The sequence below is a fragment of the Corvus cornix genome, chromosome 2 (genome assembly GCF_000738735.6).
Source record: "Corvus cornix cornix isolate S_Up_H32 chromosome 2, ASM73873v5, whole genome shotgun sequence".
NCBI classification, from domain to species: Eukaryota; Metazoa; Chordata; class Aves; order Passeriformes; family Corvidae; genus Corvus; species Corvus cornix.
The window spans coordinates 48,431,181-48,503,269 of record NC_046333.1 but is presented as its reverse complement, the minus strand read 5'-3'; the positions used below and the strand labels follow the sequence as shown (position 1 = coordinate 48,503,269).

The window sequence follows — 72,089 nt, the reverse complement described above, 5'->3', positions numbered from 1 at the left end:
TCCTCCCTGCCAAGAAAAAAACAGCAGCTTAATAACTAGAAAAGAGCTGTTCAATTTTCTGGTGTGGTTACAGTGTTTGTTCCTTAACAGTAAAGTAATGAGCCTACTCTTGGAACAGAGAAGTTATGGCCTCATATTAAAGAACTATGGTTTTCCCCTTGGTTTAGCAAAAAAAAAACCCAACTTTTTATTGATGTCAAAGTTTTGGGATGGCACTGAACCTGGTTGATAAAGAAACCATAACATCAAACTGTTAAAACCTAAAAGAGACAAGACGAGAAGGTTATAAATGAGGTAGATAAGAAACAGAAAAGCAGAGTGAAAAAATGGGAGAGACTTCTGGGGAGATATAAGAGTTCTGGGGAGACTGTCTGACTCATTATCAGTGGTCATCTGCTAATACTGTCCCTGCCCAGCTCCGTGGGGTCCCATGTGCCCCCACAGATGCACAGGTGCGTTCACTATTACAGTCGGTAGCAAGGAGTCGAGAAGGGCATTTGCGTGCATTCTGGCAGGAGCATTTATTGCTGCTACACTGTCAAAGGGTGCAGAGGCAAGTACAAACACGATCCCAAAGCACAGTTTTATCCAGGGGCAGGGAAAAGGCAGGACCAGGGAACTGGGACATTGGGGAAGCTCTGGCGGAGTGACGAGGGGTAGAGGCTGACAGCCAAACAGGGAATTCAAACTGGGATAGATTAACGTAACAGAACAAGGCACCCTGGGAGAAGCCCCCTTGGCCACCCCAACACAAATTGGCTCCTGTGGTACTAGGGACTTGTCCTACCAAAAGCTCTCTGTCCCTTGTGTGTTCACCAGCCACCACAGTCTGCTGTTAGAAACGTGCATAAAGTTTAAAAAGTCTACTTCATTTCTTCTGAGTTTCACATTCTTACACTCCAATCCGACATTTGCATCTAGGACATCTGACTATGATACATTTATTGTCTTACATTTGATTAGCAGAGTGTGTCTGGAACAATGTTTTCAGTGGCTTCAGGCTCATGCCCCTTTTATGACATAGGAAGTTATACTGCTTGACTTGAGTCAAATCTGTTCTAACATTGGGCCCCTGCCTTAAAATAATATTTCATTATATGGCTTCAGATATTTTAGTGTGGTTTTTTTTTTTTTAATTAATGTTCCCACACAAGTGAAAGTGCAGAAAATAATGTCTTATAATTTTTTTTTATTTGATTAAAGGATCCTGTGTTGTTTTTATCACTCCAACAAAAGCTCAGTCTTAAAGAAAAGTTGTATCACTTAACTTTTTCAGTGGTTTCATTATAAGCTCTACTCCTTGGGGCTCTGCAGACAGAGAACAAAAATACATTCATTTCATGATTCTTTTGCTAACATAAAAATGTGCCATAGTCATTTCAGAGTTTCAGTGCTTACATCTAGAAAATAGAGAGCACGTGTATTTGCCTTTATAGAATATTTGAACATCTAAACTAATCAAATTTCAGCAACTTGAAGAGCAGAAGATCCCCCATGGGATTTATTTTCATGGTAAAACCATGCTCCAGTTACATTTTTCTTTTTTTTTTGGCTTCCTACATTTTGCTTTGTTTATTTTTATTCAATTCCATCATTCCAAGCTAAACCAAAATTTGCTTGTAGTTCACTTTTAATTTCAAGTGACTTTTAAACTGTTGAGCCCCAAAACCATACGTATCATTTGGATTTTCCCAGCAAAAATCTGAACATCTGCACAAACCATATTTTCCTTTAGAGTGTAGCATGGATTCCCCCAAACCAATATTTGATGTCATATTTTGATGGAAATATCTAGACAAGCATTAATATCACTAGATGTCACTAAACCGTCATTTCCTTTTCAAAGATTCTACAGAATTGTTTTCCATTTGGTAAGACATTTATATTTCAGTAGTTTAGTTTTCATCTCCAGATATGACTTTGTCTCCTACGACTGCTTTGCCTATCACCTACGTCGTGTGCAAATCATTGTTGCTCTATGCTTCAGTTTTGGGGAGTTTTTCTGGTCATTGTGCATAACTGTGTGTGGGGGCAGGTAAAGCCTTCTTGGGGGTTTGTTTTTACAAAGTGCTCAGTTTCACATACTCCAAGTAACACAAGAACTTTCATTTGTAGTACCTTAATGTGCTTTTTTAAATTGAAATACTAAAAATTTTCTCCCTTTTGAGAATATGTAAAGAGACTATTCACATCTGGATTTCTGGGAAACTTGCTTTGGGTTTCATATGTACCAAACAACGTATTTTGCTGAAACTTTTTAGAGGAAGCAGAAAATGAATTTGCAAGAGCAGAAAGGCAGTCTTCCCTGTGGTTCTCATGTTCTACTTTTCAACAAAAGCCACATTGGCTCCTAACATCTGCTTTGAAGGGGATACACCAGCTTACAGTCGTCTCTAAATGGCTGCCAAAGAGGGAGAGAAGGCTGTATATTCCAAAAACCTCTGGGTGGATATGAATCAGGGAAGTTAAGGAACTATTCTGGTCCTGCTGAAACAGTCCAAGAATTCTGGCTCTGCCACTGTGCAAACACCTGGCAGGCTCTTCATCTCACTGTGCAATGCAAGAGGGGTTCCAGCATTGCCTCTTACCTGACCATTCCTGATTCCTGGACTTCCAGTAATCTTGTTCTATGTCGTCAATACCCAAATTATCTCACTTTCATGCCATGCTCAACCACCACCAAAAAAAAATTGGCATGTTCCAGAATACACAGTGGTGCCACAGCTTATTTAGAAACAATCATCTGGGTTTATGCCTCCCCTGCTAACACTGGAAGTGCATTTGTTCTTAACATAGTAGCTCAGCTTGCCCAAGTGTAATCATTTTAATGCACTGCCTCTGCCTGAAGAATGCATTGCTTCTGCCTTGCCACCAGCCTCTGATTTGTTGTCTGTGTAGTGTGGAGCATGCTTTCTTCTCTTGATGGGATTTTAATATAGCTGTGACTCTTACTAGTTCCCAGAGGTTACATTTTGCCACATATCTTTTTGATACGTGTTTTTTCTGTCTGTCAGTGGCATATATATGCCTTTTTCAATAAAAGCAAAACTTTCAAGCTAATTATTTTTTACAGAGCATTAGCATTTTGCCTTCCTGTTTAAGCTCTTAGTTACACCTTAGTTACAGATGCTTGGTTACCCTTGAAACTTCACCAAAACTTCAGTCAATTCCTCCTCTGTTTTCAAGACCCAAACCATTTCTGTCACACACATAAATTAGCCTGGTTGAGACAGCACTGGGAACATTTGTATACCTTGGAAATTAAGCTTTCCCTCTAACGAACCTCCATGGGCATACATAAATTTCTTTTAAACCCGACATTACTAGTGAGAGAATCATTCAGAGTAAGCCCCTAAGAGCCTAGCTAGTGTTTAGGTAAAGAATAGGTACAAACAATATTTCTGAACTTCTAAGGGCATTACTTTAACAATCTACCTCCAGAACTGAACGAGGAGGTGACAGTACTTCTTAATCAAACACTAGAGACCAGATTTAAGAGAAAAAAATCAGTGAGCTCCAAAAATATTTTTTTTAGAAATGAAAATGCAAGAGAAACAGAGAACTCACATTCAAGCATCAAGTTTTCAAGGAACTTAAACTCATTAAAGAGGCATTTGTGTATATATAGAAGCACTCTGGAGGAGGGAATCTGGTGCCTACTTCCCATTTGATCTAGCAGCTATTTGGAAGGGCTTCCAAGTGTTTTAGATCTCTAACAAGATTAATTCTGAGCACAATAAACATCTATATTAGGTAATACATACGATGTAGAGGACTTATAAAAAAACATTTTCACACAAAAACTTGGCTGGAGGTCACAGCTGTAGAGAAATATTTTAAAATCTGTGCAAATTATTGTCAATAAAACATGGTTTCTCTGAAGAGAAACCCATTTTCTTTAATAGCTTCCAGCTGTAATATTAAGAACAGGGTATCCATGAGGCTGGTCTATCTACTTTATAGTTTGAATATTTTCTTCTTCATGTTCACAGAATCACAGAATGGATGAGGTTGGAAGGGACCACAGTGGGTCATCAGGTCCAACCTCTCTCCCTGCTCAAGCAGGGCCTTCCTAGAGCACAGGGCACAGGATCATGTCCAGATAGTTCTTGAGTATCTCCAGTGAGGGAGACACCACAACTTCTCTGGGCAATCTGTTCAGTCACCTGCACAGTAAAGAAGTTCTTCCTCATATTCAGGTGGAAATTCCTGTGCAGCAGTTTCTGCCCTTGGCCTCCTGTCCTATTGCTTGGCACCACCGAGGACCTGGCTCCATCATCTTGACACCATCCCTTCGGATACCTGTAGAGATCCCTCTCAGTAGTCTCTTGTTGTGGTACTACATGGAGATGCAATGCTGTAAAAGGCCATGGATACTGAATCCCACAAGCTACTTGCTAAAAATAAGAGAACTATGAAAATAATGCTTATAAGAAAAAATGAGAGGAGCTATTGCACTTTTATAAACACAGTACTGACCTGGGCAGGAATTTTCCATTTGGTGAATTACTGTGAAGAGGTCCTTTTATCCAAAAACTTAACAAAGATTTTTGCTTATGCCAAGTGGCAGATGCATGGGTTTCAGAGCAGAAGCACTCATCTTTTCTCCCTCAGAAGTTCCACATGGGCTCAGCATATTTTACAGCAATGAAGAAAAAGGAATACATTTTTACACATTTGTTAGGAGTACTAAACTCACAGCAAGCAAGATCCCTTTACATCAGCAAAGTCTGCTTTTTCTGTGAAGTTTTATCCAATTTATTGCTGATTTACCCTTTTCTTTTAAGAGCACTTAGGCAATATCAAAAAAGTTTCTTTATTGTCTTTTATTAAAAAAAATAAGTGGACAAAATGTTAGAAGGATGGCTAACCTTTTAAAATATGTTCCTAAAACAACAACAGATCATTTAGGAATAGGAATATTTTATTGTACTTTTGATGGGGAAAACAAGGCATACCAGGACACTGTTTATACTGTTTAAGCAGTGTACTTATGCCTCAAATTACATTCCTCAGGGGAATCTATGTGTATCTATATTTTGTCTTTGCTCTGGTCCATCTCCATAGCAACATGTTTGTTCCTATGGAGAATCTGGGTGAATAATTTCAAATTGAGCCTGAAAGTTTTGAAACAAGGTTTCAGTTCTCCATAAAATAATTATGGACAAAAGCAATTTAAAAAACTAAAAAAATAAACATAATTTTGCCACTGTTTCTTTTACCCTACTCTGGGCATGATTAGCTCTGAACAATCCTTTGATCTCTTTCCCGTGATGTTCAGACTGGGAGCAGGCTTATCCACATGATTTCAGCAGCTGTTATAAGATCTGTTATAAGGTGGGGAATTTTTCGTTCCAATTTCAATGGCTCACTGTATTCACTAATTATGTTGTTATATACACACATTCCAAATTACTACTCAGAAGCTGGGATCTAAACTCAAAAAAACCCCTAATAAACAAGAATATCATGAGGAAAGGGGGGAAAAGAACAGGGCAAGATGAGTTTAAAATCACTTCCAAAATAATAAAGTTCATTTTAGAGGATCTCTTTAAACCCTAGCCAGTACCACTTCCTGTTCATATTTGTTGCTATTCACTCTTTCATCTCAGGGAAAGATTTTATAGCTGAAAACCATTTATTGCTACAGGATAATAGTGCTAAAATAAGTTCATTTAGAAAAAGATAACTGCTCTTTAACATTGATACTATGAAACAATTGTTTCTTCATTTCTTCAAATGCATGCACTCAGAGAAATAAATAAAATTGATTTTTTTTTAAAAAAAGGAGGATATTTCCATCAGAACTAGTTGGAAAATGAGATTAAATTTAAAAAAAAAAAAAAAAAAAAAAAAAAGAGGCAAGTAAACTAAGGAAAAAAATTTCCCCAATTACATATTGTGGGTTTTTATCATGACTTTTCATAGACCAGTAGGTCTCTTAAGTCTAGCTATAAAATGATCCAACTAGTTTTTCAGTCAAATAATTTCAGGAATTCTCTTGGAATTGACAAATTCTTTGGACCAAACTTACCTTTCCTGCAATACACAAAATAACAAGACTGAAAATCCTGTGTGTAAAATGGCAAAAAAGAAAGGACCCCTGTTTTACTTGATTAGTCAGGTGGTGTCAGCATATTGAATCCAGCTAAGATTATGCCATTCATCCAACTTAGAAGAATTACTGCTGCAAAGATTGAACAATTTTGCAATATTTTGAGGCAGACCCAACATCTGCATCATCTGGAGATAATGATGCTTTCGTTCTCTATGCCAGCTATTCAAGTCTTACATCTGATACTCAGAAAGTTTTCACAGATGGTCCATTCCAACCTGCTCTTTTTCTGTTTCCCCTGGGTTTGTACTTTTTTAGGCATTTCCCATCTGCCTGCTTTAAAATCTTTAAATAAGTGGAATTTCTGGTGAAAGGAATGAATACTTTTATTCTGCCTCCAAATTCTTTCCCAATGATGCCACATGCACATTAGAACTGGCACACCCATACTTTGAAAAGAAGCATAAAGTTAAGAAGAAAAATATGGACCTGTTTTATATAATAGTGAGTCACTGCTGCATTTCAGTCACAGGTTATGGACAATAAAAAAGAAATGAAGTGTCAATGATTTAATTAGGAGTAATAGACAAAAGCTGTGTAGAGACAGCATCATCTCTTTTCAACTGAAAAAAACCCATGTTCATTTACAGGATAGGTGCCCTGCCATCAGCCAATGAAGACAACTTTAAAAACCTACATGGCCTAAGTAAAAATGGCCTAAAATTGCCATACAATTATGGCAGTGGTTCCTGAATATCTCTCAGAACAATATGCTTGAATCATACAAAAATAACTGAGAAATAGCTACAGAGTAAAGAAGGATGGCATCATTAATTTTCAATAAAAATGCTGAAAGAAATAAATTCCTATTTCATGGGGGGCAGGGGGGAAAGAGATGTAGCAGTATCTGTAACAATTAATTGTTAATAATACAAGCCTACTTTTTCTAGTTCAGCTAAGTAAAGACAGGAACAAAGAAAAGGGTGGCAGCTTTGTTTGGAACTGAGACAGGCTTTCTGTAAGAAATTTGGTGTGTGCAACCATCTTTAGATTTCAGATTGCAATCCACTCGACTTCAGTGGGAACTAGAAGGAAAATCAGCTCCTGCATAAGCTAGATATCCAAAATTATGTTGGTCAGTTCCAAGGTACTTGGAATCCAGGCTGGTTTTGAAAATCTGGGTTCAGTATATCAGAGTCCACTCATATTTGTAATTCAGTACTTCTGTTGGAAAACTATATGAACACCTGCAGAAAGAAAGAGGAGTATATTCACCAGAATTAAAGGTACTGAAAACTAATTATTACTCAGGTTTGGGCAGTGTTAGTGTTTTCTGTCCTAAATCCAAGCTGATAAATATATCCTGTAGTGTAACATCTGTGTACCATGCCACAGTGAAAACCATGGGCATTCATCAACTCAGTGGAATATAAATTTAAAAAACAAGACAGTGAAGTACTGAAAGATGTTTTTATGTCACATGAACATAGGAGAATTAACAAGCAAGCCAGGAATAAAACAGTGAAATGTGAGAAAAACTGTAAGATTCATTTCAATAAATAACAGTGATTAGCAAATCTTGCAGGAAGTTTTTTAAAAGCTGGTGCATAGATACTTCAATGAGATGTTATTAAAAGGCTAAAAGCCTTTTCCCAACAAAGTAATATTTGGAGATTCCCCATTAAGTATCAAACAGTCATGGATAAATAGGTTCTTCTCTCCAAACCATGAACTGTCTCTAAATGTGTGGAGACATCATAGAAAGCCCCTGGGAATACTGTATGTGCTTTTGATCACATCCTAACAACGTGACTTTTAAGTGTGGTTATACTGGACTCTGTGTCATACTGGAGGTTGTATGAGGCTACATAGGATAAGAGTTAAACAGCTGATGAACTGAGCAAAATGAACCGGATTACTATTTATCAGTCTTTGGGACTGCATATATTTTGTATAGTCTCATCCCACTCTAAATAAACACTACACTACAGTGTCCTCATGAAAGACACAGCGGCATGTCATGTTTGAACAGGTTCTTTCCAGAAACATCTTCCTATCTATCTGTTAAAGAAAGACAAGATAGAGAAATGTGCATTGCACTTGGAAGATTATGTGAAAAAGACTAGAGTGCTTTAAAACCTGTAGAAGCCAGTTCCACTTATCATTTGCATACATAAGTTTTACCTTAAAAGAGTAAAAAGAATTTTTTGGAGCCAGAATAAGGGCACAACATGCTATATCATTTGTGTAAGAGGCAGGTTGACATTCCCACTTACCAAAATTGTAAGCTAGAAGTTAGGGCACTTTTCTAGAATTTGAAACTTGTTAATCCAGGATATGCCTTAATTACTACACTAGCTTTCCCACCTTGGGTAGGAGAATTTTTACCCAGAATGAACTATCCAAGCCTATGTATTACCAGAAAATACTCTGGCTTCGAAAGAGAGAAAAAAATTATGGTTAACTTCTTGATGGCTGTATGGAATTAAGAGCACGTTATTGACTGCTAGGATAGGACTGACCTAACTGGGGATAATATTAACAATCAGAAAAACTGCTTCCTGTGGAGTATCCATAAGGAATTGGAAACAACTGAGATGCTAGAATATGAATCAGTCAAATGTTAATTTGCATCAATTAGCCAAAAGGATGAACCCTTTAGACTCCTTAACACTCCTCCAACTCTTCTTGGTTGGCTTTATCATAGACTTCTTCCAGGAAATATTCAACATTAAAAATCATCGAGTTGACAGCATGGTCTAAAAGTGATGAACATCAATTATAACATTTACATTTCACACTAAACACAGATACACTCATTCACATAAAATAAAATCCTTTATGTGCACCCTTCTATACACACAGGTAGATTTTACATGACAAATATATAAGAAGACAGACCAAAACGTGCCAACATAATAACAAAATTACCAAATTACAAATGATGTCCCTGTCAACATTCCCTAAGGCCTACCCATTGGATTTAGTACATCATGGATCATGCCTTTCTCCATAAAAGTTCTTCCTTAGCAGTTGTTCCTGAAAAGGCTTACCTAGAAATGTAGATGTAATTTCTGCTTTTTCTATTTCATCACCTCCTCTGTGGCTCTGGCCCTCTGTTGTGTTTTGTTTACAGAGTAGGAACACTTGTGCTTTAGTGTTTCCCTCCATTTCATACTGCTGTATAGCAGGCTGAGGGTGTTGTCTAATTTGAAAGCCTTGGCCACTTAAAACGTGGCTGTCAGCAGCAGTTGCTAAGAGACTACAACTTAACTGCTTTCAAACACAGTATTGCTAAAGTGCAATTACCCACACCTGCTATTATTATTTATATGAGCTAATGTGTAATTCCTTCTTCACCATACTGGACACGTCCTCTCTTACATCCCATTTCAATAAGCCCCTTCTTTCTGGTAACTTCTGAGATCATTCCTCATCTCATCCAAACATACATTTCAAACCACCCCCATATCCCAAATATTCCCTGAGCAGGGAAATGTGCCACAAAATATCTTAGTGTAGCCCACAACGAGAGCACATAAATGCCCAGCTGGTCACTGTCACTTAAAAAACCATGATTATGAGACAGTCTCCAAATAAATTTTCCCCCAAGTGAAACTGCATGTTTGAATAAGAGTGGATGGGCATTTTTTACTTGAAGAAAATGTTTATGAAGTAATAAAATATTTAACTAAAAAGTAAGTGGATCGTTTAGTAACTCTGCTTCTACTAAGTCAATCTGCAATGTTTTGATACATGAACAAAAAAAGTGCCTGTAATAAGGAATATACATGCAAGACGAGTAGGTGTCTTATGGGTGGAAAGCTTTTGTCCTTACCTTTTTTGTCTTGTAAACATCTATTGGTGCCTCTTGAATAAAAATGGCATCTTTTACAGTATTTTGGCTGTATTCCACATCAGCTCAGCCCATTCTGTTTACTAAGTAATTTCAACCGTGTGGATTAGATGCTGTCTTCTTTGCTTTCTGGAGGTGAATGCAAACCTCTTGGAACCAGTCAAGCAGGGACGTGAATGAGAGGAAGTCTGGGCTAGATAATGGGAGTGAACAATTAAAATGCAAAGAATTTGTAAAGCTTGATGCTTGCCCTTTTCTGCAGCCTGAGGTATGCAGCAACACATGGGAGTAAGGGGGAGAACAGCCTTAAGAAGAGCATGGCACCTCTCCACAGGTGGGAACAGACAGCCTTGCTCTCCTTTTTCCTTCCACTCTGATTCCACTCAGAGCTAACTAGACACAAAACAGAGAACAGGCTCTGCAGGGAGGCAACTGTGATAGCCCTGGTCCAGCTATGTTTTATTACAGCTGTACATCTTCTGAAGAGAACCTTGCTGGCACCTGAAGATTCAGAAATACTGGAAATGGGGCTTACATAGGTCTCCAGTCACTCACATGGGCTCACACAAAATAGAGAATATGAAAGGAAAAAAAAATAAAAAGGAGAGAAGGAAAAAGGAAGAAAAAAATAATCTTCTTAGCTAATAAATACACTCAGGCAGACTTACACCTTCATAAACTCTTTAAAAGAAAGTAATATATTCTAATGTAAATCTTGTTAGTCACTGAACCACTAGTCATTTAAGTTAAACTCCTTGATTTTTAACATCTGGTTCATAGAGTACAATTCCTTGTCTCAGTGCTGTATTTGGGTATTTGTTCTGCTTATATGTAGGGGTTTGGCACTGCAATTATGAACATTTGAGCCTCTCTGTGGGGTGGTGAGGTGACGTATCCTGCATTAGACTGCAGAGGTAAACAACATGATTTGTAGCTGCATGTGATTGTTAATTATGCAAAGAAAAACTTTGGGAACAGTACAGTAAACAAATGAGGTTATTTATAAATCTCTCATTCCCTAGTTTTAACTTCCAAACTGCAGAATACAAGTGCAGTCATATTGTCTTGTATGAAAATGGCAGTAATTAAAAAAAAAAAAGCCAGTTCTGCATCACAAGATATCATTGTGCAGTTATTTAGAAAAACAAAGATGCTATTTTTTCCTAAGGGAGACCCTTGAGCCCACAGTTTCTTTCAGAGAGTTTTATTTTCACTAACAAACATTTTGATATCTCTAGATAACTTAAGAGCACATTGTTGGAATATATTTCAACACATCTACTGCATAACTGCAGCAATGTAAGCTCAGGATAGTTCATTTATGAAAAAACCAACAACCCACTATTTTCACAAAACTCCAATTTAGAGTGGAACGGGAATAAAAGTGGGAACAATAATTCCTGAAGATATCATTTGAATGACCACCTTTGGAGATGCTCAGGAGGCATTACTGTGTGGAAGAGGAAGGGGACCAGCAGCCCGCACCACCCTGCTCTGACAGCCATGGGGCAGAGGAGCTACATGCTAAGGGACCACCAAGGTTTTCCAACCTCCACCCAGATCTGCACATAAGTTATCATTCGTGTTCTGAGCACAACACGAAGGCACTACATTGAATGCCATTTTAATAATAACTTTATTGATAGGAGTAAGACATTGGGTTTCAGGGTATGCTTTTAAGACTTCTTTGAAGGGAACAGAGTTTGGTGGAAGAGCAACAGACTGCAGAGAGTCCCAGGTGTATAGCCAGACATATCCAGCTTTTTTAAAGATTGCTTCACCTGCATGACTTTTTTTTTTTTTTTTAACTTTTGGATGGGTTAGAAATTCCTTCTTCATCATATTCTCCTTGTTAACTGAGGCAGAGACAATAAAACACACTACTAATAAATCTAGGGATTCAAACTGCAGCCCTTGGCTGCCACCTAAAGGTTTGCTATACTCCTTTAGAGGGATACCACCAGAATTCATTCCCGTGTTTGGAATGGAAAAATGCTTGTCTACTATTGTTACAGGCAACCTCTGTGGTCACTGTTACTAAAAGAGATTTAGGGGGAAATACATTTGTTCTAAAAAAAAACAAAAAACCCCACCAAAACAAAACAAACGAAGGAAAAAACCCCACAGTAGCTCAACACAGATTTCTTTTTTCTGCATACACTTTCAATTGGAAAGACAACATAAAATCTTAAAAAAGAATAAAAGCATACTAGTTGGTTTTGACAAAAGAAGACAGCCAGAAGAAAGAAACAATACAAACTGCTGAGTAATGAATGGCTCAAGAACAAAAAAGGGGGCAGTGTGCCCAGCCACCTTTTGGGCAACACAATGGGGGCAGCAGGCAGTTTATGTAGGTCTTATGCTCTCCACAGAGGACAGTTTGCTCTCTCTAGACACTCTGGAAATTCAAGCCACTTGAAAATAATAGGAGCTGAGACGGAAAAGAAAATGCTGGCCAGGGCTCCTTTTAGCACCAACAGGCAGAAATCTGCCTCAGTTCCCCAGCTAGCTACAACGATCTGATTGTCATCAATTAACTCAAAATCACTGTTCCTTACTCACAGTGTCTGTACTAACTGGGCAATACTGACTTCTTTCCAAGGTTTTTTAAATCTATTATAAAGTTTTCATTTTCAATGAACTATCAGTTTTACACAATGGAATCATTTTTTGGGAAACCTTTCTTTAATGTATCTAGAATTTGTAACATGATATGGTAAATGTTAAACTTTGCTCCTTTTATGAGTGGACTTCTTTTTTTTTTTTTTTTTTTTTTTTTTTTGGTTAGACGTTGGAATTTGAATAAAAACGAGTGCTCTGAAGTGATGTGGCCACATAGCAAAAATGTAAAACTAACAGAGAATCAGCCCACTGTTTGAAATGAACCTTTTGTATTGCTAATGAACATTCTTTTTATGATTTTTGCTGTATGTTCATCGTATATGTCCTACATCCTAGAGTACAAACAACAAACAAAAGAATATATTAAGTAGGAGATATTTCAAGAGAGAAAAACACCCTATACTATCATAGGCTCAAAGAAATTCTGGACAACAAAAACCTGTTATTTCCTATGGTTTGGGTTTTGAAGTTTAGTCCTTGTTTACACATCCAACTCCATTTTGACTTTCCGCAGGATCTGATCTGTTTTATTACGGGTTCATCCTCTCCTCTTACAGGAATGACACCTCTCATGTTCTTACAGGGATGTGGACTGACCAACTGACAATGATGCTCTGAAAAATAAACCAAGAATCCACAGAGAACTAGTGGTTTCCACCCACACATGGGAAGAAGTTTAGTGACAACATCATCTCATCCTCCATTGTAAAAATGAAAACCCACAAGTCATCAGTAAACTCATAACTGTGCATTTTCAAGCTGTGATCATTATGTATTTGCAGTATTCCCTGGAGGACAGTTAATGGCTAAGGGAAAAAGATCTAGTCATTCTCTTCTGTCCTTTTGAGCAGTCCACGTGTCTGTGTCATCTGTGGCACACAGTGATATTTGAGGTTACTCCCTGATCACAAACCTTGTGATCAAGACCTCCCATGGCAGCTATTAGGACAGTTTGTGTGTACGTAAGGTGTATGCCACTGGTATCCTGTCATACTGCCTACACTGCTGGCTCTTCTCTCCTTTCCCTCAGTTTTGCACCTGTATTTTTCTGTTCAGCAAGGTGAAGTTTTCGTTTAATTTGATGTAATGTAATCCTTACCGGTTTCAGAGTCAGCCAGGATGCATCTGCAAATTAACTTCATGTGTTCTGTTTTCTCTTCCAAGGCCAAGTCACAGAGTTTTGTTAATTATCTGTAGAAGTGTGGACACTTAGAAGAATGATAGAATTTAAATCAAGAAAGAAATGCAATGGTAATCTTTTCTGACCTCCTGTGTTATACAGGCTATACAACTTCACCCAGAAATTTAACATGAACACTTCTATTTCATCTATAGTCTGTTTCTCATACAACCATTCAGTCTTGAATTCAAGACCACCTGTGATGGAATATGGTGCCAAAGAAGTTTTATCAGAGACATTTTTCTTCAAACACAGTTAGGAACACAAAATTACTTTGCAATCTCTATTTCCCTTCATCTTCCAGTGTTCATTATTGTGTCATGTCACATGAGGATAATTTGCTGGTACAATATCACATTAACTAAATTTTAATGAAACAAGTTACTAGCCTGGCTGTAACTTAATTTTGTAAAATATTTTCCATTTGAGATAAAAAGATAAGGTCTGGCAAATCCTAAGGTAGCTGTGTACTCTATTCAAGTACATGCTAACAATGTGGCCCTAATTTTGGCCCTCAGTTCATGTTGACTTTATATACTGTTGAACAATTCAATTATTCCTAGACTGCCTCAACTCAGGCTAGAAGTGTCTGTCCCCAAAAACGTCTCTTTTTCTTAGCAATACCCGAATCCCATAGTCCGTCTCATGCCCTGTACTGACTTTAGTCGCAGTTGGTACCAGATGCTTCAGCAAAGGTGGAAATCATCTTTAAAGGAACACGTCACTGTGTGGCTGAAGGAGAAATTTCTCTGCAGCTTTAGAAAGTGGCCAGTTCTTGTTCTAAAGTACAAAAGCTTACCTTTGTTATCAACTTTTATCCTGGCTAATGTCAAGGCACATACAATTCATACAAATATCTCATCTATTTTTAAATCCAACAAACTTCTTATCTACAGCCAATGAATTCCATGACTTAATTATATGTTATTTTTAAAAAGAATCTTAGCTTTATTATAGCTTAAAGGATGAACACCAAAACCAATAACTACAGCTCTACTGGATCCTGGAATTAGACAAGAGAAGACTTACTGATATGAATAAAAAAAAATTCAGAATTCAGAAGTAGAGATGTCTTTCAGAAGAAGGGATGAATTTGTGTGAGGTGCTGCCCAAACATACAGGCTCTTATGCCAAAATGAAAACAGTCTAAGGATAAGCAGGATGTAAGAGGTGAGAAGATATATATGCAGACACATATTTGAAACAATTACAAAAATCAATAAGCAATGTTTTTTTCCTATTTCTAAATGTCCCTATCTGCCTCCATTCTTTTCTGATTTCGCACTTAAATATTTCTTGATTTATGTTATTGTCATTTTAGCAGTGAGCCTTGAGCAGCAATCTGATGAGAGAGGGGTTGGGGTTCCTCCCCCCTGCCATGTAGTACTGGGGGAGGGGACCCTGCAGTAGAGGCATGACCTACTGGGTTTCCCCACTCCCTGGTCAATCCCATTCCCCACTGGTTGTTTTGTGTTCCCCTGCCCGGGGGAAGACCCTGCTGGTCCCATGATTGCGGCAGTTCTTCATCAGGACGCCAGCCATGCAGCTGGAGAATAAAGATCTCTAAAACATCTATCAAGAATCAGTCCCTAATTTTTTCCACAGGCCTCGCTGTCCTATATATGTTGCAGAAATCCCCACTGCAACAGAGAGGGGAGGGGATATGCAGGTAAATACCACACAGAGAGCAACCAGGCTGTAACATGTACACCATATTTCAAGACTGAGGACAAGATCAGATGAAATCCTATCAGAGATGCTCAGAACCTTTGATAATTCTGGAAAAACACCCACTTCCCATCCTTGCTCCCCACCCCTCCCACTTCCCCCTCTGCCACACACACACACAGAGTTTGCCTGTGGGATTTTTCCACTCATGGGCCACTGCTCAACGCACCAGCTTAGCTATGGGCAGGAGAAACGATTTGCACTCATCAATCACCCAGTTACAAGCTTCTGCTTTTGAACTGTAGGACACTTTTGAGTTTGATCTATACAGGTTATACTCAGCTAAAAATGAACTTCAGTTTCTGTTAAACAACACCAGTGCTTTTTATAAACCACAGCTTAACTTTCCCTTTCAACCTCTTAACACCTAATTTCCTCAAAAGTTTCTCAGGAGGAACTTTAATCTTTCAGAAGTCCCAAGAAATATTTCCTACTTACTATCTACTACATTCCACCTACTTTTTACCAGTTCCTTGTAAAACATAACATAGGAAACCTCTGGGAAATAACAAGTGAGCTAATGGTTGTCAGGGGCAAAAGTGGGAATTTTCTGTGAAAACTTCCTAAAATGTTGTCAGGCCTACTGTACTATTACAGAATATTTTGTCTTTGGCAACCCAAGGTCTTAAATCTTGGGGACAGAAAAAGGTGAAATTACCGTGGAAGGAGGATGAGGAAGAAGATGCAATACTACTTGAGATAGTTGCAGCAGCAGCAATTGTGACCTTGGGACTCCATTAGGGAAGTGAGAGACACAGAGGAGTTGGTGGGGAAAGCAGGAGGCCTGTAAGTATCTGAGGATCTAGTCAAAGTGACTGGGGAGAGGGAGGGTGAGAAGAAAGAACAAAAACTTTTTAATGAAGATAAGGAAGAAGGCAGAATGGGAGTAGCAGTCTTCAATGAAAAAAAAAAATAGGAAAAAAATTTTTTGTGGAAGAAGGGAAACACCTGAAGTGTAATACAGTCACGTGATGGGCACCTATGTTGGCTCTCAGCACTAAGTGGAGATTACATACCTTTTTCAAGTACCAGAGAGAAAGGTAGGAGACAGGCAACAAGAAAAGAAGGAAATGGGTGGAGGTAAAATAAAGAAAAACATATGGGGCGCCAGTGTTCTGTGGACAGTTTGACCTTGCAATAATAACAAAAAAAGCCCAACCAAACAAAAAAAAACCAAACAAAAAAACCAAACAAAAAAAGTGTGTGACTGTTGCTAAACTTCACGGTGGCTGTTGTTCCTCTGTAGAAATAAAAATGCTATTTGTGCCGGTCACAAACTGTTCTTTGAAATGTGTATTTTAAGAGTTCAGTAGACTCTGTGTCTGTGGACCTATACCTACATCTATCAAAACGAAACCTGTTCTTCACCCATCCTCCATGGAGCCGGAAAACAACGTAACTTCAAAGATGTTATGACTGTTTTTGGGTGGGCTGCAGTCCCTTGTGAATATAAAACTAAGTAAAATGATATGCTCTTCTTTCTCTGTTAGTCACTGAAAATGGCACACAGATTACTAACACAGGGTCAGGTCTTCAGCCCTTCAGGCCAAAGTCCCACTGAAATAAGGTTACTGAAATAACTCATTTGGTCTACTGTTCTTCTATTCCTTTTAGAAATCAAGCCAAGGTGCCTGTAAATCCATGAAGTAATATCTGGAAAGTATTAGTGACAGCATATAGAAGAATCCCAGGTAAATTTTACACTTCGAAGACAGACCACAGGGGAGCTCATCTCTCTGAAGTCAGAAAGACTCTCAAAACACAACACAGTGTATTTGTCAAAAGGAAGAAAAGACTTCTGTCTAAAATACCAGTTCTGTCACATAAAAATGCATAGTGGAAATACCAAAAAATCTTAGTGTAACACTGTACTTTAAAATTCTACATGTGACAACAACTAAAATGTTCTTCTTTCAGAATACATCTGTTCAACTAAATATACTACTGGGGTTTTTCAGTAATTACTTCCAGGAAGAGATTTTTAGACCATTTCAATAAACAACTTAAGCTTTGACCACTTCTTACTATACATATTTTTATGGTTTTGAGCATTCTAGGGGGATTACATAGATAACTTCTTATGCTTCCTTGTCTCTAGAAAAATCATCCTACTCTTTCTTAAACAGAGGACAGGGACACGTTTATTGAGGCCCCCCCCAGTGCTAATTTACAGATCAGCTGTTTGTGCTACAGATCTCTTAGGAAATGAGTGTCTGTATAGAATTTAAAGCATTGGGTTTAACATAGTAAACCCTAAACAGAGTGATAACTTCTCACCTGTGAAGCCACTGCTGTGTCTGTCTCAACTGCTTGCTAACTATTACTGTTGAGAACTCATCTGCATTGGCTTTTTTTTTTTCTTGCAGTAGTCTAAAATATCTCAGGTTTATTGTCTTATAACACAGTGTTCTTCAGTGGACTTGTCAGAAGCCCTGAAGTACACAAGATCAAGAACTGGGATTTCAGGATTACATACTCTATTTTTAATATAAAAATTTTACAATTCAGTTGGTTATATAAACAAGAAAGAAAAGTGTACCACCAAGGTATTGCAAGTAATTTTCCACAGAAAAGCAGAATGGAGAAATTGCTGCCATATAGACCAGAAAAGACAATCATTTTATAGTTAAAGCTTTCGAAATAAATTATGAATAACAACATTTAGATGCAGTATACATAAGTCACCAGGCTGAGTATATGGAAAATAGTGGTATTCCACCTGTCTCTGCATGACATTGACCAAACTGTTAGCATTGAGAGGGTAAATGCAAAAAGGTAATGGTTCAGACGTTGCCAGATAGTTTCATGCAGGCCTACTGAAGTTGCAAACCTAAGATTTGTAAACTCACATAAAATGTCCACCTGAAATCAATGTAACCCTGCATGCTAAATAGAGTATTGGTCAATTTGGATTACTGTTTTACCTTAAAATGGACCATCTTCTCTTTGTGCCATGTACATCAGGAAGTTCAGTGGCATGAACTGGTAACTAAGGTAGGCATTAAAGAAAAAAATAATGCAAAATACTATTTTGGGGAGTAAAGATGCTTCTAGTTTGGAAACTGGCATTACCAGTTCTCACAATAAGAACTGAGCCTAGAAATGAAAATCAATGTGCACAGTTTTAATATCTTATATGGAAATGCATCACAATTTTTTTCAGAATTACAAAAATAAACACATTTTGTAACAAAAATGTCTGTACTGCACCAGGCAGCTGGAATTTTATATAGAATTTTTCTGGATATAATAAACAGCATAAGTGGATTGTTCATAGTTTGCACTTCTGAGAAAGAGGCCTATGACTTGGCAATCATTTCTTGGGAATAGTCATTGATTTTGAATTGTTCCATCATTTTTAATTGATGGGTTATAAAGGATTTGCACAATACACTGACCTTTTTATATGAAACAGATGCAGTTTTAGATTCAAATGTTGTATAAAAAAATGAACCCAAGTGACAGCAAATGCAATTGTATCTGACATACAAGCATATGATTCTTTTAGTTATATTGCAAAGAAATACATGCATGTCAGTGGGATCAAGTGAAGCCACCAAATCCAAAACAATTACTGTACTCTTGCAGGATTCTATACTATTAAAATAGGGAAGTTGGAGGAAAGTACAATTAATTTAACAATACCAAAATGCTTTTTATGGGGATTTTAATTGTGTCTAAGATTCCATGATAATGTAAGAAATCACAAGATCTGATAATGAACACTTTTCATTTTAAAAAAGTTTTGATATTAGAAGTTGTGAAACACCATCAATCTTCCCTTTGCAGTCCTGGTTTGGACTCTCCCCCATGAAATGGCACATTAAAGATGCTTGGAAATATTCAACCAAAAAAGGAACATGGGTTTTGTAAGAAAAATTTTGGGGTTTTTGACCAGCTCTAGTTAACATTCATTGCAGATGCAATATTTTCAAAGTTGTTTCCTGAAAAGAGAGACTATTCACCAACACAGTGATAGACAATTGTATTTTGTTTCAGTAAAGCAAATGTAAATACCATAAAGAAGCCACAGTTATAACACTTCAAGAAATTTGGGGTACATTTAATATAATAACACACTTTCCACCATAAAAATTCATAGAATAACTTAGGCTAGAAAAAGCCCCCTGAGGCCCAATCATCCCCCTGCTCAAAACAGGTCCAATTAGTTCTGTCTGCTTGGCAACATGTTCAGCTGAGTGTCAACTCTCTCCAAGGACAGAGATTCCACAAACAGGTTGCTTCACGGATTCATGGCCCTGTGGATAGGATAATTAATTGAAACTTTAAATCCATTTGCAGTGGTCTTAAATTCCTTGTAACAGGAGTTTAAGAATTAGCTACTCTCTAATGTGACCTTGGATGATTCAGTTTCTCCACTTGCAAGCCTAGAATTATTATTCAAAACTCCTGCCTAATTATATTATTGCATGATAAACACTGTCTAAACAACAATATATTCAAAGATGCTATCACTACAAAGGAAATTTTTTTAAGTCCTTGGATTGCATGGGAAGAATGAAGCTAAAGAAATACGGAATTTTACACAAACCAGCAGAATATACTTTAAGCTCTTACAGCAGCCTCTACACATTGAGGCCTAAACTATCGGCATCTTCAGCTCTTGGCTTTTTTACTGGTGACTTTATTCAGGGTGCATAGTTCTCACCCAATATTTGCATCCTTTTCATTATGTTCTCAGGGTTTAAGTTAATGACCAGAGTGGTTTCATTTTGGTTACCTTATTATCAGATTTTATATGAAAATTATCCATTTTTTTCCTTCCACATTAAACTGCAGGTATTGTCTTTCTGTCCAGAATGCCAAATCCTTGCATGATATCCTCATCAGGAGTAGTGCATGTAATGACTGATTCCTATTTTTATGATGAACGGCCTTTGCTTAGAAACTCAGAAGGTAATTCATGCTGTTGAGGACATAGCCATTTTCTTTATGCTGCTTATGATAATTTACATTCTGATCTGATAAAAAGTTTCATACACAATATACCTGTACAGGATATTAACTGTATTCTTCCTCCCATCAGCACCTCTTAGACCATGCAGGTGAAAAATCCAAAGCAGGGAGAACCCAGTTTCAGCCACTTTTGCTTCTGCTGGTATTTTGTTTGAAGACATTTCCTTGATTTTCTTCATGTATCATCTGAATCCTTTTTTTTCAGATACATTGAATCACCATAAGTTTGCAACATCATGACCCAGGAATTAGACATTACAGCACCCAACAGGAGTAAATTGAGTTTAGTTCACCTGTCACCACTGTATCTTATTTCAAATAGCACCCAACTGAGTTCTCAAGGGACATGTAGCTCTCTACCTACAGTGTTTGCGACTGTGACCTCTGAAATCATAGAGCTTTTAGGTTAAGGATGCCACAAGATTTGAAGTCCTGTAGATGCTACACTTCTTTCTGACTGTCATTGCATACGGGTTTCTCACATCCTATATCCCCATTTGGGCTGTGACCACTCAAGGAATGATAGTCAGATGTCTGAAACAGGGGATTTTTCCAAAATGAAGCAAAAAAAAAAAAAAAAAAAGATACATCATCTAAAAACTCCCAAGAGTGGGACCACAGGATTGCTTCACTGCCAACTCTTCCTCAGCACTCTTGAACAAACCCACCACGTTCAGTTTCTGACATTTGACATTCAGATACTAAACCATCCATAGCTCTTCAAGGCTTAGCACAGGATCTGAAAAGGCTTCTGCAGCCCTTCATTCGTAAAGACAGTGAAACAGCACATCATTCACATTGGCTGCACTTGCAGGATTTATTAACCTTGTACCCTGCATAGGCAGACTTGGATGAGGCATAGAGATCCTTCTAGGATCCTGCGTGCACCGACACCTGTTGCTGGTATCAGAAATGAAGGGATGCCACAGGACGGGCCATCAGAGACACGAGGTCGGCACACCTACCCCCTAACGCAGCCGGGCGGGGGCCCGGCCACCGGCGTGTGACAGGGCGAGGAGCCCAGGTGGGTTTTACCTGCCGACAAAACGCTCCACCTACAGCCTCCCCGGGGAGCGGAGCCCTCTAGAGGAGCACGAGCTGCAGGACGGCCGGGGAGCGGAGCCGGGCCGGGCCGGGAGGGGCGGCGGCCGAAGGTCGCACCTTGGGCCGGCGGGGCTTTCCTGGCCCGCACGGCGCGGTACTTTCCGGACACGGTTAACCTTTGCGTTACTCCCACTGCGCCCGGAGGGGTGGAAACTCCGGGCAGAAATCATTCGGGGAGGGCGGTAAAAGAGAGGAGGTGTTTTTTTAGGTGACATGAAGTGACAAGGGGCGTTTTGCCGGCCCGCACCAGGGGCCGGCGCGCTGCTGCCAGCGGGACGCCCCCGGGGGGAAACGGTGGCGTTCCTGGGGCCGGGGGGCAGCGCCGCGGGGTGCAGGAGCGGCGACGGCGGCGAGGGTCGCACGAGCGAACGGCGGCGGGTCACACGGAGCGAGGGCCGGCCCCACCGGCGGGGCAGGGTGGGGCGGCTGCCACGGGGCCGAAGCGGCCGGCGAGGTGCGCCGGGGGCTGACGGCGAAGCGCCCTGCCCGCGGCCTTCGCCCGTCTCCCCGCCCGGGGCAGCGGCCGTGCCGAGCTCCGGGAGCCGCGACCCGCAGCCGCCGCCGAACAAAGGCGCGGGCGGGCGCAGTGACTTCACCGCCGGGCCCGCCCCCGCACTCCCGCCCGCGGAACCTGCCCCGCTGCCGTCTCCTGGCAACCCGCGGGGACCCGCGGGCCCGGCGCGCACCCTCCGTAGTGGGGCCGGACAGCTCCGCGCAGCGCCGCCGGCCGCGGTCCCCTGCCTGTCCTCCCCTCCCCGTCCTCGGCAAACCCCGTCCCGGCGGCGCGGAGAGACGGCCCCGCCGGCGGCTCGGGACGGCGGCGGGCAGCGCCCACCTGGCCCCGGCGGGGGCGGGCAGGGGCGGCTGTCCCCGCCCCCCGGCAGCCGCCTCTTCGCCCGAGGGAAGTGCGGAGCCGCCGCCACCGCTCCCTGCGCCGTGCCAGGAAGCCTTCCCGCGCCCCCCGGGCAGGGCGGGCGGCGAGGCGCCCCTGGCGCGCCGGGCTAGAGGCGGATGGAGCGAGCCAAGCTGCGCGCTCGGCCGGGGCCCCGCCGCTGCCGGGGGGGGCCGGCCCTGGCGGGGCGCGGGGGGCGCGGCAGGCGCTGCCCCCGAGAATGCGGCGGCCCCGCCCCGCCCCGCCGAGCGCCCTACCTGTGCCGAGCCCGCCGCCGCCCCTCCCCCGGCCCCGCCGCCGCCGCCGCCCCCGCAGGGGCCGGGACTGAGCGCGCCGAGGCGCAGAGACACGGCCCCGAGAAGAGGGCGAGGGAGCGGGAGCGGTGCCGGCAGCGGCGCATGATGTGGGTGCCGCTGCTGGCGTGCCTCACCGCGGGGATCGTCTCCGTGCCCAGGTGCCCAGCGCGGCCCCGGAGCCTTCCTCGGGGCGGCCCGGCTGCTGGCGGCCGTGCCGGGACTCTGCCAGCGCTGTAAGTCTCCGAGCGCTCGGGCTGCTCGCCGTGCCCCGGCTGGTTGGGGTTGTGGCTGGGTTCGGTTCTGGCGCGGGGGCCGTGCGTGCGCGGGGGCTTGCCCGGGCCCGGCGGCTGCCTTGGGACACAGCGCTGACAGCTGGGGCCGCCCGGCGCCACCGGCACTCGCCGGCCGGACGGGCCGAGCTGGCGGGCGGACGGTACCTGCAGGGAGAGCCGGGCAGGAGCGGCCGGCCCCCTGCCCAAAGCTCACACCGCCAGTTGCCAGCCCCGTGATTTAACTGTCCGCCCCGGGGGCGTCCCGCCTTTAGGGAGCCGTGGTAGCTCCCGGGAAGCCCACGGGAGTGTCGCACGCCAGGGTGCTGCGGGTCCTGAAGTGCACCCTCTGCAACGCTCCATGAAGAGGACCCCCCCGGGGGTTCCAAGGGATGGACAGTTCTTGGCGATGGTAACACTCTGGTTTACGTCGTTTATATGGCATGTAGTGGCAGGGTTAAACAGGGATAGAACTACGAGAAGATTGTCTTCTGTTTACCTTGGGATAACGCGCATGTTGACAGTTCCCCGGGAGCTACGGTCCCCGGGTGAAAAAGGCTCTGGTAAATGTGGGTAACCCTTCGCGTTGTGGAATAGCTTCCCAAAGCCCCAGGCATCAGTTTTAATGTGTGCAGGGTGAGAGGAGTTTGTGCAAAAGTACCTTAGATAGTACAGCAGTTGACATAGCAAGCAGGTTAGTCAATTATTTCATAAAGGATCTTATTTGGCTAGCAGTGGTCAAAGTAGATCAGGTTGTCAGTCATCTTTCTGTAGTTTTTTCTGCTTGTGGAATAATTGGCATTTCCAAGCTTAAGCCTGGAGTTGATTTAAAATGTTAACATGTAACTTCTAAAACTAAGATTTACAATGGGAACAATGTATTAGTCTTAACTTCTTTATTGCATATGTGACAAATTCATGCCTAATTCAGTAGGATTTGCCCAGTGCTATTAAAAACAATGGAATAATTTGTTAACTTTCATAAGATAATTTATTTTGCTTTTTTGGCTTCATATTTTGAATTCAGAACCAAACTAAATGTCAATAGGAAAAATAAAATATATTATTAAATTTCTTATGAAACATGCCATCTTGTGTGTAGTATCCCAGATTCTTTTTTATGCAGTGCTATTGAGTTGAAAGGCTAATTGAAACTTTATGAAGAGGGTGGTTCTGTGCCTGAATGCAGTGTTGTGCTTGCTCATGAGTGTAGTTCCTGGGTACACACTAGTGCAAATAATGCATCAGAACAGAATGCCACAGGGGGGAGGTTATGCCACAGGAGGGCTTTTGTGCCAAAGGATGCTTGCTGTCTTTGTTGTGCTTGATAGTGAAAATATATATGGGCAATGCGTCATGGGTTATGTGTTTATTGTGACAACAGCTCTCAGATTGGGCAGACTGTAACTCAGATAGACCTTGTTTTTTTTCCTTTTCTTTTGAAACCTCTGCTAATTCATGAAAGCTGAAAGGCACACTGAATTCTTTCCTTCATACATAATCACTTTACAGGCTACAGTCACAGTTGAAGCAAGAAGAGTGTTTTGTTTTTCTGTGAATGAACACGTAAAATTTTTTGTTATTATTAGTGTTGTTTGTGATTTTTACATTTGGTTGTGATAGCCAGTGCAGCACCACCTGGATTCTTTGAATGTCTGCAGGCTGCTTCGAGAGAGACTGGGCAGCAGCTCCATGTACAGATATTTGGCAGCATGGCTTTGTTCAAGCAGCCACTCCTCTTTGCTTCTGCATCGGCAGTGCTGGGCATGGAGAAAAGCATTGCGCTGTTCCCGTGCCATCAGCAAGTTCAGTTTTTTTATGTGCAGAGTTGGCAGAACCTGCACATCTGTTGCATTGAATCTTCAGTTCTAAAAGAGACTGGAATTAATATGAAATGTACAAGGAACTCAAATTTATTTCATTCTTCCTGGACCATTTGTGGCTCTTCTAATTGAAAAATGGACAGCTTGATACTACCTGAGGTATTTGTTCTGCAAACTGCAGTTTGAGGGGTGAGTCACTGCTTGGGGATAAGTAAAGGTAGAATTTGGCCCAGTGTTTGAAGTTACAAGGAACGCAAAAGGAAATCTCACAATGCTGTAAATTTGCAATTCCCAAATTACAGGTTCTGTAAGCTCAGATAAAAAGGGTAGTGTTGCTGCCTTCTACAAAGAGTCCCTTGTTCAGTAAGTCTCACCAAAAGGAAATTTGCAGTTCAGTAAGCCAACTATAACAAATACCTGACATAAGAATCAAGCTAGTTCTGTAGGGATTTCTACAGATCCCTACATTTATGTTTGAACTTTGAAACCTGACAAACTCCTAAAGATGTAAACCAGTGAATTGAATAAAAGCTGGATTCTACAGCAGTGTGTATGCATTGTGCTAACCAGTTGTGTAAGTGCTCACTTCAGTGAAGAGTCAGTTCCCTTGCCGTGTTCAGAAACTGACTGTTGAAATTTATTTTTTATCTGCTGTATAAGCACATGGGTTATGTGGGGCTTAAATACTGAAGAATGACTGATTGGTCAGGGTTAACAGAGGATATTGATTCAAACCTTAGCAGTGTCCCAAAACCAGTTATAATTAATATTAAAATCTGAAAACTAAGGTATTTGGTGCTTTCCAAAATATCTATGGAATTATTCCTGTATGAAGCTCAAGTCAACAGAGTGTACTTGTGATGTGCAAATAGGGATGGGATGGCATGAAAATCTTTATCTCTGATTTAGAGAACAGTCACGCAGCAATTCTCTTAGGTAGTTGAGATTGACAGATCTCTTTAAATACCAACTTTAAAAGTTGGTACATTCAGTCTTCTTGAGTGTGTAAATTGGCAAGACCACTGGGGAAAGTGGGGGATCTGTGATCATGAAAGGGTCAGTTGTTAATTGATTTATGCCAATAGCATGACTTTTGTTTCGTTAATTTTCTCCCGTCAAGGTCTTTGGTGCTTCACCATTCTTGTCACACCAGATTTCTGTGTGTGTTCCCCCTAGTAAGAAAGTTTCATAAACCATTACTGTGTTACTTCTCAAAGGAATAAGAAAAGCTATTCAACCACCCGTGGAAGAACAGTTTTTGAAGAGAGGTGGTCAGGAAATGTCCTGTGGCACACATGCACGCACACAAAAAGGTCTGAAATAAAAGATACATCATGATGGCTTTAATTGGTGTTTGTCTGTTGATTCTGTTGTGTGCCCATGCAGCCCATTTTCTTTTGAGACTCAGTGGAAGAAGCTGAGTTGTATGGAAAACTCAACACTGAGCCAGTTCTGCTTTTCCTGAGGCTTAAAACAATCCAAGAAGAAGAGAAAACCCATTTTTAATTTCCTGAGTCTGCGTGGGTGATATGCTCCCTAAGGGTAATGGACCATCTTTGGTAAAGCCAACCTTTCGGGAACCTTTGGGAACCAGCCTTTGGGAAAAACAACCTGGGAGTTTGAGAGGGCTGTAGGTTGCAGTTCTGAGGAATAGTGAGGGGGAGGTTTGTGTTTATGTGTGCATTGTTCAAGAAGCGTATTATGCCAATAATTTGCCCATATTTGCTTGCAAATTGTATGCTTCTCATAATTTGTTGCAATTTCATTTCTCTTCAGGGGGCTTATATGGTAAGAGTATTTTTATTCTATGGTTTTTACAGGTTGAATGAAACTGGTAGTTGCATGTGTAGTATTTACAATATTTTCATGCTACAGATGTTTTGAGATGAGACTGGGAAAAGAGAGGAGAGGGGCAGTTTATGAACTAGAAGAGCAATAACTATACTCCTGATGCTCTGGGAAGGTTGTCTCTGTCATTTTGAATATGCTGTTGCTGAGGAAAGTTGTCAAGGCAGTCTGAAGATTGCATGCAGCAGAAATACTCTACAGTTTGGAGAGGCACCTGATTCTTTTCTGGCCCTTAAACTTTCAAGGACTGCAACAACTGAGAAAGCAAATAATTATACCCCATTAGTCAAGAGGCCTGAGTGAATAAAATTGATTCTCCATTAAAATACAGTCTAAGTTTAATTTACTTCCCCAGACCATCAGAAAGATGTCAGAATGTGAATTTCATGAAAGCTAAAGAAAATCTTCGTTAAATGACCCCCATGTGGTTGTATGTTCAACAAGCGGACATTAAATGTCAGATTATAATCTCCCTTTACAGAGTACATAAATGCTGGTAATATTTTTCAAATCCCTATGAAGAATTCGTGATGACTTGTCCATGTTGTGTCTTGAGTTTGGGACAATTTGAACTAATTACTAATCTACAGTAGGAGAAAAAAAAACAAAGATATTTTATTTACAAATTGTGCAAATTGGCATGGGCTGCTGATATATATCAAGACTTTTTCAGAAAGTCAGAGTCATCATTATTTTTGTAAGTTCTTACTTAGAAACCAGGGACCTCGCATTTCTGGGTGTCTTCTACCAAGTAACAAATTGTAGCATGAGAGGAAATAGCCTCAAGTTGTGCCAGGGAAGGTTTAGATTGGAGATCAGGAAAAATTTCTTCACTGAAAGGTTTGTCAAGCCTTGGAACAGGCTGCCCAGGGAAATGGAGGAGTCATCATCCCTGGAGGTATTTAAAAGACACACAGATGTGATGCTTAAGAACATGTTTTAGTGGTGGGCTTGTGCTAGGTTAACAGTTGAACTAGAGGATTTTAAGGGTCTTTTCCAGCCTAAATGATTCTATGATTCAAGGAGGTGCTCCTGAGCCTACATGTGTTTTAGCCTCATCTCTGAAAAGTTCCACCACTTACATGAGGGTGGAATCATTCAGGACAAAAACTTGAAGAGCAGAAGCCTCAGACAGGTGCATATGAACTCAAGCTTTTAATGTGTGTATATATATATATATGTATCAATGTAGAGGATTAGTGGTGGACTTGGCAGTATTGCGTTAAATGCTGGTCTATGTGATTTTAGTAGTCTTTTCCAACCTAAATGACTCTGATTCTGTCCTTGATTCTATGAATAGATCTGATGTAAGAAATATTAACCTTAATGTACAAGTTAAAACTGCATTACCTACATGATTTTTTTTTTTCAACAATGTACATTTTAAAAAACACCCTTAGAAAAACTATACTTTTTTAGATCAGGATAGGTGTATGTTAGGCAGTGATTGGGATTTAATAGTTCTGTCAGGATAAGAAGGACAAGTGGAATAGCTTGGTACCCTGAGCTTTAAAGCTTGTCAGTATTCTTAAACTATATTAATGGCACTAAAGTCATATGTTATATTTTCGAAATTTATGTATGTGAACTATTCAGTGCTTTTACTGTAACTGGTTATCCAGACATCTTGGTTTAAATTTGGCTTCTCATGATGAATGTACTGAAAACAGAAAGCTGGAGAAGAATATTGGTTGCCTTGTGTTAATAAACTTTCTGTGGTTTTTTTTAAATAAAATTATTTAGGCCTTGGTGCTTCTCATTCTACTTGTGTTGTCCTTTTCAGCAAAATCTTGTTTTCAAAGTTCCCGTATCTCCACTACTAATTTCTGATTTCTGTCTAACCAGTGGAAAGATGTAATAATTCTTTCTCATCTGCTTAAGCAAACATAATTTTTGATGGACAAAGTAGGATATGGTCTGTTATTCCTTTCTAAGTACTTGAACTTTATTAATTTTTTTTTCTTTTGGCAGTTTACATAAATGGACTTGGGCTATTTAGTTTAACTTCTGGGAAGGAAGTGGGGCTCTAATGAATTAGTTCACTGTACGCTGTAATGGAACCTTCCTCCAAGAAGAAAAGTAAGCTTCTTGCCAGCCATTCAGGATTCCCCCTTGTTCTGGTGGCAGAACAAGAATAACCCCTTGAGCAAAATGTAAGTGTTTCAGGATGATCGGAATTTACAGCATTAGAAAGCTGCCAAAAAAGCAACTTCTAGCTGAGGCTAAATTGGCCTAAATTGAAAACTTTGCAAAGCTCATAATTGACTTTTTTCTTTATATGTTTCTCTGCTTCCCATGACTTCATTGTCATATGCCTGTGGTGACTTCTTGGTATTTACTCATGGTGACAATAATAAAGAGTCTGAAGTATTTATGGTCATCAAAAGATACTGAGACAAAGATTTTAACTATGATTATTGGAGGAGGAAATTTCTGTAGTGTCAGGCAGATGGAATGATGTTCCTGGATGTTTGATTTTTATTTTACTTCAGGCCTCTTCTCTACCCACTGTCTTGGGAGTTAGGTCGATAGCAGCAGTATTTCACTGGGTTCAGATCTTGAAGACTTAAGTATTTTTGGTATTTTTCAGTTGTAGCCGTGTTACGAGTACAGCTGTGTGATGTATGGTGGCATCACGAAAGTAGTTCAAGTCTGATTAAACCAGTAACCGCCCTTTCCAAAATAAATTCTGTTCCTTCTCAATGTTCAAGAAAATTAGGCTAAGTGAATACTGTTTGTTCTCTACTTGAGAATACGATTTATTTCCATGTTATCTCTGCAGGGTGAAAGGGGTTAGTACTGTGCTGAGAACGACGTGCTTCTCTCAGATGGGAGCTTCTTCCTAGAAACGACCAAGTTCCCATCTTTTTGTTCAAACAAGACTACCAGGAAATAAGAAAACTTGGAACAACTTACACACTGGCACAAATGGCACAAAATTACTAAATAAAACTAATGACATCAGCAAGCAGGCTCTTCCAATCTAAGCAAAGCTATTGGAGTGCATTTTGCTATTAAAAATGTTGTGGCAGTACTTCAGAGCATTAAATAAACCACTACCTGTTTAAAACCTAGAATTTGTGTGTTTGAAGTCTGTCCCTTAGAGAGCATTTAAGCTGCACCTGCAGACCATACACATATGTGAATACTTCCTTGAAGGAACACAAGCAGAAGCTTGCATTCAGTCTGTGTGCACCTGTAGTTATAGCTAGTATGGGAGTCTGCATATTTTATAGCCCACAGTCATGTTTTGTGTAATCTTTGTCCCCAAATTATAAAAATTTAACAGGCTAAACCTAAAATAAAGGTTGGCCAGTGTCTGTTCCTAGACAGGTGGGTTGGGTTTTGCGGTTTTTAATTATGAAAAAATACCAGAAAGTTTTTACCAATTTGTCTTAGGGCAAATCTTTGGAGATTGAAAACCCTATTGAGAAGCAAATTACTGAAATAACAAATACTAGAGACTTGGTATTGTAGAAAACAGTAACATTTTTTTAAATAGCCCTCTTGAATAAATGCTCCTCCCAATCTTGTGGACTACCTACAAGTCCTTAAGGAGTGGTGGTTATCCTCTCTGATACCTCTCTGAAGTCTTAGCTTTTATTTAATATTCTTGAGGTTTTCTCATTGTGAGTGTAAACTACGTATTATGCGTTCAGTGTTTTGTTTTAACTCTGACATGTCTCCCTAATACCCATGTGCACAGCTTTTGGTTTGGGGCTTTTGGTTTGTTTCAGGAAAATCTTCTGTAGAAGCACAATTCAGTTTATCATTTTGTGTTCAGAACTGAGGGACTTTTTCCACTAGGTTGTCAGCTTTTGGAATTACGGTCTAAAATGCAGAGTAGGTTTGTTCCAAACCACCATATATGCAGATAAAAGAGAGTGAAGTAAGCTGTTTGCATTGCTATGGACAAAGAATCTTTCAGGTTGTCTTTGGTGACACTGTGTGGGAAGAAATAGCTCTGAGCTATTCTCAGCAGTTGCCCATCCTCTGCGCTGCTGCTGGGTTTGTGAATGAAGACACAGTGCCAGGGAGAGGTCATGCTCCTGTAGGGCAGAAAGCAACAACTTGGTGATGATTAGATATACAATAAAAAGGTATGTTAGAGAAACAATTGGGTGTTGGAAGCCTGGTTTGAGGAGGTAGAGCTGTAGAAGATGGTGGGAGATAAAGCTTGGGCTTGTCTTTTATTCAAAGTTGAACTTCTTAAGCAGGCAAAAAATAGTCATTTTTATCTACCTTTATAACCATTATGACCTCCTAATTAGGTAAGACTTTATAGAATGCACAGGAACATACCAACCATTCAGGGCTGTTGATGTGCTTGCTACTTGCTAGCAGTGCTTGCTACTTGCTAGCAGTGCTTACTAATACACAAGAAATTAAATTAGCAGTGATGTATGGCAGTAGCCATTCCAGGCTTTGCTCGAGCAGCATTACTGTATTCAAGCTGGTCAACTCCAAGGGAGCTTCTAGCAGCTGTAAATGACTGGAGTACAATGATTCCTATGACCGTGTTCCATCCTAGGAAACAGAATTAACTCCACACATCTTGAAGTTTCCTTGAAATCAAGGGATTTAATAAAAAAAAAAAAGCCCTCTGGTTTCACATGCTTTGCATTTTTATTGGTGTAAAGCTGTGCAAACAGGACCATCAAACCTGTGCCATAAAAGCATTAGCTTTTATGACTGTGGGAAATGAGTATCTTTTAATGATATAATCCTAGTAAATTTTCCTGTATGTTTTTATTTGCAAGAGACAGGATAGGTTAGTTTCTGAAGCCAAGTAGTCTTTGACTCATTGTTTGCAGGCATGAATTGCATCAACAAAATGTAACTATCTCCCAGAAAAGCAGGAAGTTTCATAGAAAGGAGAGGCTACAAGTAAAGTTGGCCAAGAAACAAAAATTGTGTTGTGAAAATTTCAAGGTTGCATTGCTTGTTTTCATTCTGTATTGTGGCTCAGGAACAAAGTCAGACTGGAGTAGTCAATAGCTCTGTCTCTCATAGTCAAGGCCATGTCTGAGGCTGTGGTTTGAACATTGTGTTTGTGAGACCTAACTGTGATACCAGTAGCTACTTTGGGTAGTACCTTTTCTAAAATGCTGTTATATACATCCTTCTGAGAAAATAAATAAAAATAAATCTTTGAAATTGATATATATACATTAAAAACCTGGGTTGCTATGCATCTGTCTGAGGCCTATGTTCCCCAAGTCTTCATCTTGAATGATGTGCAACCTTCATGTAAATGTTGGAACTTTTCAGAGAGATGAGGGTAAGACACTCAGAGAGTGTCAGGAGTATCTCCTTGAATCATAGAATCTTTTAGGCTGGCAAAGACCCTTAAGATCCTCTAGTCCAACTGTTAACCCAGCACAAGCCCACCACTGAAACATGTTCCTAAGCACCACATCTACATATCTTTTAAATACTTCTAGGGATGATGACTCCTCCATTTCCCTGGGCAGCCTGTTCCAAGGCTTGACAGCCTTTTCAGTGAAGACATTTTTCCTGATACCTGTCTAAACCTTGCCTGGCACAACTTGAGGTCATTTCCTTTTGTCTTATTGCTTGTTAGCTGGGAGAAGAGGCCTACCCCCACCTCGCTGCAACATCCTTTTCAGGTAACTGTAGAGCGTGATAAGGCCCGCCTCGAGCCTCTTTTTCTGTAGAAACAACCCCAGCTCCCTCAGCTGCTCCTCATAAGAATTGTGCTCCAGACCCTTCCCCAGCTCCATTGCCCTTCTCTGGACACACTACAGAACCTCAATGTCTTTTCTGCTAGCAGCTTTCCATCCCCTCTGCCCCCAGCCTGTATAGCATCACATGGGGTTGCTCTGACTGAAATGCTGAACCTGGCACTCCCCCTTATTGAACCTCACATAATTTGCTCAAAGCTTAGTATCAGTATCGTTCTCTAATTACAGAAGTGTCCATACACTTCTTGGGAACTCCATGTCCACATGCCACTACAGAGCAGACTTACTCATTTTCTATCCTCCTGCATCATCTATGACTCTTGTTTTCTGCCAGGGCTTTCCTAATATTGTGTTGACAGAGGTGTCCTCCCCTTTTGTCTTTGCACTGTTCGGCTGAATCCAGCGTCAGCTCTCTCCAGTGGCGTCACTCAGACCTTGCACAATGTGCAAAAAAAGGAAGACCTTGGTGTTTTTTCTTGCATGTTTTACAAAGACACAAACTCAGGCAAGGCAGGCTACTGTATTGCTTTGCATTTTAATGGCTTTTTAAATCACCTGTGTAGCTCTCACTAAAGACCCTCATGTTCAAAAGATACTGTGTTCATACCGTAATGCAGATTAATTTGGGAACCCCAAAACTCTCAGGACAGGTATATTGGCAGAGTTATGAATGGAAAGCCCCTATCAGTTATCAGGACTTGTTTACTAGTGATTCTTTTCACTGCATTTATTTAGATGTGCAAAGACTTCTTATTCATGTCTCGCTTCTACCTCTTACCATCTCTGTAACCACATTATGGTTTATCTCTTCTGCTATACTCCATTTTTCTTTTTAGGAACACTAACAGTTGATTAGTTTGGTTTGGGTTTTTTCTTTTGCTTGTTTGTGTCAATGGAAAGGTGTTTTTACTCATTTGCCAGGTTTACAGAAGTATTTTTTGAGGGCTCAGAATTTAACAGTGCCAATCATGTTTTGTACCTTTCTTTTACACGCCTTTATTTTCTTAGCAAAAACACATCTCTGCCATGCAGAGTTTTAGTTTACTGCTTCTTCTGTTGCTGGTAAAAAACATTTTAAAATCAGTGTGTGGCTTAGTTTCTTTCTGTCTGAATTGTGAAACTAAAGTGCCCAACCAGTAATGGAGAAGTGAAACAAATTAACAAATCCCATATGTAATAGAAAAAAAGAGAGAGGAAAGAAAAGTTGTTTGGTATTCTTCTCAAGTAATCTTAAGATTTCATTATAAAGCATAAAAAGTGTACAGTGTTCAAGCTGAAATCTCCTTTCCTGGGCAAGGCTGAGTACCTCTTAAAGCTGATTTTGAGGCATACCTTGTAATCTTCTTGGAAAATCTGGTGGTAACATAGTGGTTTTTTTAAGCATGACACAAAAGGCAGAGAGAATTATTTTTTGTTTGGAAAAAAAAAAAAAAAAAGGGGGAAAAATCCCTAATTCCAGGATTAGGTTTTAGGATTGGCAGTTAAAGCACAGGCACTCATTTTTTTCCTGTAATCTGAGCAAGTAAATGTCCGACACAATAATTATGGAAAAATAATCCCTCCCCTGTATCATTTTTATAATGCTTTTCATTGTACCTTCTCACTCAGCCAAAGTGAATCAGGAAACCATGTGTTAGGTGGGACAGACACTGTCTGTTCCCTCTACAGGGTCATGTTGCTTTGTTCTGAAGACAGAAGGGTGAAGGTAACTGCAGTACATTGCATAAAAGCTGCAGCTTTCCTCATAAATGATGCTATACATGAGTTACTGAGGGCCTCGTTCATTATCTGTGCAGAGAGATAGCCTGGCTGATTGCTGCCCTAGAACAAGATTAGATGCACAACTGAAGGAAAAGCAGCTCTGTAGAGGCTGGATAATTTCCCATCTTCTTGCCTTGATGAGTGTTCACCAGTCTGAGGGCCATGATCAGGGAGTATAAGCTTCTAGCTATATTTTGGCCTTCTCTTTTAAGAAAGCAAATGGTACACCCTCCAAAGCCAGCACAAGCGTGTACCAACAGTGAAAGTGATACAAATCCGAATTCTTGGCTGTACTTGAACAAAGTGCTGCCTGTTTGAAAACCTGTTTAACATCCTCTCTCAGACTCCAGAGTGCATTATTGTTTTTTCATCTCTGAGATAAATACCCTGATTGTGATAAAGTTACTTTCATAATAAGGAGGCAGGATATAATTATAACATATATGAAGTTTGCCTTGTCTTGATCCCTCTTGTTGCAGAGAGTTTAGGCTTGCCACACCTGTGATCACTGTAAATAGCTACAGTTGTTGGAGCACGGCTGTAATTTTGTGGAGTAGGCTGGAAAAGTGTAGTTTAACCTGATGCACTCACTTTTTATTATATGCATATGCCTGTGCAGTTCCCAGCAGAGAATTTGGCCCTTGTCAAAAATACCTTTTGGCATACATCAGTTATAACTAAGCCAGTAGAAACTAGCCCTTAGCTTTGGCTGAACAGTAACTCAGTCTTGTCTGGACTCTGTTTTTGGTGAAGTGGCAGGAAAAATCTCAGTTCTTTTTTGAGCCAACTCATAAAAAAATGTTTCTTGCTTTACCATGATTTTTTTAAAGCAACTGAAAAGTTTATACTTAAACTGTTATGGTTTTACGGTAGGCTTACAACTAAATAATAAATATTTAATGAATGAAAGCATGTCCATAAATTAACTGTTATAAGGGACTATGTACTTGGGAACCAGAGTAGTGATGTAGACAGAATAATAAATAAAGGAATTAATTCAACTTTTTCAAGTTTCTCTTTATTAAAAAAAATTTCAGCTTTTTTGCTCCAATGGTACCAAGCTTGTCTATAGCCAATCTGTGACTTCATGTTGTGAAAATGGAGCTCTTGAGACTGGAGAGTTATCAGCAAAGAGATTTGCATCCAGCAGTACTGTATATTTATTTGTTAAACCCTTTTATCTGCCATGATCACACTGACACTAGATTTTAAGATCTTTTTTTCTTAGAAAGTTTACAAAGTTTAGAAGTCTTTCTTTGTAAACTTCTGTCTTAGAAGTTTACAAAGGCACACAGACACCCCTATATTTTACTAGATAGGCTGTATTAATAAACTAAATCAAGTTTCAATAGATTCAAAAAACCATACAGAAAAAAATTGGGACAGTTATTTTTCAGTCAGTTTTCTGATGTGTCTGGAAAATGGCACATAGACACATACTGTTGGTTTTTTTAGCAAGTGCATATTACAAAAAGGTGTTAATGTTTTGTTATGTGGTCAGTGGCATTTAAATTAAAGTATGTGTTTTGCAGATTATATGTCTTAAGAAAGGAGTCTCAGATATTATTGCAGGAAATTAATTAGGCCATACTTATTATTTGTCTTACTTGGTTTACTGATTGCAATGACGAGGAATTAATGTTCCTTATTCCTTATCTCAATAGCTAGAAACACAGATTTCTCATTTTTTCATGTCAACTGTTTATTCTTATCAGAACAGCTCTGTCTCTTACAATGGATATTAACTTGAAAGTTCATGTAATTTTCTCCCTATTTTTCTCCATGGTGGTCTTAAAACCACTATTGTGCTGCAGATCAGCAACTTATATTTTTCCTTGTCCTTTGACACTTTCACTGAATCTATCACTTTACTCTCTTTTTCTTATAATGCCTTTTATCTCTGCTGTCTTTGATACCCAGTTGAAGATGGGAGGGCTGTTGGTGTGCCAAGAACAATTACATTCCTTTTATTTTTAGTCCTTCAACAGCTTTTCATTCTGAGTCTTTGCACTTTATGAATACTGTCTAGAAAGGGATCTGTGGCAAGGTCTACAACCCTGTGAATGTCAATACCTACCTGAAATCTTCATACTTTTTTCCCTCTCCTGCAGTATGTGGTAACATTTTCTATGGCCTCCAGCTCTGCTCTTTCAGACTACAGAATATAAAGTGCAGTTGCTATCTTCTTATAAATGCAAAAATGTTTTATTGTGTCAGTGCTGAATGAGCTTGCTCTCATTTCACATCCAAGTAAAACTTGCTGTGTTTGTTTTTATAACAAAAAACTAAACAAAAACCTTTTGGATTTTGTCTTGTTCTTTTCTCTCTCCTTAGCAACTCCTCCTTTATTTATCACTACCAACCTCTCCCACCCTTAATCAGTTTTCCCTACATTCCAGCACCTTCCTGGGCTGCTTTTCAACTTACTGTGTATATCATACCTATGTCTCTCCCTTTCATTTATGTTTTTTTTTTCTCACATTGCCTTCATGGCAAAAATCAGCAGCAGCAGTTGATATGAAATAGAAATATAGGTCTGACCTTTGAAATTATTTAAATTGCCACTAACCTACACATTATCAGTTTAAGGCTGCAATTGTGCTGCACTAGGCTTGTTAATACTGATAATGGTATATGTGTTGTTGATACTAGTAATGTGCAAACTGTGATTAATTCCTTGGATCAGCCGTCGTTCTAAGTGACCTAATGAAAACTAGCTGTTTATATAATACAGGATCTTATCTTAGCAAAATAAACATTTTAAAAAAAAGGTATTTTAGTACATATTTCCCTAGTACATCTGTTCACTATGAGAAGTTCGTCTCATTACCTAAAAAGCAAGATGGTTTGCATTATAACTGCAGATTGGAAAGAAGTAATCTGAGAGACAGTGCGTGTAGCCAAAACTTTGGATGAAAACCAAACTTTTCATCAGTTTTGTTATGATGATACATGCTATGACAATGGACCAATCAACAGATATAGCCCTTTTTTGTATGCAGAAATCAAATTTCTTTTGTTCCCTGTATATTTTCTAATATGGCATTCTGAACATGCCACAGAGCAGTGTTGTTAAACAGCACTACTACTGAGCTGCGCACTTTGTGCCCTCCATATAACTCTTAGCAGGTGACTTCTGTCTTGTTTAGAGGTGCACTGGTCTGCAAGAGACTTGTGCTCAGTGTGCTGAAAGGATACACTAATGCTGGCATTCAAGTTGAGCTGACCAAGTCCCTTGAAAAGACTCTTCTTTTCAGTACCAACTGCCAAAGTTTCATAGGAAAGAGTAGTAACTTAAGCAATAATCTATAAAACAAAGATGTGAAAAGGATATAAAGGACTTCGCTGGTAGACTTGTAAGTAGGCACAATTTTTGCAATTGTTAGTACAGAATGATGTGTCTTCAATCTGTCACACATGTAGTGTTGGATACATTTCTATTTGCTTCTGGAAAAGAAAATCTTCCTCTTCTGGGAAACTATTCATTGCAAAAATGAATATGCAGAGGGGGAATATTTATAGAAGGTGAGAAAATACTTTGGGTTTCATGAGGAGTGAATAATGAATAATTCAGTCAAGTGTAAATGACTTAAAGGGAAAATGTCTGCGAAAAGATAAGCTACCTAGTAAATTTTTTCTGTTAGGCAATAAATCAGCAAGATACATGCCAAAGATAAACTTTCACTTCAGACTTATTCTAAATCTTAAAAATTTGGCCTTGTGAATTGTGAATGGAGTTTATTCAATCTGTGCATATAGTTCTAGACTGTAGCTAAAAGAAAATTGTATTCCCTCACCACCATTTCTTTGTTCTGTTTTACTTCTGTTTGAATACATTGTCATCACTCTTAATCTGGAGAAGTAATTTTTCAAATCGTGGTTTAAAATTAGGTATTTTACAATTTCACATATCATCATAAATCATGAATGTTTGGGTTTATATTTCATTGCAGCGGAAAACAGATGTGCCACTTCAAATGCAGTAACATGCACAAAGTGTCTTGCTTTGGGTCCAGAGTGTGGATGGTGTGCTCAAGAGGTATGGCATTTTGCTTAATTACATTTGACTTTATATTTTAGCTGCTTCTGATCTTTATAAAGATAAAGACTTTTAAACTGAGAAAATTATAGTGAGAAATAGCAAGAAAATCTTTAAATGATCCCTAGAGACAGAACCTGAGAAATCATGTGAAATTTATTTTGTTTCCAAAGGAGAAAATGCAATCTTTTATTTGGAAAATTGCAGTAATTTTAAATAAAGTGAGACCTTTTTAATGCATTCCATCTGCTTTGTAGACAGCTTTGGCAGACTTACAGTAGCTTTGAGAGTTTAACAGTTTTTGGCTTCAAGAGCAAAATTACTTATCAGTACTTTATATTAAGTCCTCATCATATATGAAAACAAGTCTATACATATATGTCTACTGAATTTAGCAAAAGGTTGTACTAACAGTGGAGGTGACTTTGACTTCACCATATACAATGATCCTATCACAAATGGAAAAAATTATGTTTTTCTCATTTTGACACTTGAAACTATCAGTTTTGAGACTTAGCACAGAAGGTAGATCTTAGGTTGCAAGAATTATCCTGAAATTATTGTTACTTTGCAAAGTATTTGTAAGGATATGGGAATTTCTGGTTTTGTTTGACAGAAAAAAAAATAATCCTGTTGGTAGCATGATTTTGAGTAATCACTTCAGAGGAACAAGCTTTTGAAGAATATTGCTGACAATCGCAAGCTCATATGCCCTGTAAGGTCATGTGGAAATTACCCGTAGTAGCTTTCAGGTTAGCAGAGAAGGTAGATAAGTTCCTGGGGTGTGTCTGGCTGAGATAAGGAGTGTAAGGCACTGGCAATATGTGAGATATTATGTCTTGGAATTATTAACTTCGTCTGCCAAAGGCACAAGGCTAAGTAATGCAAGAATGGGTAGAGGCATGCAGGGCTTGTTTTCCCAGAGGAAGCTTAGGGCATGAGTAGATGGCACAATGGATTACAGTGTGGAAGGGTTCATTATTTTGGCCTCATGTCCTGTGTTACAAAGGACAGGGCTTTATCCTCCTCCATCTGCATTTATCACAGAACAGCATTTGCTGACTTTCCAGTGCTGTGGATCTGCAGTACGTCCCCTTCTAACTAGGCATGTGGATTTGGCCAGTTTCACTTCTGCTCTGCTTCTCTTGCTTCACTTCTCAAGTCAATGCTGAGAGCTGTTCATGGAAGCCAGGGCTTTGTCAAACCCTCTTAAACAGCTGGTTCACCTGCACACCATTCATGGTTATGGAACAGCAAAACCCTTATTATTGCAGGTGGAAATACTGCAGTGCAGCTTAGCCTGCCTGCTTCATCAGAGCAATATTTTTAATGAGATAATTAGCCATGAGGAACTTTTGAGATGCTTTGAATTTGTACCCACACACAGTGGACTTCAGAAAACACTACAAATCTATTAGTCATTACCAGTAATGAGAGTAAATTTAATAATAATACATTTAAAAATCTAGCTTTTTGATATGCATATACTAAAAAGGGTATATAAATAGCAGTAACTTAAGAAGTAGTCTCTGTTGTCTTCAATAAAGAAGGTTATGGAAAAAATGTCAGAGGTAGACTACAAAAATGAGTTTGAATTTGCAAAACAAGACACATGACTGTCAAATTTCCTTCTTCAGGGGCTTCCTCTAGTCTTTACAAGGTCTGGATGACTATTATATAGCATACAATTGACTGTATGCACTTTTAGATTGCTTATTTTCCCCATTTGCCTCTGAAAGATCAGAAATTGTCCTTTGTTTGGTTGGTCTCCAGCTTTGGCTCAGAGGATACTTTGAAAGACTACAAAGGATCTTGTCTTTTTTTTGGGTTTTTTTATGTTCAGAATTGTATTAATCATCACATTAGTGGTCAGGAAGGAATTTTGTATTGGATCATTTTGGCACAATTTTTGGCAAGTTTGCTCTTTTGATGCAGCAAAGGATGGGCTGCTTCTGACATCATCCTTCTACTAATCACTTTCCTGTTGCTACAAGGGCTTTTTTATGTTGGTGGCATCTTAAACTGTCCACTCCCGTAATAATACATGATTTCCTCTTTCCGGGAATTGAAATTACATAGTCCAGCAGGTCTTTGGATTTTGTGTAGTGTGATAGACAGATTCAGGTTGGCTAAATCTAAAGCTGACCTCTGTTGTTCCTATTAAATATTAGCCTGAGTAACATTACCAGTGGATTCTTCTGAAAACTAACGTGTTTTGATGTTGTGGGAATGACACTTTCTTGCTAAAATGAGCTCATAGCATGGCACAGAACTTTTTTTAGTGACATAGTGACAGTGTGTAATTTCCTTTTTCTCCAAAGCTGGCTTGTTCTGATTGTGCAAGATCCCATTTCTCATTAAAAAAAATTTTCTGTGTAGGAAAGGGTCGTTGTGGCAATTAGGGTTAACTTCTAATTTAAATATTGCATCATTGCCATTATTAAAAACATATGGCTTCATGAACTTGTTCTATGATTTATTCATTTATAGTAGCATATTTTATTGTTTCAAAGACTATTATTTTGGTTTTCTTCATCCTTTGAAGGTAGTACAGGTTTTTTTTCAGCTCAGATTGTTTTGTACTTTTTGTTTCTTATTAAACAGGATTTCATGGCTGGCACAACACAGAAGGGACGCTGTGACACTGTTTTCAACTTAATGAAAAGAGGCTGCCAATCAGATTTGGTTGAAAACCCCACAGTTCATGTCACAATACCTAGTGACCACGAAACAAATATACAAGTGACACCAGGAAAAGTTTCAGTCCAACTGCGTCCAGGTTGGGTCGTCTCTAACACATTGATATTATAGTAAACTTAAAATAAAAACAATACTTCTAAGTACAGATATTTCGTGAAGAGGCATCTGGAATAATTATTTGGAAGAATGATGGTATAACATTGTATTGTAGGACTGTGATGGTGTTGCTCCCATATTCAAGTGTCATCTTCAGCAAGATTTGTTTCTGTCAAACACAGATAAAGGTCAGAATAATGGAAGTAATAAGTGGAAAGGGAATTTTAGGTAGTCTTTCCTGTTTTCTTATGTAGTTTCTTGATTCTTTAGCCACTTACACTAACAGTTTTGCCTTACCTTTCCTTCTGAAAGTAGAGTTATAATTACTGAATTCATGATTTGATAAACTTCTTGATTATTTCTTTACTTTCAAGTGCATTGACTAGACAACTACAAAAATACGAAAACCATTATGTAAGAAAGGACTGAATTCCTAAAGAAGACTTAAGTATTCACTGCCTGAATTTTTTTTATAACTGGTATATCTCCATTTGCCCTCAGCTGAAGTCTAATTAAATCAGTGTTCATTCTCTATCTCTAAAAAAGCTGTAGCCAACAGCAGAAGTAAAGGTGATATAAAAGGATGCAGGGTTATCTTTCACTCAATAAAATTTAATTTATTTCTTTCTTTTGCAAAGAATAATTGGAGAAAAATATGTGAGAGGGATCAATCTTTGGTAGGAAAACATTAAGTGTTTGGGAGAAGTATTTTGCTGATCTTCACTGGGGAAATGATAATTTTATGTCAATTACTAGGGAAAAAGGAAGGATCTACATGAGTGTAAATTACAAAGGAGTTCTCATTTTCACTCCTTACAATAATAAAACTGTCAAGGTAACATCAGCACTTCTCCTTTCCCCACTTTCCTTCCAAAGTGACTGATACTCCGCTTTGTACTGAGAAATGGTTTCAGGAACTGAGCTACCTCTAGCTCTGTCTGTAATAACATTTATTTCCAAAGGCATAGCAGATTCGTAGAAAAAAAAATTAGCTTTCTAAAATTCGGTTTCAGTAAACTTTTTTCCATTAAATAGTGAAATTAAGTTTGGGGTTTCTTATGCTTTGCAGAAGTTCTTGCATCAGGGAGGCAGAAGTATAAAATTCCAAGGACTCCAGAAGAAAAACTTTTTATATGTAGATATCTTGCCCATGTTTTCTGCCTCAGGAAAATGCACAGATATACCACTATAGTTTTTCCTCAAAACAGACGTTGGATACAGTATAATCATGCAGACAAAGATGGTTTTATTTTGATACTGGGGTTTTTGACACTGTTTACATATACTCAACATTTAGGATTTATGTGGGAAAAAATAAAAGCTGCAGTCAATATCTTGCTATATGCAAACTGGAGACCTGCAAGGATCGTTTACAAAAAGTAATTCAATTTACATTGGCAAAGAGGAAACATAAATTGCAGCACACTGAAATTGCTTTCCTCGTGCAAGACCTAATACAGACAAATCCTGACATTTTCAGGTGGATTACGTTCAAAGAAACGGGAGAAATTACTTTTGCATATTTAACTTTTCTGAGTCAGATCTTTGTACTGGATGTACCTTTTGATAGTTTTTATTGAAAACCTGCATAGCTCTTCTGTAGCATCTTCCTTCTTCCTGTCCTTTGCTGTATCTTCATTGCACAATACTGGATTAGATTCTCCACTCGTCACATGAAGATCCTAAACTCATTTCTGCTATGAGCTCACACTTCAGGTGACATAAAATGATGACTAATTTGAAACCATGCATTACTGTACCTACTCTGTCTGTACTCATCACTTAACTCCTTTTGCTGACATTACAGAATATTAGGGAAGCAAAAATGTGAGGACTAGTTTTAGCAGTTTCCAAAGCATTAATATTTTTATTACATATGAAAATGTGTTGTGGTACTGCAGGAGAGACAGACATCTGTCATTCTGAAATAAGAGTTCTATTTTGTATATGCCAAAACATGGATTTTTTTTTTTTTTTTAGATTAAAACCTTTTTTAAAAAAATATATATTTTCATCCTACAGAGTTTTCTCATCCAATCTTTGGAAGCAATTTGGGATAAACTTGTATCATTATTTATGTGAGTTTTTCAGGCTGCACTGTCCTTGTGGTGCATATGTAGTTTTAGATTCTGTCATATGACAAACTATTTGCAGGATACATTTACATATTTTGAAGTGTCAACCTTGAAGTGACTGACCCCAATTTGTATGCAGATCTGTGTCCTTTGTGAGCCACAACTGCTTTTTGTTATAATGCCAAAGGGATTGCATAACCATGAATTTAAAACAAAATGGGGAGAAGTCAGATTTTTACAATAAATTGCACAGTGCTCCTGCAAGAAGAAAAAACCAAGATGTTGTACAAAATGTCCCTTTATGGCTTATTTTTGAATGATTCTTCAAGGTTTCACTTACTCTTGGGAGATTTTCTTGTTTGTTTGTTTTTCTCTTTGCTGACACAACTTTATGCTGAGATTGCTACAAAAATAAATGTATTTTTAAGCATGTCCATTCAAAAATAGTAAATAAACTTACTTGTTTCTTTTTTTAATCAGGAAGTGAAGCAAACTTTATGTTAAAAGTTCGTCCTTTAGAGAAATACCCTGTGGATCTTTATTATTTAGTTGATGTCTCAGCTTCTATGCACAACAATATAGAAAAGTTAAATTCCGTTGGATTTGCTTTATCTAAAAAGATGGAGAATATTTCTCTTGATTTTCGACTTGGATTTGGATCTTATGTGGATAAAACTGTGTCACCCTATATTAGCATTCATCCAGGTAGAATTCATAACCAGTGCAGGTATGTAGTCTTTTTATATTTACTGTAGCACTGAGACGTGTATTTAATGACACGAATATCCATTATACATATTTATTTTTAAATTCTTCAGAATTTGTCTTTGTTTCCTTATACCGTGGTTCTTTGACAAAGTTCCTAAGGAAATGATGAAAATTGTTTTACAATGATTACTTCTGAAACACCTGGTGAGTGATTTCAGGAAAACTTTCTGTATCAGAAAAAACGTGCTGTATTTTCTTTAGGAGAACAAGCCAATATCCATGCTGGTTTGGAATATTTGGTTATGTTTTGTATTTAATTTTAAAGTCAACTGTTGTGGTTTTGGTTATTTTGGATATGCTACCTAGATTCATCACAAAGTTTTGTACTTTCTGACCCATGTTCTTTCTAGTGTATGGTCATGTATTCATTAACTCTTCCCTTAAAACTCTACTTTTGTCAACATTATGTGGTTCCTTTCAGCTCATTTAATGAACAAAAGCAATCCTCTGATCAGCTTCTACAGTTCTAATGTGAATGAAATCCTCTTTTAAATAGAAAAGATGTTCTGGCCTGCATTTCCTTTTTCATACCCTGCCTTTTATACCTTGTGTTCAACATACATAAAGTGAGGGATCATTTCCAAAACCCCCTGGGGAGCAAGATTACTCACAACAGATTCAGAGCTGTATGATAGTAGTTGGAAAAGTGAATATAAATTCTTCATACTTTCTTGCTTGCCTTTCCTGGGAAGACATGATCCAGAGTTCTGTGAAGTCCCTAAGTAACTTTTGTGATTTCAGTGGGTTTTGAATTGGTTCCTAGTAGTGGAATTCATTCTACAGGTGTGACTATCTGTGGATAAAGCAGTCATCTAGACCATCTATACAGAGTGAGTGGATATTGATTAGCATTTCTAGGTCATGATGCATTTTGACTAAAAGTAGACATCTGCAGAGGTATTAATCCTTTCAATGCCAGTTTCTCTTCTTTGACTGCACCTTGATTTGGAGGAGGGCAGGTTCCAGTCTGAATGTAGTAGAAATTAAGGGAATTGAAACCTGCTCAGCATCTCTGAAATGGATGAACACTTCAACTTATGCCATAAATCATGGCTGTGAGTGGGTCCCAGATAAATGACCTTTATAAGTGGTGTTTCACTAGCTTACCTACGACAAACATCAGACTTTCTCCCTTATGCATAATTTGAAAAGGTATTTTTTACTGTGATGTTACTGAAAATGGATTTTCTCATCTCTTTGATGAGGTAGCTGTTATAAATATCAATATTAATTTTATGTACATTTATGTAACACTAGTGGATATAGGAACTTAGATTTTATTATAGCTTGAGCCAGTAGCCTGTGTAGCAACCTATTAAAGGATCTTAATGTTGCAGCGTGATAGTCCTTTCTCAGGGATAATGAAAAGCAAAGTTGTATCACCCTGTAGATATTCCAAAAGGGTTTATATACTCCCTGAGATCATACCATCCCTCTTGTGTTGCATTTTTGTTCTGTATGAAAAACTACATATATACTGTCAGTATATTAACTGTTATTATACACACAATTCCATAAAATACAAAATAATATACATTTTTTGTAGTTAATTATAACTACTTCCCACTGAAATTAATTTCACATAGAATTGCTCTTTTTTTCTGTTTCTTGTCCTGTGCTACCTATGTCTGTATTGGTATCAGGATTTTATGGGTTAATGAGGATGCAATATTTTTATCTCCTTCAAATGAAAAATAAGGCTTTTGATTTGTTTTGGTTTTTACAGTGATTACAATTTAGATTGTATGCCTCCTCATGGTTATATTCATGTGCTATCCCTGACTGACAATATAGCAGAATTCAGAAATGCAGTGAATAAACAAAAAATTTCTGGGAATATTGATACACCTGAAGGGGGTTTTGATGCAATGCTTCAAGCAGCTGTGTGCCAGGTAAGGAAGGAGCTTATTTACAAAAGTCTAAAGAAATAGTAATTCAGGCACTGTATATATTTTTATATATATATATGTAGATAAATGTGTATAAATATATATAGGTACAATGGTGCTCAGTGTTCTTGAATTCAAAATGCCAGTTCTATGCCTGATAATACTAAGACTTTTTTTCCTCCTTTTCCATTATTTCCCCCTTAACTGTACATTTGCAATTGAAACTGTAAAAGGACAGCATGAGGGAATATGTTTCAGTATTGGTTAATGATCTTCAAATTCTGTCTTTAACCAGCCTAACCAACATAGGATGGATGATGAAAGCAAATGCTTCTTGTTTGAATGGAAACATGTATTAATTTCAGTGAATTACATAATTAGTTTCAAAAATCATTAAAACACTGCTTGTGTTCCTCAGTGAAGACATACAAATTTGACATTTCTTCTCCTTTAGGACTTGAAAATTGAATGATAAGTTTCACGTATCTGCTTGTGTTGACAAGGAAAACAGAAGAACTTCAATGTTATCAACTTTTAAAGATTTCATATTTTAAAACAGTACAAATCAACTAAAATTTAACTTTTGTTTATTGATAAAATTTCGTCATAGTCTCTCCCATGCAGAAAAGGATGAAGAAGATCTGTATCAGTAGGTCTCAAGCTAGAAGCATATTAGATAAAGAGAGTTAGTTTTGCTCTAGAGAGCTGTTTTGGTTGTTGTTTTTATTCTTACACATATTAATGCAATAAAAATTTTGAAATTCGGTTGATACATGGGTTTGGTAATGCTCTATAAAATACTCAACTCCTGTTCAAATCACAGGCTTGCTGTGTTTCTCATCGGTTAGAATGATGTCAGGACAATGGTTTTATCTTGTCCATCTTCGCATTATTTTTCTGAGCAGTACGATAAGTCAAGGACAAACAGTAATCCAAACTATGCTAAAAATGAATAGTTTGGTCCAATTTTATTTTCAGATTTTGATGAACAGGTAAGTAAAAACCACTCTTCATAAACACTGTGGTTGAAGCTGTTACAAAAAATTATTCTGGAACTTTGGAAAAATTCCTAAAAATTCAGTGTTTCTCACTGGACACATTCCACACTTATGACATGTGAGTTCTAGAATAATATATGCTTCCAAGAACAATAGAATGGAAACATTCATGAGAATGTGGAGGCTTTCCTTCTAACTGAATTGTGAACTAAAATGGATGGGAAAAATGTGCAATTCATAATGACCATCATGAACTACAAATTATATTAATGTGCACTAAATTTGCCTACAATAGACCTTTATAACTTGCTCCATCTTGCTTTAACCAATACATCACAGTTGCAAGAGACAGCAGGTTAGAACATGGAGCTGCTTTAAAATTTTGATTGCTATGACATATGTAGGTAGGAATCATAGAACCACAGATCATCTTAATTCAGAAGGAACCCATAAAGATGATTGAGTCCAACTCCCTGCTCCTCACAGGATTACCTAAAACTAAACAACTCTCAAGGTGACAAAGTCAAATGATGGAGTCTTAGGAGAAGAGTTTTTTACAATGCTGGAGGAGAATTTGGAATTATTTAAGACAAAACCTGTTTATAAATAAAACTTAAAATGCTCCTTTTTTTAGAGGAATGCTGTCTAGGAGTGTCTGAGGGAGACTGATGCCTAAAGTGTAAGTTGGAAAAGACATGACACCCCTCTGTACTTGTTATCCTTTCTGGCATGAGATGTTTAATCCCCATTCAGAGCTAGCAGAGAATGAGCCTGAGAAGGGAGCAAAATCCCTCTCTGTGAAGAAAGGAAGACAGAGAGTAAGTCATGAAGCTTGGCTGAGTACATGGGGTGTACTGCAGGTACACGTTTCACATGCGAATGGTAGAGAGGAGACAGTGTCATAGGAAGGAGATGAAATGGAAGCAGTGAAAAAGAAGATGGAATAATCAAGAGAGGGAAAAATGAAAAAGCATGTGATGTATTTCCTGTCTGCCTCAGAGGTTTGATTATAATCAGGGAGATAAATGTTTTGAAAATACAAATCGGCATCAAAAAAAATTTAGACATAAGCTTACCTTGCTGCATCCTTCACATCACTGAGTTCCTAAAAGACATTCAATTCACCCTTGAGGCTGCCACTTTGCCATCAGTCCCTTAAGATGGTGGATAAATGTAGCATTTTGCTGCATAATAAAGAATTTCTCAATTTGCAATTGCATGAAGACCTTCAAACTTTAGTTTATTGATTTGTGATCACATACTAAAGTATTTTCCAGAAAATTGTGTAGGAAAAGGAAATTATAGAGTGATAATGATATGAAGTAAATAAATACAAAGTAAATGTAGAACAGGATGACAAGTATCAATATGGACGAATGCATATTTACTGGTTGTAATGCTTTCTTGGATCCCAGAGAATTTTACAAACTATATGCTTTACATTTTTACATAATAGTGACACACACAATGTGGCAGTTGTTATCAAGCCTACTGTATAAAGCAAAACTGGGATGTATATTGGGACGTTTTTCTTCAAAAAGCAAAGAAAGTGGAAAGTGGAGAAAAAAAAAGAAATTGGTAGTTTTCAGATGTAGGACATTATATCTATTTCCACACAAAATGCTTTAAATAGCCTGGTTTAAACTCAGTGCTTCCAAGCAGTGTAATATCTGAAAGTGGTCTTTCATGTTAATTTTTCATTTTGTTATTGATTTTAGAAAATAGGTAGGTACTGCTTTCTTATGCCTAATTTTGTTTTCTATTTAGAGCCACATTGGATGGCGTAAAGAAGCAAAGCGACTGCTTCTTGTGATGACAGATCAAACTTCCCATCTGGCCCTTGACAGTAAATTAGCAGGAATTGTAATCCCCCATGATGGAAACTGTCACTTGAAAGATAATGTGTACGTCAAAGCTACGAGTATGGTAAGGTATATGTCATAGATTTTGCCTTCAGAGAGGCAGTGCAAAACTGTGTAAAGAAGGTTTTTAGACTGCTGTCAAAGCATTGCTTTTATTTCAGTTATTAGAGTGGTATTTTTCTAGATAGGCAAGTTGTGAAATGAAGAATTGGTCACCTGGCATATTGGCATTCTTTTTGTGTGGAATAAAGTATTTTGGAGTCTGAAAAAAACAGTACACAGCCAAGGAGGATATGTTACTGGTTTTGGTTTGGATTTTTATTAGCATCTCATAAAAATTTTGTATAAAATACAAGTAAGAAGTGTGTGGTGTGATATTTTGCACAAGTAGAAGCTGGTAATATGTCAGAGTTGTACAATCATGCTCATAAGGCAAAGCTAGCGGCTGTGGTTTATGGTCAGAAGATGCGCAGGTGCACTGGTTGAAAAGGCTTGGTAAGAGTAAACCAGAGGGCGTACAATAGCAATGAACTATCTCAGCTGGATGGATTAGCATTAAATGCATTCAGATTTCACAGTAGAAAGCCAATGTGTGGTAGTACAGGCCTCTGAAAAAAAGTTGCATCCAATCTGCTGTAGCAGAATAAGACGCCTTCATCAGGTATTTTTAGATTTCAAAATATTTTCTTCAGGAATGTAAAAAGTAGTCATAAGTGACTGAAGAAAGGAATTTTTGCCTAAGAATTGTAGGTTTCAACTGCTTTAGGAATTTTCTTAAATAAATACGAATTGCTTATTTAAGAAACATGAATCACTGCTTAATTGCAGTTTAATCCCCAGAAAGCAGAAATATGAACTGTGGTACAATCAGAGCACGTTGAAGTTTTGTTCTCGGTGCTGGCTGCACTTAGTTAACGTGTACAGCCTGTGTTCAGCCAGAACCAGCAATTTGCAAGGGAAATCAGTGACGGCTGTGTGTAAGTGAGGTTAAACCTGAATTTAATCCCGGCAACTGGTGTTTACAAGGATGGTGGAGCAGCAGGAAGAGGCCGCTGGCTGTTGTGTGATCATGAAATACGGGAGGTTTCTGGGAAGCGGTGAGTGTTTGGGACCTTGCTGAGTGGAGGAGGGAGATGAGTGTGTGCTAACAAGAAGGTTATTTAGATTTCCGATTATCTGACGTTCTTGCATTCATATACTCCCTCTTTCACTTCTTCGATATTTCCTCACAGATGTCTGAATATTTTTTTCCACTCTAATCAGTCTATTCAGCTTATTTTACTTAGAGCAAATAATCCTGAAACTTTTCTTTCCCAAAGCAGAACACACTCTCTTTTTATTTTCTTTTAGTTTTCCTAGCTGCAGTGCTATAAATCAGAGGATGTTTGCTCTGCTTATTAAATAATTGCTAAAGGCACAAATCTTTTTCTAGTGTTCAGGATTCCTTTGATAATAAAGATATTGTCTGTTTCAGAAAAAAAAAAAACCAACACACTATATTTATTTTCTGTCCAGCTTTGGGAATTAATTTCTGTTGCAACTGGAGAAACTCACCAATGGAAAATACAGACAAAATTAATGAATCTCTTTCTAAGCAGCCAGGATAGATTGATGGCTGACTGAAAAAAGGTGTTTTAACTGATATTCTGCATCCTGGTTTGAAAGATCATAATTTTACTGTCCCATATGGAAAAAGAAATCTCCATGATTACTACTATTGATGTATTTTATGAAAAGAGGTTTTTTTATCCACCCAAATGAAATTACTTTGAAAGATGCTTAGATCTATGGTGGCACATCTAGATCCATATGGTTTTTTTAAATATGGGCTAATTTTTGCATGCCCACATGTTAACAGTAGCCACTTAGTTACATGCACTTAGTACTAGAAAAGGGTTAGCAAGGGAATCTTTCTTAGCATTGCGTTTTCTGGAGTAGATTTGATGACAACACAATAGTGTCTGTAAGGGAAAGTGTGTTGGTTTCCTGCTTTTTTCTTCTCATCCATGTTATATGTGATTATTTTATTCATAGATATCCATAAAGAAACTTCAAATGAACAAGTGAAATCAGGGGCTGGGAAGACTTTTTGATATTTAAATGAAATATCATCAAAGTCTGTCAGTCTTTTAGAAAACATAATGTGAAACATATTTTTGGGGTTTTTTCTTAGTCATACAATTTTGTTGGGCTGTACTAAATTAAAGAGACCTCTGTAATCACATTGTTTTCCTGCTTTGATTCTTAGCTTTGGGTAGTCATGAGAAGATTGCATTTTGGCATATTTTTATTTCTTACTTGTGCCAGTTAAGAGGACTTTGCTTTATTTATTTGAATAAGCTTGGCCTTTACATCAGAAATGTTTCCACTTAGACATTTTTCTGAATGTTTCTTTCTAACTTTTGCTAAGCAGTCACACAAAGGTCAGCAAAAAAAAATGCATGACAGGAAAGAAATCTAGTCCATTTTAATTAGATCTGTGTTTGGTTAACTCCCTTTCTGCAATACTTAACATTTGTATTAGTTATCTTCTCTGCTTAACACAGTAGGTTAAAATAATAAAATGAATGATGTAATTGAAAGAAGAAAGATGATCTAAAATTAAAGTACATTTGTCTGAGCAGTAGTGGGAAGAGATAAGATAAAAAGACAAAGTACAGCAAGGTTTTCACAGCAAGCAAAGTGAGGGTCTATGAGTTACCATTGGTACCTTATGTCATCTCTTTACATGCTTAAAATTAAAAAGCTGGTGTGGGTCTGTTGATGCTTTGAGCTTTGTTTTTTTTTTTAACTCAATTCTAATAAAAAGAAACAAGAAGCTGGACACTCTAGTGAGTTATTGATGATAGATACATGGAAGTTCAGCCTTGCTTGTGAGCAGAGGTAGTCTGGGGATTCTGCCCCTGCAGCCCTTGCATGTCTATGGGTGTCATCTCTTGACATCAGTAAGCTCCATCTGAATAAGTTTTTGTTTCCTGAAGGCTTGGGAAGCTATTTCTGATACTCCTGATTAGAGAGTTCAGCTAGTAGCTGCAGAGTTGTTGAGGGGCCACTCTGCTGGAATTCAGAGACAGGTCTAGTACCATGTGCTAAGCAGGAAGACTGACTTATTTTGCCACCATCTCATGATCCCTTGATCCTGCCCCTATCATTCACACATTTATGGTGCAGGAGGTGTTTGCAAAACATCTGGATTCACTCGTGTCCTGGGACCACTTGGTGTGTCTGTGATCTCCAGCCAATTATGCGTGGCCTGTAGGGTTGTGCAGCACAATGGAGGCCCCACCAATGTGCTCTGTGTCATGGAGAAGGAAGGAAGGCTTAGCACTTTGTTGTAGGCTGCTGAAAATGCCAACAAAGCCACCACTGCTGCAGTTCACTCATGACTCCTGTGTGATAGAAATGCCTGCTCTCTCTCCAGTGAGCATGGCACTCTCTCCAGCTGGAGCTGTAAGAAGGACGGTTTAATACTGTGTTATCTGCCTTTCATCAGTTATCTTAAGGAATATAATCTTTTACCAAAGCGTTGAAACTTTGAGAGAGGCGTGTACCCTCTAGAGGCTAATATCAAACTGCACCAAGAAACTCCTTTGTTCTTTCTGTGCAAGGCTCTTTATAATGGTGCAATATGATGGAAAATGGATTTTGCTCCCTTGCATAACTTTGTTTCAGTTCTCTTGCTATTCAGATTACTGCTAGCAGAGTTGTTGACTTGCAGAGTGCCTTGAGTAACAAGGGACAATCCAAGGAGAAAAGAATTGTTCAGGGTAACAGACTGTGTTTGGGCAAGAGAGATAATATGGGGCAGATGGTGAAAAATACCAGGAAAAAAAGACAACAAAAGTTTGTGGGGGATAAAGGTTGAAATACCTGACATAAGTGGAGGTGTCCAGATGAAATCTCTTTAAGTGGAATCGCAAGCCAAGGCCCCAGTCACTTCTCTGTTTAATCTGGATTTTAAGTGTTGAATTTACTTTTTGAGAACTATTCACTTATGAAGGGTTAATGAGCACTGATTTTCAGATACAGATTGGTTTAGAGTACTGGAGCTGAAGGGATCTCACATAACCCAGGTGTACAAAGCCCATTGGGACCACACCGACACCCTTGAAGTTCCCCAGATCTTGGATGAAGAGATAGCAACACACCTCTTGTTCTCAAATCCGTGTCAGATCTCTCAATGAGAAGTGTAGAAGGACAGGTCATTGGCACAGGACATGCTGTCATAGGTACTTCAGCAAATACAACAATGCATTACTGAGGAGGGCTGTGAAACTCATGCCACCTTCTTCAAGCACGGGTGTGGTTAAGAAAATGTAGCAGGTTGTCATGGTGAGGACTGGAGTCATCAGTCTTTAGGTGGGTCTTGAGCACACAGAGGAGAAAGGTGTCAGTCATAAGTGAGATAAGTACAGAATACTGACATTGCCAGAACCTGATCCAATGGCTGCATTTGATGCCAAAATACATGTCTGAGAATCAAACCTTTTTAATTACCCTCCTTGCTGTTCTCAAAAGCACACCTCATCTCAGTGCTTCATGCTGTATTTTCTCCCTGACTTTTGCACAAGAACCCACCTATTATTCCCTGTTCTTCTAGATGGACCATGGACCACAACATACCCATACTTCTTAAGCATCAGACTCAAACCAACAAAATAGTACTGTAGAGTTAGTCCTCCCTCCACTGTGCAGCAGATCTACATAGTTGGCAACAGATAAGCCTGGCTGATGCCCTGGTGATTTTTTTTTATTGTTTATTTGGATGACCCCACCCTGGTTTTGATGTAGGTCTCGCATTCTCTGTACATTTAGAAATGAAGATTGGATTGGTTTTGGAAATCTATAATGTGTCATATTTGAAATAAAAGATTTTTCCCTACTAATCTGCAGTCTTCTCTTTTCTGTTGTATTTTACAGGAGCATCCATCTCTTGGGCAGCTCTCTGAAAAATTGATTGACAATAACATCAATGTTATTTTTGCTGTTCAAGGAAGCCAGTTTCATTGGTATAAAGTAGGTTAGAAACCTGATTTCTTTTTTTAATTTTGAAGGCACAATATTTATACTTAAAATTAAAACTGTGCATAAATGATTGTCTTTTTCATAGGATCTGTTACCTCTCTTGCCTGGTACTGTTGCAAGACAAATAGAATCACAAGCAGCAAATCTCAATGATTTGGTGGTAGAAGCCTATCAGGTATGATGAGAGTGACAATGTTGTATGTAATATTTGTATATTTTTCATCTTTCATAGCCTGAAGTTGGAATTTCCAAGATCTCGTCTTCCATCTGAAGTCCAAAAGGATACATTCCCTACTTTTCCTAATGTCCAGGTGGAGAGGTGATACTATCTTATGATAGCTCTCAAAGTTCCAGTCTGTCAGGGTCTCAAAGCCAAGAGCTACTGTTTTTTTAATTTCTAAGGGTGATTCTAAATATTCTGTTTGATTCTCTGCGCCTGTTGCTATGTCACTTCAAAAGAGGGTTTATTTATTTGAATTTTGGCACCTCAGATCTGTAGTTGCAGACCAGACACCACTGTCCAGGCACCATATAAGTTCAGAGCAAAAACACAATGCAGTATCTGGAGAGTTTTGCAGCATAATTTTTAGAAACAAACAAGAGATGGGAATTTACAAGGAGGTAGTTTGAGGACAGTGGATTTCATGAGGAGCAGCATTTATACTGCAAAAAACAGTGTAATAACTTGGGGGTTTGAGGCATGGAAGTGAAGAAGAGTTTTGGTAGGTATTTGGGCGAGAACAATGAAAATGGCTTTGTGAACTCTTGCCTGGAGCACTCAATTGAACATAATTGTCTGGGAAAGAGAAAGTAATAGTATGGGAAATAGCATAAAGTCATTTTCCACACATGCTTGACACAGAATGGCAGTTTGAAAGTGAAATAGGCATCTTGTTAGTGAAGGAAAGAGGGAACAAACAGCTTTGATAATGAAGCCAAGAAATAGGCATTTGATGTACCAGAGCACGGGGAGGCCATAGAGCAGCATTCTGAATGTGGTGGGTTGGACAGTTGGATGCTGCTAAGCTGTGCAGTTACACACAAACATTTAGGTTCAAAAAGTTGAAAACTTAGCTACAAAAGTGTATGCAAGGTATCCACAGGTATCACCTTTTTTGTTTTAAATTGATTGGATTTGGGGGGCCGAAGCTATCCATTTTACTTCCTTAACCACAGAATTAGGCAATTTGCTTACAGCAAATTTGCTATAATGAAGAGCCAGCCCCTGTGTCTGTTCCTAGTCCATGGAGTACTTTTGCACACATTTTGCTCACTGTCATGTTGGAGACACTGGGCAGAAGTCAAAGACATTCAAAAGCAGAGGAGTTTAGGGGCCATCAAAGTGCAGAGAAGTTCTCACTGATATTTTACTTCTCTTATAAAGTTGAGAGATCTCATTTTGAATATGGAGATTTGCAGGAAGTTGCTGGCAAAGAATTTTGAAGATTGTAGTCCTTTTGTATGACACCTTTACACTGTTCATCCTAAACTGTAACACAGTTCTTACCCAGTGCAGGGCAAACATTCAAGGAGAAGAAATTAAAATTTATGAAACAATTATTTAGTTCAGTACAAGTTTCAGTGGGACTTTCCTGGTCCAGCCACCCCCAGTTTGCTTTTGCTTTATTTTCATATTTTGGACACTGTCTTTCTTCCCATCCTAACCTTCACTGGATTTCACAGTTTGAGATTTTTATCATAGTTTTAGGGGCTTTCAATATATAAACACATGGTGAACAGGTCTTGAAAGTGTTGCCTTCTAGAAAAAAAGGACTTAGATAAGAAAATAAATTTAGTGTTGATATTCAATGACAGTGGGCCTCTTGCAGTCTTGTTCCAGGCAGGGAAACCTTAGGCTTAGCTATGGAAAACCCTGGCTGAAAATCCCTGGCTAAAAAGCCAAAGATGAGTCACTAATTTTCAAAAAGTTACTAAGATAAACATGTGTTAAGATTCATGTAATTGCATTTCCATTTGTAGCAGTAAAAAGATCCCACTAAACTCATTTTTAATAGTAATATGACAGGAATTTTAAAAATCCCTTTGTGCAAATTTCAGCTCATAAGTTTGTACAGAGCTTTAATAAATTTTTAAATGGTCAAGAAGAAGTATTTCTTCCTTGAAGGAAGAAGGATTTTAGGGTATGTAGTAAATACAAGTTACAAAGTAGCTGGCTTTTTCATTATTTTTTATTGCAAAATGCCCTAATGGGATCAGCCAATTGTTGGCTTACATAGTCTTAGCTGACCCAGAAAAATCTGTAATAATAATCCCAGTAGCCTTTGGGTCACCCTAAGGTTTGTTCAGAGAAAATTTTCCAAGACAGATGCAAAATATCAGAAGTTTATAAAGTGTCAAGTCAATTAGGAAACTTTTCTACTGGGTAACAGTGGTTTTATGTATGTTTACTGTTGTAACAGTACATTTTAGGTGTGTGGCTAAAAGGCAGCGTGGACTCAATGAGCAGTTTTTGTTGCACATGGTTGTTGGAATAGATTTTCAAATTGCGAAAAATGCAGTCTCTCAAAAGCATGTTAGCAAAGCTGAAAACATTTTCATCTGGAAAACCTAATCCTCTTTATCAGAATTACCAGTTCATTGGTTGTGTATATTTGGAATGTAATTGGGTCTTTACATGGGAAACAATGCTTTAATTCATTCCTTTATTCACACAGACAAGCTTTCTTCATTTTTAGTCAGACATAGTAGCTGTACTTAGTGTTAGTCACTAATGTACATTATATTTTGAGATGCAATGCTAGTAAAACTTGTTTTCTGGTTACAGAAACTAATCTCTGAAGTGAAAATTCAAGTGGATAACCAGATCCAAGGTCTTCATTTCAATATCACTGCAATCTGTCCTGATGGAAGTAAAAAAACTGGCATGGAAGGATGTAAAAATGTGGGATATAATAAAGAAGTATGTTGATAGTTCTTTCTTCAAGGAACTGGAATACTTATTTTTCTGTTTGGTTGGGTTTCAATGGTGTGAAATCTTCTAGGGATTTACTTAAACTGAAAATGGATTTATGTGATTAATGATCACAGGCTCTCTATTATTCTCTGGATTTATTTTTCTTGAATCTTATTTTAATTCTCACTAATCCCATGGAACTAAGGCTCAAAGCTTTTCCTGAAAGCTAACGTCCATTAAAACTTTCCTTCTTTGTCCTCCACTGGGCACAACCACCACATCCATTGTGATGAAATCTGTACGTAAAGAGGTTGAAAGATAATCACCCAGTGGAAAAAAATCACTGGAATTTGTGTTCCTTGAGTCTGTACTAGGTGTCACCTTCCTCTCTTCTTGCTTTAGTAGTCTTCATGCCCAAACAGGCTTGTGGATAATTAGTTTATTTTATAAATCAAATTAATAAAATAATTTATTCCCATTTGAATTGGTGCTACCTACTGAATGAAACAGAGCCTCATGCATCATGAAAATGCAGGGGAAGATGTCTGTCTGATGTAAAGAACATGGCTTTCTTCCCAGAAAAACTTCTCTGTGCCTTGATATATTTAGTTAATTGCTTGGACTACCAAAGTAATTCTTTTAGCTTGCCAGGAAGAGGTCTGTGTTTCTAGAGAGCAAGGGCAAGGACTTCTTTCCTGCTTGACATGTACATATGTCTCAGCTAGTGTGATTTTACTTGTGTCTGTGTGTAGAAATAACGAAATAAATCAGTAGATTAAATGTGTGAATTGTAATGTACATTTAAATGTATTTTATGCTTTCCTGAATTTTGTCTGCATGCTGCTGATTGGCTTCTACAGTTTATGGGAGATTTGCTGTTTTTATTCTTAACACATCTTTTCTCCACTGTTGATCCCTGGGCATGTCATAAGAAACAGGACTGGAATTTGTTCTGTTTACTGAAAAGAAAAATATTTATATCTGTTTCTTTTTAATAAAAAGCCAAGCCAGTTGACTGTAAAAGATTGCATGTGGTCCTAAACCTCTACTGCTGTTGAAAATGAGCCATCCTTAAGAGATTAATTTATTTTAACCATAAATCCTTCTTTCAGTATTTGTTTACAGACAAAATGCTTTTCCTTAATTCTCACATTCCTTTCATTGTCTAATCCTTCTTCCTTCCTTTTCTTACCAAAACACAAAGTGGATTAAATTCTGGAAGAATCCTGTGACCTCTTCAGGGTGCAAAACTAACTTTGGCTATTAGCAAGTGTCATGGTGTTGTAATTATTTAGTCACCACAGGTTTAATCTATCTGCCGCTGTGTTCAGAATCAAATTTCACAACTCATATGCACGACATGATTTTCCCTTCCCTCCCATTTCCCTGCCATCCTTCCAGTACTGTTTTGTACATGAAGATTATGTTCTCTGGCAGGGCTGTGTGTTGAATAAAAAGCACATTCCCTACCTGCAGCCTGTCCTCCCTGCGATACACACCTGCTGTATGAATCAATTTCTCTACAGCCGCACTTTTGCCCTGCAACCCAAGGGAAGAAATCTCATGCACGGAGAGTGGGGGCTACTGAGGGGTTATGTGTGTAGTGGCACATTTCAGAAACGAGAAGAAGAAAAGCAAAGGGTGAGATAAAGCCTGTGTGCCCCCTCAGTATGACATTAAGTGCATGTTTCTGCACAGCATTCTTCTCCTGTTGTCTGTGTAGGCAGCCGCAGCCCCACTCGCCACAAAGCCACCATTGTCCCCAAGGGCTGGGTTGTTCTCGTGTGGGGGCACAGCGGGAGGGAGAGACAGTGATGAGAGATGAATGGCCTTAGTATTTGTTGGTAGTTTCAACCTCATATGTAATCAGTTTCTCGGGGTTTCTCCTTTTTTATTTGGAAATCTTTATTTCTTGGTACTAAAGATTAAAGGTACTTGCTTCTCTTGCGCTCCTTTCTGACTTTTCCCTCCTGGTTACATTTTCTCTGAGGAGGCAAGAAAGAGTTGTTTTACATCAGGAAACTGAAAAAATACAAAACCTTAGAGAGAATACTGTGTCAGAAGCGTACTGGTCAAAAATAAAGCCAAAATAAAAGTTGTGAAACACAAGACTGATATCTAGTGTAAGTGTCACACATGCCAGAGCTGTCAAAAACTTTTAGTGGTGATTGATGGAAACTCTATGGCCATCACCTAACCACCAGAATTATTCTTAGTCCTGTGCCAGGACTACAAAAAGCCATGGGGGCTGCTGCTGTAGTGGGCACTGCTGGGATGAGGACCTGGAGGATGGTGGTGATGGCCATGGCATGGCCCAGAACTAGGCACTGGGTCCATGGAATTGAGGAAAGTAATCTGCTGCTAGCATGTGAGCCATTTCTGTGTTTTAGTAGGAGTAGCTAGGGCCATCCAGAAACCTGTGTGGTTTCTATGTGCATGACCATTTCTGCAGCAGGACATTCACTATAGATTCTTTTTATGAAGAGTATCTCTGTGTCTGTTTGTGTATTGGCTTGCTCAGTCTAGTCCCAATTCTTACCTGAATATTTCTGTGATATGTATACATTAAATAATAGAAGGAGGATGTGATGGTGTTTCTATTTCCATTTAATTTGTATAAAGTTGTCTTTTGCAACAATGCTTTCTTAACTTGAAAAGTAGACTTCTGTCAATCCTCTATTGTTAGGATTTTAACTGTATTTGTGATGCCTATCATTACTAATATATCATGTTTGACAAGTGACTACTGTGTATTTTGCTATTATCAGCTAGTGCACATTCATATACAATATAAGATTCTGCTTTATTTTTATGTGTAAAAAATTTGAAGCAAATGTAAGCAAGGAAATAATAATAATTATAATAATAATAATAATAAATCCATATTTATTTCTTCTTAGGTACTTTTCAACGTATCAATTACAATGAAAGGATGTCATACAACTGGAGGAAGAAAATATGCCATACTTAAGCCTATTGGTTTCAATGAAACTGCCATTGTTAATGTGCAGCAAAGCTGTGCCTGTCAGTATGGAGACAGCACAGGGCACAAAAGAGTGTGGGCTGATGAAACTTCTACTGACAGCAAACAGTCCCATTGCAATGACAATAACTGTAGCTCTAACAGAGACACACTTTCCTCAGAGCAATGCAGGCAACACCAGGACCAACCCATCTGCAGTGGTCAAGGAAATTGCATAGATGGAAAATGTTTCTGCTACAAAAACAAGCTAGGCAAGGTGTATGGCAAGTACTGTGAAATGGATGATTTTTCCTGCCCCTATCACCAGGGAATCTTATGTTCTGGTAAGTTGCAGCATTTATGTCTGTATTTTCTGAGGCTAATGTACATGATGCAGCTGAAAACAGTGATATAAGGCTGTCAAGAACAAGAATTGTTTGTGCAGAATTAATGTGGGCAATGTCCTGAACATCTTGTTAGGAATTCACACTCCTGGGCTCTCTTCACCACAGGCATAGACACTGTCTTCTAAATTTCACCACTGTTTTCCAGGAAATATACTGATTTTTTTTTCCAAAGTTTAGCTGTTTTAATATTTAAATCTCAAAATTCTTAATAAGTAATAATACTAATTTCTCAAACAAAAAGTAACATTTATTCCAGAAAGCTAGTTTATACATTTCAGCCTAGTGGGAATATGAGATACTGAGAGATTAGGAAGGAATCGTAGCTTCCAGGTGAGGTTCTGATTTTCTATCACCCTAAATCAGTCCTGTGAGAGATTCGGTGGCACTTGATTTCAAATACTGGTATAGACACAAACACTGTTTGGAATGCCTGCTTCAGAAAGAAGACTCTTAAGTGAAACAGAATTGTTAGAAATTCTTATTCTTTTTGTAGTCTGCTTTATGGTAGAGAAGAGGGAAAAAAAAAAGAGGAAAAGGAAAAGGAAGAAAAGGAAAAGGAAAGGGAAAAGGAAAAGGAAAAGGAAGAAAAGGAAAAGGAAAGGGAAAAGGAAAAGGAAAAGGAAGAAAAGGAAAAGGAAAAGGAAAAGGAAAAGGAAAAGGAAAAGGAAAAGGAAAAGGAAAAGGAAAAGGAAAAGGAAAAGGAAAAGGAAAGAACGTGGTCTGTGCACATGAACTTGATACTCCTTCCACTGAATCTTGCTGTTTATTTGAATGGAATGTTTTCTTGCTAAAGAGAAGTTTGTTTAGTTTGCCTAAAGACTATTTTCCTGGTCATTGCATAATTCCTAATCTCCATTGTTTTGATCCAAGGCAAAAGAGAAAAATTTTAGTAGAAGGTTTTAGGGTGACATCATAGTAGCAACTTTTGCTCAACTTAAGCAATGAACATCAGCCTTCAGTATTTATCATCCCAGTAATTTCAGTCCAAGATGTTAACTTAAAAACTAATTAGAAAGTCCAGGTCTAAATTTGCTCTGTTTAAGGTAAAGCACAAACAATACAAATGTATCCATCTAAAAATTTATTTTCTATGTTTTCATGGAAGCATATGACTCCAGACTCTCTATGTTGTAGGTAATGGTGAATGTGAAGGTGGTAAATGCAAATGCTTTGCTGGCTGGGAAGGTGATCATTGCGAGTGCTCATCACAATCAGCAAAGTACTGCCTGAATTCAAAGGGCCAGATTTGCAGTGGAAGAGGAAAATGTGTATGTGGAAAGTGTGAGTGCACAGATCCAAGAAGCTTTGGCCGTTTCTGTGAATATTGCCCTACTTGTAACAAAGCCTGTGAAGAAAACTGGTATGTTTCTTGTGCTAGACTTGACTTTTTCACTCCCTAGTGTTGAAACATGAAGAAATATTTTTGCTTGGTAGATGCTGTATTTCTTAGCTATTTAGATTGTAGGAAATTGGTACAGTTCATACTTGATACTTCTTTGGGTAGTTGGATTCACACTGGCAATTCAGAGAATTGCATGTTGGCATCTATTTTAACCATTTCACGCTTCATATGAAATCTTCTGGGTAGGAAATAAAACCATAAATTTGTATTTTTAAAAATGGAAATTTGATCCTACTTTTGAATGCCACCAAGTCCAATAAGAGTTTCCACATTTGTTTTTGCACACTCCTTATGCTTCTCAGCTGAAAGAAGGAGGTGTGAAACTAGAGCAGTGCCTGTGCAGTGTCACTGCCACTGATCAGCAGAGCAGAGCTGGTTTTACACAGAGAACAACATTCTTCATTGCAGTTTTAAAACACTTAGTCTTTGCCATGCTGGCCTTAAAGCCCATCATTTTTCCTTATCCATGTAAAGGAAGGGACAGTGTAGAGGTTGAAATGAGCAAGCCCAGGAGGAGAGAAGCTAGACCAGTCTCTCAGTGGTGCACTGTGTGGTCCTGGCACAGAGAGCAAATGAAGCCCTTTCCTTGGGCACGGCTTTTCTGCACCCTCTCATCATGTAATGTTCTGAATCTCACTGTGCAGAGGGTGAAAGATCAGCCTTTTGTTGGAAAGGTCATTGTGCTCTAAACAGAATCATTGTTTATTTGTATTAATTTCAATTATAGCTCATCTGGTGAAAATGTTGGAGAGCCAAGCTTGGCCACATCTGGCAAGGTTGCTGCTAAGAGTTCACTAGATAGAATGCAGTTAGCCTTTCTGGCTTACACTTGTTCAAAGTCACTGTAAAATGCACGCCTTTAGTAAATTCAGAAAATGGCATATCTTCATTAAAAATCCATCTAGGGCTTTTTTGGAATCTCTTGTGATTGATATCTTGTGATGTCTGTCTCCTGCAGGGCTATACAGTGAAGACAGTAAGACTGAGAGCATTGCCTTCCTCTTGTGCTGCTCTCTCTAAACTGCCCAGCAGTGCAGACTTACTTGGCTTTGTCTTAACAGAGCATCCAAAAGTTATTGACAAAGCTGTGTTTCCTCCCCCTATCTCTACCCTTCAGTTCCAGCATGCATCCTAATCAGATTGATAGGTAAGGAAGGACTAGAACGGAACTGGAGGCTGAAAGCTGAAGAAAGGGTGCTGGACCTTAGCTACACCCTGTGGCAAACCCGCATCTCAAAAGGCAGAGCAGGGATTGGATGAAGGTGGCTCAAAGCCAAAGACGTTTGAGTTTACAACTTCCAACTAGTTGGTTCTGAGAAGCACCAGAGGGATAAAATGCTGAGAGAGGCATCACATTTCAGAAAAAAAATAAATAAATGTCACAATGTTTTTACTAACAACAGGAAAGCATTATGTGTAAGCACTACGTCAGCTTGTTGATAAGATCTCTTACAGGGGAGTGCAGAGAAAGACATAGGTTTTTAATTATATTTTTTATTTTACAGGAACTGTGTTCAGTGCCATCATTCTAACAGCTCATCTCAAGCAATACTTGACCAGTGCACAACCTCATGCGCTTACCTACTGCATTATATTGACCACACTTCAGGTAAGTGGCATTTTCTAGGTAATTTTAATAAGAGATTAAAATCTATTGGGATTAGTAATTGAATTTGCCAGTGTTAAAACGTCTTTCAGAAGCGTGTCACATTATTACAATAGCAAAGAAAGAAAGCAGGAAAAAGATAAAAATCATTTGTAGCTTTAGGGAAAGTAAAAGATAAATAATAACAGGAAATACGAATGACAAGCATTGCTAAGTTTGGTTTTCCCAGCTCCTTGAGAATTCACATCTAATAATGATGAATCCTGCCTGAGCAATGCTTAAAGAAATAATTATAAAAATTTGTTATGACATCTGTATGTTTTATTACTTCGAATATGCTTATATTATTTGACATTACCAGAAACAAGAAAGAAGTGGAATGCTTACCTCGAGTTCAGTAATGTTTAAATGTTCCTTTCAAGTATAAAAAACTACAGTTATGAGGGCTGTGGAAGAATAAAATCTTTTTTAATAAAATCTCATAAAGTAATCACTCCATACAGCAAAAAAAATGCAGGTAAATGGCTTGTCACTTAACATTTATATAAATGTTTTTATACTACAGTTCATAAAAGAGGAAACTAACTGTGAATACTTTTTTATAACTTTAGTATTAAGGAAAGCTTACTGTGTTAGTCTACCAGTGAGGAGAGCACTGGAAAAGGATTCAAAAAAACACATTTTCTTTCATATTTTACCAGTGATCTTTACTGTCGTCTTGTGAAGATTAAATTCTCTCTGTCCCAAACATCTCTAATATTTCATCCTCTCTATTTTAGCTATAAACTCACTCTACAGAGAATTTGTGATGGGCAATACAATGAAGCCTGAGTCTTAGTTCTGTAGATTAAAGGAGTAATAGTTTCACTATTTTTCTACAATGGATCTTAATCTGAATTGCCTTTCTTGATATGCCCAACTTTAGAAGCTTGCATATGATAACTTTTCCTCTTAATTTCCCTTAATTTATTTTCTCTTAATTTTTATCAGGCTCGTGTTACATTTATACAACATTACTAAGCAGTGGAAATATGCCTGTGTTAGAGGGATGTGCCAGTTCCATACGTTAGGCTTTACCCTTGTGTTTTCCTTTTGTTGCAGATTGTTTCTCTGGACGAAGCTACTTTAGAGTATTTTCCATAATCTTTATAGTTACCTTTTTGATCGGGTTGCTTGTTGTCCTTATCATCAGGCAGATAATTCTGCAGGGGAGTAGCAATAAAGTTAAATCTTCATCTGATTACAGAGTATCTACAACAAAGAAGGTAATTGATTTCAGAGCCATCATCTTCAGTAATCTTTTTCTTGCATATAAAAGTTAGCTAATTGCTGATAAAACTTGTATCTTCTCCTTCAAGGATAAGATGTTTTTGCCTACAGTTTGTACAAGAACAGTAACATACAGACGTGACAAACCAGAGGAAATAAATATCGACATCAGCAAGTTGCGATTAAATGAAACTTTCAAGTGTGAATTCTGAAGACTGCAAATGTCTATTTCCATCATGCTCGACTTTTAAAAAGCTACCTTTTGTACTCTGTGGGAGTCTTGACTGTTGCCATATGGTTTTTTGTTGTGCATTTTGTTGAATACTGTAACAAAGTGACATGTAAACATATTCACATTATGTGATTATGTTTGGAACTATAGCTGCTGTATTTTTTAAAACTTTTTTTGAAAGAGAAATGTGCGTTACTACTGTTCAGAAACATTAGTGTTGATGTAGCACTTTAGCATATTCTAATTTATTTAGTTATGGCCTAGAATGTAGATAGAAACCGGTCTGACAAAGCACTGATCTCACTCTACATGTAGCTAGTACTGATGTGCTCTGTGGGAATGGAAAAAAGCTGTGACTGAAGTATTAACAGTGCTGTATATTATAGCAATAGATGAAACTATTAAAATGCTCTTAAATAGAGTAAATGGTACTTTTATAGTTCTCTCAGTTGACAAATTCCACTAATTTGTCTGCTTATGCCTCTTATCTTTTCCTCATAAAAATGATGGGATTAAATGAATGTTTGGTTCCTGGTATGGGTGCATGTTGTGTGTGTATACACACACATATGCATGCACACGCAGGTAAATTATATATATAATTTTTATATGGATGATGTCACTTAAAGATAATTTATATCTGATAAAGAGTAATTTTTAGGTTTTTTACTTGTTTAAATATAACCTCCCATTTTATACAAAATTTAAGGTGTTTGGAAACTGAGTGGCTACAGAAAATGAGTTCTTCTGTACAACAGCATAGTCTACATGATGATCACTGCCAGCAGACTTCGCATTTAGAATCAGCAGCATCAATTCCATTGCAAATAGATAAATTATACCAGAGCTGTGTTTGGTTTGCTAGCTACATGTCAGTGTTTTGCCAAATAAAGACTTTGATCTTTTTGTATGATGTCAGGCATAAGTCTGATTTTACACGTGCTCTTTTTCTCTATGTAAATTAGTTTATGAGATTAGGTTTTGTAAGTTTTTTTGTAACCACTTCAGTTTTTGTGACTGTGCATTGAGAAATATGTCCAGTGTGTGATGGGGAAAAGAACCTGCAATTTAGAAGAAGGTGAGGAAAATAAGTCAATAAGTATGTTCTCTTAAGAAAAAAGAGTTCTAAGAGAACATACTTATTGACTTTATAAATATGGATCAGATTCTGCCTTCAGAAGTGGGCAAAACTCTTCCAAACATGGTGGGACCAATATAAGCTTGTCTGAGAGCAGAATGTGAGCTACAAAGTCAAGCAGAAGCATTTTTTTTTTGCCCCCGAAACCAGCTAGAATGGTAGAAGACATGTTATTGCTATATGGGCGTTGGAAGTGTCAGTCTGATTTACTAACTCTATGCTGCTGAAACCCTACAAAAATCTGATCAACCTCTAATGCACTAAAACATTGCTGACAAAAAGAAAAATCACCTCAGAAGACAGTACATCATTTTAACAACATTTATTATTAATACTAGATATTGTCACTATTTGTCATAGACAAGAGTTACAGAAACAAAGCAGGACTTCCTTATGTGCAGTTTGTAGAAATTACTTGTATTTCCTATTCTGTATTTCTTACGTAAATTCCCACTGAAACCTGAGGAGTATGAGGATTGAAAGGAAGACAGGATGTAGAAAAATGATGAGTGTTTTATGAGTGTTAAGTTTCTTGGGTAATGGATCAAGTGGGATTGGGAAAAATAATATACAGACAATGGGCCTTTCATTAGTCATAAAAGCTCTAGACCTTTGGGTCTTGACTGTGTTTTAAAAAAACCTGTAAATTGGACTATTAAATGTTTATAAAGCAGTCTCCAAAGTAGGCCTTCAGCTTTCTACCACACAAAGTGTCTCATTTAACAAAAAGAGTATTTCTTTACACTGACCCTGACTTTAGTGATAGCTTAATTGTAGATTAATTCTGTAACCTATCAAGTACACTTTAAACTCTTTCTTTTAAAATGTTTTCCTTCTGTGTAAATTAAAAGATTCCAAACAATTGGTTTCGGTGGGATAAAGATAAAAGATTGATAAAGGTTGACCTGCTGTTACTCTTGTCACAATTCATGGCTATTTGTGAGTGGGAAACAAATCTTTGGTTGTCTATTTAACTTAACAAAAAAAAAAAAATTCGGTGCTTAGTGGAGTATATCTAAGTATATAAAAAAGAGGTTAAATATGTTTTTTAAACAGTGTTATAAACCCTTTTAAAAAAATATTCCTCACTGTATAATGGCCTTTAAGTGTGTACTGAAGTGTTTACTGAACAAATAACTATCTTTTTTTCTTTAGAAATTACTTTTCACTCTTAGAGGGAGTTCAGTTTTGTGGGTAGGGACAATGGAACTGGGTTCTTGGTGGAAGAAAGACTTGAGCTGTAATACCCATCTTCCAGACACATCATGCTGCTACTGCTTTTCTTCTGTAGCACTTGGCATTGCAGTGCTGCCTGTGAAGGGGCACGGCCAGTATTTCCTTATCAGACACCTGCCTGAATGTTTAAAATGCTCTGGTCAGATAGAGCAGGCTCACAGGACAAATTGCACTGTAAACTGCCTGCTGTCCTGAGATTAAAAAATGGATATTTAAAAAAAAGAAAAAAGAAAAAAAAAAAGGAAAGAAAAAAATAAAAGACAAAAAATAGCTTTTTTTGCATCTCCCTCATGGTTTTGCTGTATTGTGGAAGAGGCTGGTGAAAGAGAATAAGCTGCTGCTAATGTGACAGGTCAAGGCTTTTAGAAGGCCCATGGGGAGCTTATACAGAGCAGGATTCTTGGGAGGAGGCTTTGTTTCTAGGGATGGAATCTATCCATGAGAAACTCTGGCTTTGCTTGGTACTTGTTTCCCTCTGCCTTTGACCATGTTTTTCAGAAGGGCTGCTGCAGGAGATGAATAGCTCAACAAAAGCCTCACTATTTAGGGAGCTGTGTTCCCTCAGCACATGACCTTAAATGAGAAAGCAGCCTTTAATTCACAAGGAATTTCTTCAGTGATTGCAGGACTGTGCTTCCTATAGTGCTTAATATGGGAGATATTAAAGGCAAATTAGTTCATATTAGTTTTCAATGTATTGTGCGTCAAAGATGTTCATAAAAATGGGGGAAAAAATAACTAACCTCAGAATAGAATGTTCCACAGTTCTCAAATAACACTTCTTATACTGGGCTTCTTCAAGAAAAATTGAAGTCAAATAATTCTACTGCATGCTTATATCCAAAAATATACCAGCAGATACTGTTGCATCTCATCATTGGTTTGGGGAATTGTTTTTAGATTTGGTGCCACAAACAGAGCATGTGCATGACTTTTCACAGCATATTTGTTACTGTTAAAATCCATATGTATAATTTTCAAATTCTAGTCCCCCTTTTTTTAACCTTTGACTGGTTATTTGCCTAACTCTTCAGAAACTGCATGTTTATGTAATTAAAAAGTATGTATTTTACTTCAGATTTTTTTTGAGTACTGTAAAATGAAGAAATGCTATGAAATAGTTATTGCCAAGCATCATGACTACACTAATAAGATTGCTGCAGAAGTGTGTGGGAAAATAGCTGTTTCATCCAGAAAACGTGCACATGGTATGCAAGGAATTTTCATTGTGCCCAGCTGAAATTCCCTTACATTTGCAAGGACGTTAAAAGTGAACCTTAAAAAGGAAGGATGTTCCTATGGGCATAGTTTACATTTTAACTATTATTTACAACTGGATTTATTTTTTCCTCTCTATGATGTCATGAAAACCTGCTATGTAAAGCATTTTTCAGACTGCAATGGAAAAATATTATTTTCCCAGTCTGATCATATATAATATTTATTTCCTGCTAAATGTGCATGTTTTGCAAACCATGGAAGTAAGTGTGTGAAACAGCTTCAAGCAACGCCCCATCCTAAAAGCAGACATAGGGTCTGGTGATGCCCAGGGTAGAGACATGCAAGGGCACAGCTGCCTGTGTGGAGACTTCAAGGGGAACAGCATCCCTGCAGAAATGGTGCTCTGAGATCTTGCTTTGCCTTCTGTCAGGGCAGGAAACCTCTCCAAAGTAGGTTGGCTTTGGCAGTGGTGGTGTCCTAGGTTTGCATCACAGGCACTTGGCCCCACACTGGGTCTGCGTTATGTGCAGTGTGAACACTAATGCTGCGGGCTTTTCGCATCTTTACTCACCAAAAATGCCTGCCCGCAACCCAGCAAGGGGACAGCCTGTAAACTTGGATGCTGCAGACCTCCATTAAAGCTTCTGGGGAGTATTTGGGCACCTGCCCATTGACTTCCCACCAGCCCCTGGATCTCCACCAGCCAGCCTTAAGGAATGCAAGCTGTAGCTGGAAAGGGCACTTCTCACAGAGGCATTTGTGCTGAGTCAGTGCTGGGTGACACCTACTCTGCCCTGACAGCGAGTAACGCGTGGTGCCAATGTCTTGGCTTCCCTTTTGCAAGAGAGGGGAAAGCAGACATGGGGCAATAGTTAAGAAAAACACTAATTTTTAATTCTTGAGACTGCTCTGATGCACAAGTATCTGTTGGCTCTTATAGAGAATTGAAGTCCATGGAGAGGGGGGAAAAAAGGTTAAAATTAATCAGTGGGAATGCATCTCTACAGTGAGCCAAATCAGTTTTACCGAGAGCAAGCCAGCTCAGAGTGGTTGGCCTGCTGGAGGGGGGATGGGGGGAAGAAAAATCCTAAAATTTCTAGATTCTTAAACTTCAGAAAAGCTGTTCTGAATTGCATGTTCTCTTTGTTTCCTTTTCTGCACATGCTTTTAAAAAAAGTACGTATTTACTAAAATAAAAATAAAATTAAAATATCTTGCATTTGTTAAAATAATGGCTTCTGTCCAAATTCTAACATTTCATCCTGATACCTATATTGTACTTGGGCTGTTTCAGTTATATTTTGAAGGGAGATGTTTGAAAGATGAAAGAGTCTTTTGCAGAGGCATTAGTGTTGGATGAATTCACTGTGCTGACATCTTCACTCTTACCTACTACTGCTTCAAAAATAATGCTACTTTAAAGTGTCTTACTTAGCGATTGTGTGACAGCTATTAATAATACTACAGTTTTAAACTTTCTATTTAACATATACTACCTTTTATAAAAAAATATAGAGAGATAAATAATGTGTCTCTAGATTTTATGCATAGAGAATGTTAGTAAGGGAAGAGGTTTTAAATCTGATAACTTCTTACTGCTCATTTTACATTTTAAATGATACTTTTAAATCACTACTTTTGTTCATCTGGAAATATACTTAATATTTTATTATTTAAAATAGTATACTTTTATAGTTGTTTTATTAATTTCAGTTGACTACTAACTTCTATGGTGATATTTATTAATGAGTTGACACTGTAGTATATTGAGATGTTTATTTTTCTATCAGAGCTGTAACAACTATGACATAGCATTATTTTAATGCAACATCATTGTACTTGCTCTCTAAAAAATAAAATCAATATTTAATCCATATGGATTTTTCATATTTTTAATATTAAATATGTCTGTGACAAGGAAGAGATGTTCACCTCCTTTTAAAAGTATAAAGCACACTTACTGAGGTGCACAGATGTCTGCAAAGGGAAGCATATGATTGTGGTTATTTTAAAATTGAGCAATGCTGTGTCCAGAGAGGTAAAATACAAAGAATACCTTGTTTATCAGATGTAGGCAAACGGGTGGATGCAGATTCAGGATGAACTTTGAGAAGATGGGAAGGAAAAAAATGCTATTTATCAGTATGGAGGTGCAGCTGGTTAACTTTGCCCAACCCAACTGAAACATGAATGGACCAGGAGGTGCTACTACTTTGTAGAGAACAAGAACACACTTCCTGTACAAATACAGTCTGTAGATTGATAAGTGGTTGTGATAGCCTCTCTTCTCCTTTGCTCTCTTGGGTGGCAGAGGCGCTGGATTTCTGGGAATGGGTAAATCTCTCTGCAGATGCCTCATGTCTGCCACTCACTGCACATTTGGGTCTCTTTACGAGTACTGGTGAAAACACATCACTGGTGGGGAAGGTAACACATTCTGTTCTTGTGCAGAAGCAGTCATAGCATTTACTTTGCACAGTGGCACGAAATTGCTCTTGAAATGGACTTTAGCTGTGCCCTATATAAGGACATTCAAAATTTGCCATGATGCCTCAGTAAGAGACATCTGTGGCACTAAGACATCTGCCAGACCTCACTGGTAAAACTACCCATCCATGCTGCTAACATGATCCAGTTTTTGCTTTTAGGAGTGAGAGAGCTAGAATCAAGTGACAAGTGATGTGTTCTCAGTCATCACATAACTAACTTAGTGTCTAGGACTTAACAATAAAAGAGAAATACTAAGAAAAGGTCAAAACTGAAAAGAAAAAAATAAGTAAATATCACAAGGAAAATCTGTAAATCATTTTTGCTTCTTTTATCAAAGCAAGGAACATCATCCCAATATATGCATGGTGAGACTGAGTATGAGAAATTTCCTTTCACAGATGCTGTAATCAACCTTCACTGACACCCAGAGCAAGAACATGCAACCAGTCCTACAAACAGAAATACACATTTTCCTTGAAAGCTCTTTATTGAGGAAATATTAATGTTATCATTACTCCAAGTAAACATAAACCTAGATCTGAACTTCAGACACACAATTCAAGTGTACAGTTTGAGCAAGAGCTGTAGGCCTCCATTTTTCCATTTGGCAGTAATCTTGAAGCCAAGGTTTTGTTAACACTGAAGTCTCCTATAGCCAGTGATCCTGGCACCGAGCGTGTTGCATATCCTGTATGTTGTGAAATGATGGTAAGTGCTCTGTATGAAATCTTTCTTTCTTTCTTTCTTCCTTCTTCTTTCCTGTGTTCTGAAATCCAGCAACTGAGTCATGCCTATATACCTTTCAATATTCAGGAAATGACAACGTTTTGACATTAGTGGCATTGTATTTAGCCAGTTTTTGCCCATATATACACTGTTGTCTGCAAGGGCACAACAGTACTGAATTTGACTCCAATGTAACACAACTGCTATTTTGTTGCAGATGCCATTGCCAAGGAAAAGGCTTGCTGGCTGGACTCACCAAAGAGAAAAGAAACCTCAGTTACAGCCTCTAAAGCTGGAGGAGGAAAGAGATCCTGATTTCAGCCACATTTTTGACACCAGTCATGTAGGTGCATGCTATTACACAATTTCTCTGCCTGCATGATTCCTTTTGTGGTCGGTGCAGAATTTGATCCAATATTCAGAGAGGATGGCGTTAGGGAGAGGTGGTTTGAGTGAGTATCTGAATATGCCTGATGACAACCTAAAGATGATGATTAGAATTAAAAATAAAAACTTTTTTTAACAGACTGATTTTGACTAGTAAGGAGTTAATCTGAAAAGTGGGTGGTTTCTTTTGCTTTCAGGTCTGCAACAAAGACAAGAACCTTGGAAATGCCTTCCTGCTACCCTGAGTTTAAAGCCAAGCAGTTTAATGTATTTTATGAAGTAAATAAAAATCTAGTTTTACAGAAACCCAAGTGGTCTGAAGCTGTGATTAGAACACAGGTGCTGTCAGTTCTTCTGGCTGCTCATCTTCTGCTTTGGAGCCTTGGAGTGGTCCAAGTTGGGTTGGACTGTACAAAATTCATATAAAGTAGATGTAGGCTGCCAATCTGATTTATTAGCACTCAAGAGGCCCCAACATTATCATCTGGTTCCTCATCCCAGGGAAACTGTGGTGGGTGGCAGAAGGCAGAA

At 38.4% G+C, this 72,089-nt stretch overlaps 1 protein-coding gene and 1 long non-coding RNA gene across 2 annotated transcripts; one reads left to right on the top strand and one right to left on the bottom strand.

Moving 5' to 3' along the window:
* Positions 1-19,408: 19,408 nt before the first annotated feature.
* LOC104689121 lies at positions 19,409-21,946 on the bottom strand. The gene is made up of 2 exons (XR_751741.2): positions 20,452-21,946; positions 19,409-19,700 (listed from the first exon to the last, which is right to left on the bottom strand). It is a non-coding gene; the product is annotated as an uncharacterized LOC104689121 (long non-coding RNA).
* Positions 21,947-22,696: 750 nt separating this feature from the next.
* On the top strand, positions 22,697-69,829 carry ITGB8 (integrin subunit beta 8). Its single transcript, XM_039548276.1, is given in 15 exon segments — positions 22,697-22,872; positions 22,874-22,943; positions 38,070-38,155; positions 40,760-40,934; positions 43,507-43,753; positions 45,521-45,686; positions 48,449-48,607; positions 53,464-53,559; positions 53,654-53,743; positions 56,354-56,488; positions 59,383-59,788; positions 60,986-61,211; positions 62,759-62,862; positions 63,961-64,124; positions 64,218-69,829. Coding segments are annotated over 15 exon segments (2,307 nt in total). The 5' UTR covers positions 22,697-22,812; the 3' UTR covers positions 64,341-69,829.
* Positions 69,830-72,089: the final 2,260 nt, after the last annotated feature.